The following is a 72,089-nucleotide window of genomic DNA, read 5'->3' on the forward strand; positions in this document are numbered from 1 at the left end:
CATATGCGTGTCATCACATTACTACGCATGCGTGTGTGTGTCTCATTGGAACCTTGTTGAAATGCATATGTGTGTCATCTGATTTATGCGCATGCGTGTATGTCTCATTGGAACCTTGTTGATATGCATGTCATCACAATTATGCACATGCGGGTATGTCTCACTGGAATTGGGTGTCTGCGGGCCCTCGGGTGGTCCCTATGGGAGTTTACAGGCTCTCAGTTGGTCCCCACATGTGTCTAGGGGCACTCAGGTGGTCCTCATGGGTGTTCCCAGGGGATGACCGTGGTTCTCATGACCATGGGAATCAAATGCAAAGGAGATACTGTCACCCCATAATGGGGCCTATATCTCAGAAGCAGGGGGTCCCCGGACCTCAGATCAATGCGGTTCTGTTCTGGAGACCCCCTGCTACAATACACTAGTAATAAAATTTAAATTAAAAAAAACATTAATTTCATGGGAGATTTGCGCAGGGAGAGGCATCTCTCTTTCTCTGCTGCAAAAAGAACTCGCCGGTGAGCCCTTGTCAGAGAGATGATCATCACGTCACTGGCTACTCGCCAGTTTTGCAAATGTTGCTATAACAGGTATTCAGGGATTTCTGCATACCGTGATAACAGCGCTGTAAAAGATGGCAATTTAAACAGCCCAGTGATTTTTCTTTTTGGCGCTTAGTGCATAGGCCCCATAATCGGTGACTAGGAAATGAGATAATCATATTAATTGTTTGTTTTAAACTATTTACTTATACTGCCCATATTATCCCAAATACCTAAGTAGGTTAGGGCATGGATGTTCACTATACTGTATGGTACACAGTGAAAACAAAATACATGTCTTTTAACACACAATATCATAAGTTAGCAAGTTTTCAAAGGGTTGTTTAACCTTGTGGCTGGTATTTCAAATATGATATTGATTTGTAGTCCCTGAAAATGTTCAATGTCTGTAAAATTCATGTTTTTCTTTTGAAGAAGAAAATACCATCAATTAACAATACAGTATTAATAGAAATATCAGTGGTGTTAGGTTACACTTAATGAATCACTGTCTCCATTCATTTTCCTTTCAATGTCACAATAAAGAAATTGTTTAGATAAAAAAGCTCATAGATAAATGGCCAGACGATGAAAAAAACATAAATGTACATTATTGAAATCATATTACTAGTATAAAGATGTTTATGTTTGGAACTGGAAATTAATCCTTGGTGAAATCTCTGGAAAAAGTCATAAGAAAATGCATTAGTCTATGTATACACTATTTTAATTATAATATGAATATACTGTAGCTTTACTTTGATGAAAAAAAAATATTATTGTAAATACAGAGATCTCATAAAAACATCATTAGAAAGTCATCAAAAGTGTCAACAAAATAATGTAAAACCAAGTATTTGTACATAATGTATTACAATTCTAATCTAACATAATTACAAGGTTAAAAAGGAAACAAAGTAAAAGCATATAGAACTGTTTTGCTTTTAGAAGCACACAAAGGATATGTAATCATAGGGATATTAGAACTACAGTACAAATTGTAGTCAGGTTGGAGTTTTGTACTGTAATGCTTGTTCCTTTTTATGTTTCTATTTTTATTTAGTTGCCTGGTGCTGTTAGTTGATTTTATTCAAGTACTGAAAAAATCATTGACATTTTGCAATAAAAATCTTTCCTGTCTGAATACCAGAATGTAGTTTTTGGTTTGAAATAGTTAAAAGCCCTGCAGACGGACACCTGCTGGCTGTTGGAGGGAATGGAGACTTGATTCCAGAGCTCCTCTCCCACCGGCACTATTAACGGAATTACAAGCGACAAAAGTGTGATTCTACCTGATCGCTACACAGCACATCATTTATAAACAACCAGAGATGCCGATTAGCAAAACAGCTCGGTCCAAAAGCCAACCGGTAACTACTTATTTCAAGAAAAATGGAGCACCCCCAGCCGAAAATAAGGAGATCCCTATGCAGACATCAGACAAGGCCCCTGTTGTGGATCCTCTCATAGAGGAGGAGGGGGATGAAGAGATAGTCCGGCGCAAAGACCTTAAAGCATTCTGCACAGATATGAAGAAATTCTTTATGACAGAACTTTGGGCGCTTAGAAAAGACCTTGATGCTCTCGGGGAGCGGACTGACTCCATTGAAACCAAAATGGATGAGACAACTACTGTCCTAGCTCAAACTCACGACCAAGTCACTGCATTGAATGACAGAGTCAGGTTCTTAGAGGACAAGGCGGAGGACGCGGAAAACCGCGACCGGCGTTGCAACATCAGGCTGCGGGGGGTCCCTGAAAATATAAATGATCCTGAGGACTTTACCAATAGGTGGCTGGAACACCTTTTTCCAGATAAGCCAGACTCTGAGATACTGCTGGACCGCTGCCATAGAGCTCTACGTAGAAAACCTCAGGTTGGTGACCCCCCTAGGGACATAGTGGCAAGATTTCACCATTTCCGCACCAAGGAGGAGGTGTGCAGGATTGCCCGGGAAGCTAGGACACTGGAGTTCGAGGGGGTCAAGCTTCAGATATTTCAGGACTTGGCCCCTGCTACCCTGATCAAAAGAAAGGCTCTGGCTCCTATAACAAAAGTTCTCCGTGAGCACAGCATCAGATATAGATGGCTGTTTCCCTGTGCCCTCCTTTCAATTAAAAATGGTGTTGCTCATACATTAAAAAATCCAGAGGACGGAGAGGGCTTCCTTATCAAACTTGGTGTCACTGGAGCCATTCATAGTCCAGCACACCCCCCATCCGCTAACACCAACCCCCCTTCTCCCTCATGGAACAAAGCAGGGGCCACCCACGCTAAACAGTATGCAGCACCTAAAGCTTCAGGCCCCAACTGAACACTCGCAATACAAGTCTACAACCATAAATATCTCCCGGAGTGAACCCCAGTCCATACCTGCTGTCTCCTCAGTGCCGGCTGTCTCCTCGACATACCCATCCTGTCAGCTACCGGTTTTTGCCTGGATCGGATCCGCATGCTAACTTTGCGCGGCAGCCATATTGACCCGGTCCTCCCCTGAGCAGAGCGGGAACCTCAATGATTTTGGCGCGAAGGAGGTGACGTCATCGGCAGGCACCGTCTTCGCGCGAGACTTCAGCCGCACATTGATGACGTCAGAGTGGCTGCGATCCCAGAGCAGGAGACAGCCTCGGCATTGCCCCAGAAGCCATGAGAGGCGGAGGGGGAGGCTCGGAGACCGGGTCCCTCTCCCCACTCTGGGATCTCGGTCCACTCACCCGGAGCAGCTGAGGGGAGTGTGTTCATCCCCCGTTGATCTCCCCAAACATGCCCCTGTTCCCCATGAGATCCCCAATGTCCAATAAAGATTAACCCCTTAATAAGCGCTGCCCCACTTAGAGTGACACAAGGATTAGGAACAACATAAGCAATGAGTTAGACCTATACAGTCCCATGCAGCTGAGCAACTTCTGGTTAAGTAAGATTAGATATGGTCAGTCTATGTACTACTATGCATGCACCCCTAATACAAAGTATACCTGACACCTGTAATATAATATAGGTAATACATGTTATATAAGATATTGTTATAATATTCATGTCATAATGTGTTATATGTATATGTATGTGTATGTATGTGTGTGTGTATATATGTATGTATGTGTGTGTGTGTGTATGTGTATGTATGTATATATATGTATATGTATATATATATAAATCTATTGTTAGACAGGGTCTATAGGGTATTAATATGATACCCACCTTACGTCAGTTTGGGTGGCAAAGATAGGCTATAAAAGGATATTCTATATCACGGCATAATTGTCATATCAATATCAGAGACACTCCAGCACCAACACATTCATGCGGTACAGGTGGGTTGGTATATATCTACATGAAGGATAGGGTATATAAGAGATATATGCAATACACCTCGGGTATTCTCTTTCTACGTGTTATAATTACCGTACGTTTTGTATGCATATGCTTTGGTACATAGGTTATTGAGCCCAGATAGGTCAACTCAGTTATTGATAAGGTCAATATATTTAATCCGGTACTTCATTATACCACATATAGCTGACAACAACCTAATCGGCTAAAATACATTGTTTATTTTAATTATCATATCTGTCATGAATGTTTATGCAGATAGTATACAGATACATATATACCTATTTCAATTCGGATAAGAAAGTTTGTTAAAAGTTGTTCAGATGCTGTTCACTTTAGATAAGTACACAAACATATAGGCTATTCGGCCTACGGTCACTGTTATTCCATCAATTATTCCCGTTATTATTAATGTTAACATCACTGTTTACGTTACAAATAGGAATCACTTGTCGCTATCAGTTGCACTATGTTATGATCACTGTCACGTTTACTGTCAAGTCTACAAAATATGCATTTCCTTTACAAAAAGTGCCGGGGGAAGTACCCTCCCTCGCGCATGTGTCCCCTTTTTCGGTCCCCAGATTTAAGGGACCGATACCAAGACCCAGGGTGGGATGTCTCCAACACAGGAGACTGGTCCATCTTTAAGATGGAGTCAGATGACCCACCCTCTGGGCGCAAGGGCTACTCTCGGGGGCTCCCGAGATACGCCCTTGTTTTTTGTTCATACCTTTTCACATTTTCTTCCTTTTTATTATTATTTTCCCGTTCCCGTTTTAGCCCGCTTGTCGCTTTCCCTGTTTTGTCTACCTTTCCCTACCCTCTCCCCTACCCCCCCCTCTCTAGGACGTATGGATCCCACCCAGAACATCTTGCCAACGGGATGGACATGGACACAACCGAAGGAAACCTCAGACATGATATCACAAGTAAGCATACAGTTCACTACACATATAATTTCTTGCACCGTAAAGCATGGCGTTAACATTAATCTCTCACAATGTGAAGGGCTTTAATAGCCCAATCAAAAGGAAGCTTGCCTTTACGGATTACAAGAGAAAACAAGCAGATGTGTTATTCCTACAGGAAACACACTTTAGTAATAGTAACTCCCCTAAATTCCTAGATAAGGGCTTCTCCCAATTTTACACAGCATCAGCATCAGTCAAAAAACGAGGAGTAGCCATCTTATTTAGTAACTCAATCCCATTCGTGCTACAGACAACCAAAAAAGACGTAGAGGGTCAGTATATCATTTTAACAGGAACCATACATGAACAGCCCATCACATTGGCCTCCCTCTACGCCCCATGTACACAGGATGCGTCCTTCTTTGACAAATTCTTCCGCTTATTGGCCTCGGTAGCTAAGGGATATATTATATTAGCAGGAGATTTCAATATCACACTGCAATCTTCACTAGACAGATCAGGTGGAAGTGATTCCGATAACAAGAAAGCTCAAAACTCCCTACACAGTGCCCTAAAAGATACTCAACTAGTAGATATATGGAGGGAGCTCCACCCTACGACAAGGGACTACACTTTCTATTCCCACCCACATACCTCATACAGCAGAATCGATTATCTCTTTGTTTCGTGCCACTTGGTTCCTAAGGTCACTCAAACAATGATCCATGATATTTCATGGTCTGACCATGCACCAATTGAGCTCAGGTGCAACAATATTCAGACCAGTAGACCAGGCGCAAACTGGAAACTTAATGAATCTATTCTTAAAATACCCGAAACCTGCGAAAAGATAGGTCAAGAAATAACTCAATTCTTTGAGATAAACACAGGCTCTGTGGAATCCCATATGACTTTATGGGAGGCTCATAAAGCAACGCTAAGGGGCATAATAATTAATCTCACTGCTAAAAGAAAACGAGTGAGGGATTCCAAAATTCGGACGCTCCAATCCAAATTGCATTCCCTCTCAGCGAGTCATAAGATCAATCCCGATCCACTTACGACACAGGAACTTAAAGATACAAAAATTGAATTAAATATGTTATTGACTTCCCGGGCGGATAACTCCCTATGTTGGTCTAAGAGGAAGTTTTATGAAAAAGCTAACAGGCCGGATACGATGCTGGCGCGCGCACTGAAGGATAGGCAATCTAAGTTTAACATCCAAGCTATACGCTTAAAATCGGGTGTACTTACGGCCAACCCTAAAAAAATAGTGGAAGAATTCGGTTCATTCTATGGCTCCCTATACGACGGTAAGAAGGTGGCACACAATAAAAACACGAGCAGCGCACTGAGAGATTTCTTAGCCAGCTCAAAACTGGAGAGATTGACAGAGCTAGACAGAGAAGCTATGGGCGCTGACTTCACATTGGAAGAAGTGTCGCAGGCCATCAAGGAGCTTAAGCCATCAAAGGCACCAGGCCCTGATGGCTTTTCGGGGCTTTACTATAAGAAATTTTCCGAATCACTTGCTCCGAGGCTGCTCCAAATGTTTAATGCTATCTTAGCAGGAGCCCCTATCCCTGGGGACATGCTGCGGGCGTCTATATCACTTATACATAAACCTGGCAAGGATCCGCTAAATTGTAAAAGCTATAGGCCAATATCTCTAATTAATACCGATATCAAAATATATGCAAAATTATTGGCCAACAGATTAAGTCATATCCTACCCAGACTAATACACCCAGATCAGGTCGGTTTTGTTAAGGGGAGGCAGGCAGCGGATAACACCCGACGATTTATTGATCTGTTGGAATTGGCTAACAAAAATAACACACAAAGCATGTTATTAAGTCTGGATGCAGAAAAAGCTTTTGATAGGATAGACTGGCCATACTTAAAAGAGACGCTCGCGGCATTTGGCTTCGGAAATCGGGTGAGTAGAGCGATTATGTCACTATACTCAGGCCCAACCGCCAGGGTCATACATCAGGGCTTCCCCTCGGTCCCATTTCAAATCCAGAGTGGCACAAGACAGGGATGCCCTTTATCTCCCCTCCTGTTCGCCCTATGTATTGAACCCCTCGCGGCACGAATTCGAGATAGCCCGGATATCTCAGGGTTAAACGTTTACTCCCAATCACATAAAGCGGCCCTGTATGCTGATGATATCCTATTAATCATCTCCAAACCCCTTACGTCATTACCTAACCTGTTTGACCTACTAGATAAATTCTCCAAGGTCTCAGGTTTCAAGATTAACCAATCCAAATCTGAAGCTCTGAATATCAACCTCCCTAGACATACAGAGAAATTACTGAAACTAAATTTCAATTTTAACTGGCAAAAGAACTCGATAAAATATCTGGGGACCTATATCACCAAAGATGCAAAAAGCATCTATAAAGCAAATTATCCCAAACTGATCTGGACTCTAAAACAAGACCTAATCAGATGGTCTTCCAAGAAGATTTCTTGGATTGGAAGGATTCACAGCGTTAAGATGAATCTACTTCCCCGTATCCTATACCTCTTCCAGACATTACCTGTGCCACTCAAACTGAAGGACATACTCTCACTTCAGTCTGGAATATCTAATTTTATCTGGGGAGGTAAAAAACCGAGAGTAAATAAATTATCGATGAAGAGACCTACCTTAGCGGGTGGCCTAGCGGTACCCTGCCTGTTGTCATATTTTAAAGCGGCTCAATTAAGCCAGGTCATACAATGGCATTCCGACCCCAAATTAAAAAGATGGGTAGAGCTCGAACATGCGGCTTGCTCCCCTTTAGAGCTTAACAATTTGATTTGGCTACCTAAAACATCAAGGAAAAACACTATTCTACCGCTTACCTCAATGACTAACTCCTTATCTGTTTGGGAAGCATCAAAATTAAAAAACTCACTTACTTCAGCAAATTCCCTGATGTCACCCATTTGGAATAATCCTAGCTTTGCGCCGGGTCTTATTGGTCATAATCACTCAATTTGGAAACAAAAAAGCTATACTAGACTCAAAGATCTGGAGGGTCATGATCTAAAATGTAAATCTTTTGACCATCTCAGACTAGAAAAAGACATTCCCCACGCTGAATTCCATAAATACCTCCAGCTCAGATCATTTTATAATAAATTTGCCCCATACCCCCCATTAACGAATTTTGAAAAGCTCTGTCGGGCAGAAACCGACACTAAGGGACTCATATCTACGATATACAGAGAGGTAGTCGAGCCTGCAATCTCAAAGCACCAATCACCTACATTTCGTACCCAATGGGAAAGAGACCTAGGGGAGACCCTGGACGACGAAGAGTGGAATGCTATATTCCTAGGAGCCGCAAAAAGTTCTATATGCACCACACTGAAGGAGAACGCATATAAAGTTCTTATGAGATGGTACCTCACCCCACTCAAATTATCTAAGTTTGTACCAGGGTCCTCCCCATTGTGCCCTAAACAGTGTGGAGGAACAGCTGACCTGTTACATATGCTGTGGTCTTGCCCGCTGATATACCCACTATGGGAAAAGATCAGAAATTGGATTCAGAGAATATTTGATCTCACTATTCCCCCAGACCCGTGGCTGTTTCTCATGAACAGACCCCTAAAGGGCCTATCAAAATCACACAATAAACTAATTGCACATTTTGCTCTAGCTACGCGGTGCGAGATCGCAGCACTATGGAAACGCCCCGATATTCCAATTATCCCAAAGATTCGGAATCGTATTTGGTTTATCTGCCAGATGGAAAAGTTAACGAGCTTAGTTAATGACACTGGCGACAATTATCTAAAAGTTTGGGCCCCCTGGCTTGCCCAAACAGACATCCCTGGGGTGGAGCGTAACACAATTTGGCTATAATAGTAATAAATGCGTTCTCCTTTGGGGACATAAGAACCTACCCCACACCTAGAACCTTATACTCCTTACGCCCAATCACTTATTCTACCGAAAGGCCTCACTAGTTGATACATAGTCCTCACGCTGTCCAGGTGTTCCCCGGAGGCAGATGTATTATTATCCTTGGATACACCTTCCCTCTCTCCTCTCCCCCCACCCCCTCCTTTACCTCCTCCCCCCCCACCCCCCCCTTTTTTTTTTTTTTTTTTTTTTATTATTATTTACCCCAGTACCTTACACATGACGATTCCCACTCACGTGGTTAAGTAGGGCTCGAAAAACTACGTGAGTTTATTATGCTTTTGTTATTGTATATGATATGCTAAATATGCACCTGATGTCTTTTTTTTTATGTATATCATGCATTTATGTATAATAAAATACAAGTTATAAAAAAAAAAAAAAGCCCTGCAGACAGAATACTTTTCCAAAATATACATTCAGATATGCAACAGATTAAATCGTAATGGTGCCTTCCCAATTAAAAATGCCTTTGAGAAGTGAGAAACAATCTGTAGAAGTATGTGCTACAAAGCATCACCTGCCTAACTACTGTATATGTGTTTTCTGATAACCAAAATAGCTTTCCCAAAATTAATATCACACAGATCATATTTTGTTTTATCCTATGCTTTGAAAATGTAATAGTACATAGCACATTGACTCTAACTTTTGTGTTTCTCCAAATGTTGGCATCTGGAAAGAATCCTTCATTGGATTATTTTGCTCCTGAAGTCTCATTAATATACATCCCAGTTTGTACATGTTGGAACTTCAATCTAATTTACACCCTTTCAAGTTCACAATATTTGCCTTTTTTCTTGGTGGTGGTGTTCTAATTTATCCGAAAATTTGAAAGGAAAAATGAACTCTCTCCAAAAGAAATCTTGTATCACACACTCAATTCTCCTCCCCACTTTCAAAGCTTTAAACTCTTCTGCTTCTCCTTACAGCTAAGCCATAATTTCTCACTAAACACCATCCCGAATCTTGAGTTCAGGGATATCTTCTCCCTGAAGCGCTTCTGTAATCAAAGCCGTCTCCTGCCTTAAACCTTTCTCACGGAGTGCTCCACACCTCTGGATTGCCCTTCCTCTCAATATCAGAGTAACACCCTCTATATCCACCTTTAAGATCCACCTTAAACCACACCTGCTTAACGAAGCATATGAGAAGCTCCATGGCTGATAATTCACACCTCATACATAAACCATGGCCCCTAGCAGACGTACTTACCAGAACACCCTCCTACTGTCTCTGTACATTCTTCTTACCTACCAATTAGATTGTAAGCTCTTCTGAGCAGGGACTACTTTTCCTAAATGTTACTTTGTCTGAAGCACTTCTTTCCATTATGTGTTATTTGCATTATTTGTTATTTACATGATTGTCAATGGTATTACTGCAGTAAAGCGCTGTGCACATTCATGGCGCTATATAAATAAAGACATACATATATACATGTTACAAGAGCCATTGGAAGACCCTTTGCTGCATGAGGGGACTGGAACATACAGTATTGCTGGTCTCTTCTATAATAAACTTTCACTATTTTGTTGAGTAAAATCACTGCTTTCTAACACTGCATATGGGGTAGATTTACTTATACTGTAGATGGACAAAGATGTATGATTTCTTTATCCTTTTAAAACAAGATACAGAACATGAAACACAGACAGAGCTCAGTGCTACATCCAAAGACACTAATACACGGTACAGTGCCTAAATATATATATATATATATATATATATATATATATATATATATATCAGTATATATATATATATATATATATATATATACTGTCGCGGCCGAGTTTATTCTTACCTTTGCCCGGTCTCGGCCGCGACAGTAACCGGGCACGCGCCGAGGTGTCCCGGGCGCTCGCCGGAGCCTCGGAGGATCTGTCCTAAGATCAGGGCTTCCCCCTCCCCTCTCCGGGTCCGCCGGGTCCCCCGGAGCCCCCCACTGCAATCCCCCACATCGCGGGACACAAGGGCTCCCTCGGGGAGCTCTGGGCATGCGCGCCATGCGCGCACGCTCCCGATGAAGCGTGACCGCGCATCGATGACGCGCGGAACGCCGAGGGAAATAAACGAGCAAGCCGGGACACCTCCCGGCTTGTGGCACAAGCCAGCTAAGAATAAAGTGTGCCGCCAGTGTATATATATATATATATATCTTTTGAATAAAATGGTCTTTTAGTTTAACTCTTTGACCAAAGTGTTGTAAGCCCTTGAGCCCCTCCAAAGCAGACCACGTCTCAAGGTCTGTGTTTCATGGTCTGTCTCTGGTTTTAAATATATATTGCCATGCTCAGTAGCACTCCTCTTTGACACTTATACGCATATATATATTTATGTTGTGGTTATTTTGGGGGTTCAATATGAGCTTATAGGGGTCCTGTATGTTTTATGATTTCTTTATCCTCAAGGAAACTGCAGCTCAATGGAGACCAATGCCCAACCACAGTTTCCACATGCCCAAAAGCAAGTTCACTAATTTCCCATCAGGTTTAACACAGCGGGGTCCCTTCTTCTGAATGGGATTCCCACTGCGTTAATGCTACTGGGCTACACCAGTCTGGAATATCTTCTAAGCGAGAGCAGAAGGAAGCGGCCCCTTTCTCTGCACAGCTCTTACAGGCGATGGTGCTGTGTTTTTTTTTTTAGTACATATGATTGAACAGGGGGTCTCCAGAACTAAACCACATTAATTTCAGGTCCAAGGATCATCTGCTTCTTGAGGTCCAGACCTCCGTATCTGGGGCCGCTATCTCCTGCAAATTTAAATCTCCCAGGTCATGGCCCATGTGACCGGAACATTTCAATGTAGTTAATACTGTAGTTAAGGCTCCACAGCCTTTTTTCATCAGTAACTCAGGGTTGGGGGATAGTTACCATAAATGATAAAGTCAAACCGCGCTCTTGCTTCCTAACAGGATCTTGGAGTAGATTAACTCTTCCCTCTTGCAGCTGATGCGATGTGAAGGCACCCCTCCTCCACAGGTCCCATCGCAGGATGACTCCAAACGCCGGGTAACAGCAGGAAATAAAACACAAAAGCGCTCCAAGGGTCAAGATTTAATAAAAACAAAGTAATAATAACAATAAAAACTTACATATAGGGGTAAGTACGTCCAATAGAACAGTGCAGAGGCGACAGTCCTGGTGGTGTCCTGGGCATAGAGAGATGGTGCAGAGGCTTACGAGGTAGACCCGCACGCTGGGGCTGCCTGGATCGGCACCACGTTGTTCTTCCTTCCGGGTTGCGGCTTCTCGCAGGACCCGTGGATAGTAGCCCGCCTCAAAAACCGGTTCCCCAGAGAAACTAACTCTGGCGTGCCGAAGAGTCTCTAGTTGTTAGTGGGACTGCTGAGGCTTGGTACACCAGTGGGCTGACTTCCAATTACACCGTAGGGCTTTCGAAAGTTTTGTGTTTTTATTTCTTGGGGGATAGTTAGTTGACTACATTTATAACTACTTTTCAAAAGTAGTCTATTAGCATACTAAAGGATGTCTATTTTTTCACTTAAGTGTATCTGTGAATGCTCTTTATGTTTATGTACACTATGAATAAAAATAAAATGTAAGCAGCTTCATTACCTTAGCAGCTATCCGCTAAGGTAATGATTTTTTCTTTGGGGGATGGGGAGGTGTTTGATACTAGTGTTTCGGAGCAGGGGTTCTTCTGAGCTGAACAAAATTGATTACAGCTGCAGGGACCCCCTACTTCACGAGATAGCAGTTATAGTTTTAGTACTATTATGGACAACATCGTGGTACAGTAGTGTTAGCTTGATAGTAACACCCAATATTAAGGTGTAACTAGTCCATACCTTTTGGCCTTAAAGCATAGACAGAGTTATATTAGTGAACTCCTGTTTCGCTTACTCAATAGGATTTAAGATACACCTTATATTGGTCAATCAGTAACCACTACTATTATACACCTCTCTGGTATTCATTCATATTTGGCAACATATTGATACATATTTAATATTAAACAACAATCTCACAGTACCACCATAACAGAATATAATCCACTGAATTCGTAAGTATTACAGTGGGACTGTTGTGCCATTAGTCCTCCCAATAAACACTTAAAGCCACAGAAATGCAAACATTTGTCAGAGTGAATATAGTAATAACTATTATAGTCCTTATATTTGAAACTTAATAGTTCCAAATGAATTTGGGCATTTGAGTAGTGTAGTGCAAATAGTGAAAAGAGTGAAAAGAGTGCTACATCACCATGAGTTTATGAAGTGATGCCAAAAAATAGGTGGATACAAATAATATCACTAGCTAGTCATTGAGGCATACATTATATGAGATTAATTTTCTTGATTTGACTATATATATATATATATATATATATATATATATATATATATATATATATATATATATATATGGCTTCAAACACTTTTAACACCCTACCTTATCTACAGTACATATCTGTTGTTTTTTTTTCCTCTCTCTACACTGAAGCCATTGAATCCTTTGTATATCAGTATTGCTGACCTGAAGAAGAGAGGAGAACTCTCGAAAGCTTGTCCTTTGACATAAATTGTTAGTCCAAAATAAAAAAGGTATCACCTAATATTGAAGAACTCATTTATTCTTCACTATCGCAACTGGACTAACACGGCTATTTTCTGCTTTATATATATATATATATATATATATATATATATATATATATATATATATATATATATATATATATATATATATATATATATATATGGAACAACAGAACCAAGACCAGGAATTACTTTAAAGATGATGATAGCAACAATTTTATTTTACCAATTAGTTGCCATCAAAGAAATTGGATTAAAAACATACCGATCGGTCAATACCGACGGCTCAAACGAAATTGCACAAAAGATAATGTTTTCATACAACAATCAAACATTCTCACCGTTAAATTAGAGAGAGGAAGTATGGTGAGGCAAACATAGAAGAGGCCTTAAATAGAATTAGGTCTCTAACAAGAACCTTCATTCTAACTCCAAGTATGAAATCAGTAAGAAAAAAGTCCATCGATACCCCTTTCATCACACAATATAATAATAAAATCAACAAACATCAATTGTATTTTAAAACGACACTACATGTGTTAAACAAACCTAAAGCAGTACCAGCACTCTCTGTCTCACAGCTAAAGACACTGAAGAATACAAGTGTTGTGAAATTGAACAATTCTAATGACACTAGCAATAAACTGAAATTATAGCAACAATAGCCAATGTGTCAATGAGAAAATGAATGTCACCATGTGAAAAGTCATAACATAAGGAGAAGGGGAAAAAAAACACATGAAACAAAAGGAAAAACCACAATATGGAAAAAGGAAAGCAAACTAGTGGGCGACGTTTCGAGGGGTAACCTCTTCATCTGGCCCATTCCCACTGGTCCCAAAGGGTCCCAGAGGTACTTCCCTAAGCCTTCCCTCCCCACTAACAGGTATTCCCACACTCTGCTGAAAAAAGCTATAGGTCATAAGCTATAAACAGGACAAAGTTCGTATACAGATATCAGATATCTCGACAGTTAATGAAATGAGCAAACCCTATGTCCTCTGCTCCTCCTGCTCTGTGGAGTGCCAGCTCCTCATGCTCTGTGATAGTTAGAAAGACAGGTAGGGTCAAGCTTGCTGTTTTTGAGTAATGGTATAACTGTTGCATGTTTGAAGGAGGATGGAAAGTTAATAGAGTAGAGAGGAGTTAAAAATTTGTGTGAGCGTAGGGGTAATAGTGAGAGCAAAAGGTTTTAGGAGATGGGAGGGAATGGGGTCAAGAGGGTAAATGGTAGAGGGAGAAGAGGAGATAATCAGTGACACCTCCTCCTTTGAGACAGCAGAAAAAGAGCCAAGGAAGGCAGGAGGAGAGTTAGGAAGCGGTTGAGGATGGGAGGAGGAAACAGAGGGGATGTTCTAACATATGGATTCCACTTTTTCCTTAAAATAGTCAGCAAAGTCCTGAGTTGAGATGGAGGAAAAGAAGAGGCAGCTGAGGGTGGCTTGAGTAGAGCATCAAAGACAGAGATAAGTTGGTGTAGGTTAGATTTGTGCGTGTTGATTAGTGAAAAAAGTTGGCTTGTTTAGCTTGAGAGAGGGCAGAGTTGAAACAGAATAGCATACATTTGTAGTGAAGGAAGTCTGTGAGAGTGTGAGATTTCCTCCAGAGTTGTTTAGAGGAACGAGTGGAGGAATGCTGCATGCGTGTGTGGGAATTTAGCCAGGGTCTGGGGTTAGAAGGGGCGTGGATGGCAGAGAGAAAGCATGTAGATCAAGAGAGGATGATAAGGCAGGGTTTTAGTTCCTGACCAGGTTGTCAGGGTCTGTAGCAGCTGAGAGAGGAGAGGAGAGGAAAGAGCGTAAAGTGGAATCCAAGGCTGGTAGGTTAATAGAGCACAGGTTTCTGCAGAAACAAGGCGTAGATGGAGATGGAGAAGCGAGAGAGAGAAAATGACACGAGGTGATGGTCAGAGAGACGAAAGGGGAAAATGGAAAAATCAGAGTGAAAAAAGTTTTTAGTGAAAACCAGGTTTAGGTAATGGCCATCTTTGTGGGTGCTGGCTGCAGTCCACTGTTGAATGCCATAAGAAGAAGTTATAGAGAGACAGCGGGCAGCGCAAGGGAGAGAGGGGTCATCATGTGGCTGTTGAATGTGGATGTCAAATACTTCTATAAGTATAATATATGAGGTAGACATTCACCCTATTTAAACATTGGCTCAATAGGAGTAAGCATTACACCATGAGGATGAATGTGCATGTCAAATACTTCTATATCTACTAGATAATATTGCATACATTCTACAGATAATGGTGGAATTTAATTTCAGACTGCACAAATGGGCACTGAATATGAACAATAGACACCCATAGAGGATACGTATCTGTTCACTGGCTACAATATATCAGCTTTGTTTACTTGCTTAGCACATTGATACAGGCTAATTTATTGATAGGGAATAGGCAACTCGTATTTCCAAATTAATTGGAAAAGATTTACTATGTGGCATACCAACGCTGAATTAGGTTTAAATTATTATATGTTTTGTGTATTTTTGATCTAATAACATTTTATTATTTTGATTATTAGTAGAGGTAGAGTGCATCATAATGGAATCTTTCTCTCGTAAATGTACAGTATCCTTCTTCCCTGATTGCACCCCTCTAGTACGTGAAACATTCTATATGAACCGCTGAGTAGTGACCACTTCTCCTTTGTGTTGTAAACTTTATAGCAATCTAACTCTCCTTATGATGTCACCAGTATGATATAACATGCCAGATATGTAACCTACCAGGTACAACACACAGTGGCTGACTTACAGTGGCTGTAATAACTCATAGAATGCACACCATTTGGAAGGCTTGAGAGGATCCAAACCATGGCAGTTTGCCTTATTTTGATACATAAAGTAATCCTTCCAAGTTTGGTGGCTGTAGTATTAAGCATGTGTATTTGAATATCCGGAGAAAAAGACAAACTTTCTGAATTATACAGTAGTATAGATAACCATCATGGGAAAATAATAAATGCTCTTAACTTATATAATGAAACATCAATACGGCTTCAAATACATGTTTTGGTTGATTAATGGCAACTTCATTCTGCCCTAACTCTATTAACAGTCATTGTAGATTTTATGCCAAGTTGAACTTGGTGGACGATTTTGCCACTCCTTCACTAGTGGCACTTAGAAATATAATACATTAATACATACCATTAACATCCATATGCCAAGTGCAGTTCATTTCTGTGTGCCAAATCAAAAGAAAACATTATTTTTTTTACGCAGGTGGCGCAGATGGTGAAAATTTGAGGTTTGTGCATAGATACACACAAGTGCAATTGACATTGAGTTCTACATGCACCCATTTTGTCTAAAAAAAAAAAGCCATTTGTGATGTTTAGTAAATAACCCCAAAGTATCAAGACAACACAGCATGTATCGAAATTGGCAAAATTAATCTGCTTTTGATTCCTTCTGATGTTTTATAGCATATTTGATAGAAAATATTGGTACTGTAATATACAAGAAAAATCGAACACACAGCTTGAGCTACAAGCGTGGAAAAACAATATGACCACAAGAGTTTTAAATGCATAATTATTTAGGAGTTCCCAACCATGAACACCACTTGTGCATCATACTGTAGAATACACATCAGAGTACCTGACAGTAACATGGCCTTATTTCATTACTGTATATATCAGCTTAAAATAGGTTTTCAGTACACAACACAAAACTTTTAGAAATGCAAGGCAATTAGTTTCTTTGCATAAAATACTATAGCTTCCATTGTATATTAATTAAGGTGAAACGCAGCAGAAATTAAAATCCAAGATGTTAACAGAAAGAAATCATTATTTTAAGCAAAGACAAAATCTTCATAACACTTAATTCCAGAGGCAGTTAAAACTTAGTAATGATATCTTATTAGCAATTAGCAAGATGTTCTGTGAAGGCCCCATGTGCCCAATGTTCTGATTTTTTAGTGCATAATATTGAATATGAACAAATACTTGTATCTCTGTTAGAATACAAAAGTTAGCAATAAACTAAATAACTTGAACTCTTTTAGTACATCAATGTTTTCACTTTGGGGTGATTGGCCAGACATTCAATTATTTGATAACCAAGTTTAAAAAATATAAATTATGCCTCACTACTAAAACTAACCAATTGTAATCACATTTATGTGACTGTTTTAAGAGTCAAGTAAAATGTTACATCTGCTGTTAGATATAAACTATATATATAGTATTGCAGGTCAGAAATAGATTGAATAGAATAGTATCCTTTCGTGATATTTCCATCATCCACAAAGCTTAAGAAGCCCCGGCTTTCTAAGAAGTTAATAATCCCCACGTTTGGCCATGCCTCAGTTTATACAGATATAATTTGATCAATATCTATACAACCTTATGGATCTTATTCTTGGCAATAGATATGTGGTGACTTATTCTATGACTACCATCGATCATTCTCAGCTGCTACTACCACAGTATCTCATCTGAACATCAAATTAGACTGCCATCACTTTACTTATCATAAAGCCCCTGCTTTCTAGATATGTGGCTCCTTCTTTTAGTTTGCTACTCTTAAACCTTTTTTTTCTCAAATTCACTCAACCTTCCTTCCCTTCTCATGCGCCATCTTTAATTCTCAAGGTGACAATCCTCAAGTGGATAAGATTAGCAGAACTATTTTGCAATTGCAATGCCTACGGATGTTGTCTAGTTCCTGTCTACTTCTTTGTGTCTATTCCATTTGTTATAGCAGAGTTTGCTATAAATGTCTATTCCCTGACAATTGACTAAAACAGCAATCTTCCATTAACATCTTTATAATAGCAAAAGCCTTTCCCAAGGTTTAGTGCACTTTCCTATAACTGGATTTTCTTAAGGTTTCCACACAGGTGTTCAATCTATCACAGCAATCACATACAGTACAAATGTCCAAAAAGCCTCTCTGCCTTCCATACAGCAATTGTCTAAATGATTAATTATCAGACCCTTGTACTGCCCTCCATTCTCTTCTTGATAGGTCAGACCAATGGGTACAGCAACAAGGACATTTCACAAGAATGGACGGATTATCCTCTCAGCTCTTCATTGAAAGTCCATGCCCAGTATCAATACACTACTACCGGTACATCTAAATAATTATCTTTACAACATTGAAGCATCAATAATGGTATTTATTTTAGCAACACATTCCTGGTTTTGCTGGGTGACATAGCAAACACCTTTACATTCTTACTCCTCCACCTTTGCCCCGTGCAAAAGGCCATAGGTCCAGATAACCCTGTAGAGTTTTTCGGAATCGTCTTATGCATAATGACCATGAAAGCCTAATTATCCCCAAACAAAGTCCATGCAATCCAGCCGTCATTTTCCTAAAGAGATTCTTGACACTTCTATTCTCCATTAACTTTTTTTTCCTGATGTTAACTTCACAAAGCCATTCAGTTATTTTGTATTTACTCTGACTTCTTGAAATGCTTCAGATCAGTTAATCAACATTGATGCATCAGTTAAATCAGATCTAACTATGTAGGCCAACTTCCATAAGTTCTTAAATTGCTGCTCACTGTTCTGCAAGGATCCCTCTTCTAATAACCCTTAAGTCGACACAAATGCATCTCTTCATTTTGGCTAAACAGCTATTTTTAGTACTGCCAGGATGTCCAATAAATAGTCCCCAGAACCGTTCTCACCAAATTATTAGCAACACTTCTATTTAAATTGCTGTTTCATAAATGATAAGTAATGCAAGATCCAGCTCCCAAACATCATGCTCTTAATGTAGACATTGAGTTGGCGCTCTCTATTCCACAAATGCCAAATGAATTGTAACTTAGTTGCTGCTAATTTAATCACTGTTTCTGATGGTCTTTCACGTTTCTAATTTTCAATATAGTGGAGGTGGAGGGTTGGTCAGCGCACGGGATTTTGCTCAAACGTAGAGATAAGAGGATAGGAAGATATGGAACACGGTATTAGTGTTTTAGTAATCGAACGGTACAATACAGCCAAAAGAAATTTGGAATTAAAAATGTATGTACTGGAAAGCAGGCATACTGCCACCTCCTACTAATGTATACAGAGTATATGACTGTCATATATCCCCCTCCCCAGCGTAACATTATCGAGTGGAGCGGCCAGTGCACCGAGACTGTGCACCCTAGAAAGTGCATCTGCATTACCGTGCAGTATGCCTGGCCGATACTGCATTGTGAAGTTGAAGGGTTGTAACGATAAAAACCAGCGGGTAACTCTAGTGTTATTTTCTTTGTTTCTATGCATCCACTGTTAGGGTGCATGGTCTGTAATGAGCGTAAACGACCTGCCTAATAGGTAATATTTGAAAGTGTCTGTTGCTCACTTTATGGTCAAACATTCTTTTTCTACTGTGGCATACCTTTGTTCGCGGGGACAAAATTTGCGACATCATTACAAAACCGTATTGATCCATCATGCTTAGGTACCAAGACAATAGGGCTGGACCATTGACTATGGGACTCCTCAATTACCCCTAGGTTTAGCATATTTTTTACCTCTGACTGATACGGAATGAATAACCTGAAACGAAAAAATTATTTAAACCAAAAGATAGGAAACATTTTCTTACATAAGAAATAAATAATTTGGAAGAGAGATTTGTTGATTAATTGGAAGAAAAGGGCTGTCTGAGAAGTGATATTCACAGGTCTTGACTGGGCACTATTATCACCATGCTATTGTATACTGTAGGTATGGCTTTATTAGGAGTGAATGCATACCAGATGATTTGGTAAGTTTGTGTGGAGACGTATTTCAGCATATATTGAAAATTATGTGACAAAAAGAAAAGAAAAGAGGTTGGGGCGCTCCCTATTTGTATAGGCTTGTGATGTTGCCTGTGTGGTAGTGTGTAACCAAAGAAAGGGTAGTGTGTACTTGCCCTTGTTGTTTTCTGCAGCTGGACCAGTAGAGAAGATAAAGCCCGGAATCTTCTTGTAGTTGCAGTGGAGGTGGAGGGTTGGTCAGCGCACGGGATTTTGCTCAAACGTAGAGATAAGAGGATAGGAAGATATGGAACACGGTATTAGTGTTTTAGTAATCGAACGGTACAATACAGCCAAAAGAACTTTGGAATTAAAAATGTATGAAAAATATATTTTTAAAATAGCTTAAAAATCTTTGGAATTAAAGAACCTTGGTAATTAAAAGTAAAAATATATAAATATATAAATATATGAAAAAATATATTTCTAAAATAGCTTAAAAATAGATTAGAAAATCCTTAAATAAAATCCTTAAATAAAATTTAAATGGAATTGTGTGTTTTTTTATGAACAGAAGCAGAATATGTGCTATATGTGGATGACTAACAGGGTGTGTTTACATAGCCTGTTGTTGGTCTGAGGTAAAAAGGGGATAATGGGGCTGGTTAGCAGAGTTTAATGTGCAGTCTTTCCTTCACGGAATGCTGCTAAAAACAATAACTTTCTCACCCTCCTGGTGGGGGCAGTACGTGAGTTGCTTCTCTCCCGGGGGCCCAAATAGGAAGAAAAGGGCCGAACTCGGTGAGTGAGCAAAATAGAATTTATTAGGTACAGAAAACAAAGTCAAAATAACACTCACAGTACAGCTTTAAAACAGCCCAGCATCAGCCTGATCGTCCAGTGATATTCCTCTCACCAGTACAGCTCCCGTGGTCGCGTCCGACGGCGGGACCGGAAGAGGAGGTCTTACCGGATGTCAGCAGGCTGGCTGGGTCCTTCAATCAATGGGCTCCGGCAGGGAACAACTAGTTTCGCAATAATGCTTCGTCAGGTTCCTGCCGGATGCCCTAAAAAAATTCTTCCTATCCAAAGACGCACAAAGTAGGGAAATCACAAGTAACAGTACACCTACAACAATAGATGAAAACACATTCAAACACACAACTCTCAAAGAAAAATCTAAATTCTATCAAAGCTGGGCTAAGAGCCATAATATCGAGACATTTCACCAGAAAATAGAAGAAGACTTCGAAAAACTTACCTGTTAGGACCAGTATGTCAGGCCAGAGTCTGCACTCATGTTAAGCTTCCATTTTGTCTGGTCATAACTAGTTAAGATTCTGTAGTCAGCCTTTGCTGAAATATAATTCATAAATGCACTCAGTTTCTGCTAAATTGCATTTCCTTTCTTTCTGGTCAGGATATTACTAGATACTTTTGTGAGGTCAATTTCCTGGTGTTTTAGTAGAATATAATAGAATGGTTCTCTGCAAGAAGCAAGATAATGAAATAAAGTTGCAAAGACTCAAGTTCTCTTTTGATAACAGACAATGAATAAGCTATGTATTCAGAACATTGCTTGTATTGAAAAGGGACACGTCTCAAAAGTCACGCCACTAATATGTCCTGCCCCTAAATCACGCCTCTAATCAAAGCTACGCCCAAGACACACCTAGTATGCGCCCAGGACACGCCTATGTTACGCCTCTAACCAATATCTTTTTTTCTTCTGTATAAAAATCATTACCCTATGAGTAATAAATTGAGACAAAGGATTTGAAACCTGGCGTGCGTTACGTTTCATTTTGTTCGTCTCCCAGGCCTGAAAAGTTCACCGAAGACCGGAGATAACAGTTGCAGGGCGTGAAAAACTTCTCCGGGGGAGTCTGCTGCAAACGGGTGCAGATGGTGTAGTATCCAGTCACAAGGCTTCAGTGTACCTGGCAGGGGAAAGGTTCCTCTCTGTGCTGAAGCCAGGGGAGGAAATAACGGATTTTCCTTTCAGTTTTGGCGTCTAGAAGTGGGAAGTTCACAGAGGTTGTGAGTATATATGTAAATTTTTATATATGATGCTTCACCCCCTCTGGGAATTTAATAGACCTAAATTGTGACTGAAGAATTGGGATAGGCCCTTTTAAACAGAATTTTTGGTAAGAGTCCAGTAAATTCTGTGCACGACTGGACTGTTATCTCTGATCTAGCTGAACGACCATTGTATATTGTGTAAGTATAAATATTGCAATTATTTGTCATAATTAAGCTGTTTTTCTTTAAGCCACTAATGGGTGCTTGCATGAGTAAGAATGACTCTGGACGGAAGCCTAGGAATGTACAATTTTTAAATGCGAGTGTAAATCTGGTCTGATTCCTGAGGAATTTGTTGCTCAGACAGCTAGTCATTACCCATTTTGTCGAATAAGCAGAAGGTTGTTCTCGGCAGAATAATGGTGTCTGTTTTAATTGTGGTGGTTTTGGTCATTGGCAGAGAGTGTGCCACTATCAGTGAGAAGCAGGGAAGTGCTGCTTTGCCCGTGGGGGCTCAGAGTGAAAGTCTCTGTAAAAAAAAAAAAAAAAAAAAAAAACACCGCTACTTTATGTAGAGTTTGTTTGGAACCCTGATGAATTTTCTCCTGAATGATTTCTTGTGTGAGACACTGTATGGTCATGCTTATTAACATCTGTACAAAAAATATGAATATTAGTTGCTCATGATGAAATCTAAATTTTAAAAGGTTTTAAAAAAAAAAAAAAAGGTGTACACCGAATAAGGGAGAAATTCCTCACAACGGAAGGGGAGTATATTCAGCTCGGTCCCTGGTTAAAGTTTGAAAGGTTTATTCGTCCTGGCCAGGCGGATACTTTTTAAACCGGACACATTTCTTTTTGTTTGTGGTATTTCTATCTTAATAAAAGGAGGGGCACAGCCTCTCTCTTACAGTTTAAAGAATGCGAAGCATTCACATTAAAATTAACTAGCTGTGCTTAAGCAGTTTAATCATGAGAACAAGGTAATGTAGAACTGTCTTCTTTTCCGTAAAGCAGTAAGATAACACATTTCAATTTTATTTCTACAGGATTAAGATGTTTTTGTTTAAAATGCTGGTAAGAGCTCATAAGCACTGTTTGAATTAATATATTGCATTATATATGTATATAACGCCATCAATGTACATAGCGCTTCAAAAGGAGGGTGTCCGTGGTGTGAGCGGAGTGTGATGATATCTGCCTTTAGCAGCATGGAGGTCAGTTATTTTAGCGAGAATTGTCTCCGTTAAATAAGCAGTGTAGCAGCCATACAAGACAGGTAGGGTCAAGCTTGCAGTTTATTTAGTCATGGTATAACTGTTGCATGTTTGAAGATATTTTGTTTAGCTTAAAAGAGGGCATAGTTAAAACGGGATAGAAATTGTATTGATGGAAGTTTGCAGGAATATGAGATTTCTTGCAGAAGGCATTCAGGTGAATGAATGAAAGAATGTTGCATGCTCTTGTAGGCATAGACTTGGTGTTTATAAGTAATTTAAAATATTACCGTTATTTAATTTTTGAAAGACCATACAAAATGCAGTTTTAGGACAGCGTGGAAAGCTTCATATTTAACATTAAACTAATGTTACAATCCCCTGTGTGAGGATTAATCCAGCAGTTAATATGAATTAGACAGTGAAACCCATTGTCTGCTATCTGTACTTTTGAGGTTTCTGGCTGTTTTCCCAGAAAAAAAGAAAAAAAAGCGCTTTGAAAATTATTATTTTTTTATTTTTAAAGTCAGAGTGTCTTTTAAAGTGAATGCTGGCCGTGTGCTCAGCACTTTGCAAAGAGTTCAAAATTATTTGTCTATTTTAAAAGGAAATCTTTTGTTCAGGATTTCAGGATTTTTTTTTTTCTTATATTGTAAATGCCACAGTTGTTAAAAGACCTACTGCAGGCTTTTTCTTTTAACACAAGCAGTAAATATTTTTATAGTCACAACACATACAAATCTATTTACCAGTTTAATTTTGCTATATATCAAAGCAACCTGTTTTCATAATTTTTATTTTTGTATTTTTGTATTTTTGTTCACATATATAGATAATATATGAACAAAAGAGGGGAGACACATACATAGGTTATTGAATGTATTATAACAATGTTAACTCCAAGAGCTGACAGGCCCCTGGTAAATAATAATAATACCTTTGCAGATGTCACAGCAAAGCAGGTAGCAAGCCGTCCCTATGTTGAGGGATATATAATATCTGCCAAATTTATAATTTTGTAACCATTTATTTGTTTTTGGGTATGTCCTGGAAATAGAGTTAAAGGACAGGGGATATATTATTGCAAGTGTAATTGCATAAGTGAACAGGGTATATATTATATACAGGGCATTTCATATTTTTTTTAGCAGAATAGTTACAGTGGAGTGTTTGAAGTGAAAGCCAGGAGTGACTGTGGGTGTGGGACAATAGCCATGAGTGCAGGCTGTTGGGATGCTTGACTTGTGGGGCGAGTTTTAAGGTTAGTTAGTATTAAATGACTAAAAGGTTGACACCATTTGCATCAGAGAAAATGGCAGATGGCAGTTAGGTATGAATGAGAGTAAGGGCCTCATGCAGTAAGCGACGATTATGTGAAATCGGCAAGCTTATCGATTAGTCATGTTATTGGCGTTTTTCGCTCTCCGTATGCAGTAAGTGCCGAATACATTCAAAATCAACCAGAAAACAAATCCGCCCACTCTCACGATGATGAGCCGATCACACACAGGTGTATCGGCGTGCGTGGCGGGGTGCTGTTAGGTTGCACAATCACAAATCTTGCTGAATCAGGCGAAACAAGCATGTTTTTGATTGCGCGCCATATTTAAAGGCAACGTGTACTGCTAATCATTCTCTGTGTTGTTGGGAGTGAGAGAGAGAGAGAGACGCACAGAGCTGGACGATTGAAGATTTGCATATTGACTGAGAGACTTGTTGTGTATTGGGTGAGCTTTGTCCTTTGTTGTTTTGTTTACATCTTTGTCTTGTTTTATATGTGGAAGTGTTTCGTGTGATTGCCTGTACATTTCTTGTCTGTTTTTTGTGAGTGCTGGAAGTATGCCCGCAAAGCGTGGGAAGAGTGATGCTGGTGGGAGTGGGAGTGCTACTCGTGGGAGTACGCGTCGGAGTGAACGTACTGTTCAGGGGAGTGATGTTGCTGGTGCACCGAGTGGTGTTGCTGGGAGTGGGAGTGCTGTTGCTGGGAGTGGGAGTGCTGTTGCTGGGAGTGGGAGTGCTGTTGCTGGGAGTGGGAGTGCTGTTGCTGGGAGTGGGAGTGCTGTTGCTGGGAGTGGGAGTGCTGTTGCTGGGAGTGGGAGTGCTGTTGCTGGGAGTGGGAGTGCTGTTGCTGGGAGTGGGAGTGCTGGTGCTAGGAGTGTGAGTGCTGGTGCTAGGAGTGTGAGTGCTGGTGCTAGGAGTGTGAGTGCTGGTGCTAGGAGTGGGAGTGCTGGTGCTGGGAGTGCTGCTGGTGGCGCAGTTGCTGATGGGGTGTCTGGTGGTGGCGTGCTTGCTGGTGGCCAGCTTTTGGAGGCTCTTCCATTGGAAGAAGGAGAGTCCAGTCAGCACCAGCCAAGCTCTGACCCTAAACCTGCTCGGAAAAAACGTGTGGAGAAGCCACGTAATCCTCGCTTCAATGACCAGGAAAATAGGGCTCTTGTCACTGGCATTCTGGAGCACTATGACAGTCTCTATGGACATTTAGTAGGTAAGTGTAACTTTACATTTATTATTCAAATACATGTGATCCTAGGTCATCTGAGTTTTGTTCATATGCAAATATGGGTACACAATATCTTTCTATGTTCATTAGTGTGGAAACACAGCTTTTTATCATGCCTTACAAGGACAAATAAACACAGGCGGTCAATTTGCCAGAACTGCATACAATATGAATGCAACCTTGCTTACATGTATAGGTTTAGTAGTGAATGCTCATGTGCTGCACATATTACACATAAAACAGCATGTTTGCTATCTCTTGGAACAGCTAGCAGTGTAGGAAACTGGTGCTTATATTATTATTAATTTACCTCATATCTTTTATATGTTTTTCAAGGGCGGACAAGTGCAGCAAGCAAAAAAGAAATGTGGGACACAATAGTCATTGGTGTCAATGCCTGTGGGAATAGTGTCAGGGACAAGTATCATTGTCGGAAAAGATTTGATGATATTAGGTCCAAATTGAAAAAGAAAATACAAGACCAACGCGTGCATGCTACTGGCACTGGAGGTGGGCCCACACCACAACGTCTCATATTGACTCCATTGGAGGAGCTGCTTCGGCCAAAATTACTTACCGTCGTCGTGGAAGGCTTGGCTGGTGACCGTGACATTGGAATTTATCCGTCACAATTTCCAGCAGGTGATAAATATTACTGTACTAGGCGTGTCGTTGCTTACAGTTATTTTGCATATTTACACTGCTTTTTATACTGTCTTCACAATATAAGCATACCTGCATCTATATATGTATATGTCTGATTCTGTATATATATATCTCAAAATAGACATATATGTAGTAGTCCTACTAAAAGCAGTAACTAATATAGCACGTGCCATTGCGTGCTCATTTACATGTGAATTCCCAAAATGCATAGCTGCAGTGGAAGCAATTGATGGTGGGCGAAGATGGGGAACAACAGGGTAGTACACATGTGTAACACATGTTCATGAGAAATTATTAGTAGCTACAGGTACAGAACAGAAATATGTATCATATTATTGTGTATTTTATTGATTTTACTCCGACAAACATGACATTACTGCCTATTTTAAGCATGCATCAAAGAAATTGCATGTAACGGCCTACAAACATCACTGGCACTAACACATCTATAGTTGCTTATGAAAAGGTCCATTTTTGCTTTATGTCATATACAGACAGCATAATGAGGCACACGTATCATATGTTATGTCATTGTTTTCATAACTTAAACACTGCAGATGACTACTTAGCTCATCTACCATTGTGTTAAAGCAGCTGCAATTAATATCTCATCACAGCATACACTTCAACAGAGGGGGTGGGGTTCAGCACACACACTAATTACAGCCTCATTTCACGGTCAACTTAGTTCACACCATTTGCACCTGTTTCAAGTCATTGAAAGGTGTGGCTGATTAGGCTTTTTGGGGAAGGGAATACCTTTCTTACAACCTGAATAGCACAACTGAAGTTAATCACACTCATTTGAAAGCTTAACTCTAGCTACTAAATGCCCCAACAACTCATTACTTATCAAAGCGTACGTCACACATTAGTTCACTCATATCTATAGTTGAACTACTATGAAAGACACATTATCACACACTGCATGTGTTGTCTTGTTGAGTCACAGCCACATTCAGGTGTGCCACATCTTCGATTAATGTACCACACATATCCTCTACCAAAAACAACACTTTTTGCAATATGACCACCTTCATGATAACCATTGTGAATGGTCATCTCATGATAGTTATGTACATTATGATACTGATATCACTACACAACATATGATTTTTATGTACTCATTTAATCTATTTATCCTCACGCATTACTGCAGAAACATAGTATGTTGTATGTTAGGGAACTCAAAAATTCTAAGTACACAGGCATGTACAGTGTTATTACAACTATTTATGTTCACTTTCACACACATTTTCGGTTAAGGAACTGATGTTGTTAGTTAATCATAAATACAGAACATACAATAAGTGTTTGTTCAATATTTACACATGTAAATGTAAAACTTATGTTATTGTTATATATAGTTGCCCCTGGAGGACATGTGTCACCTGAGATGGAACAAGTGTCTTCACCTGGGTCAGCCAGCTCAACACTACTAGAAGGTGAGTGTATCATTTGCTGGCCATATAATATGTGCTCTTCTATATGTTATGTTGTCATGTGCATTATTTGTTTTGCACATCTTCTTTAAATAGGATTACTTATTGTCAGTGAAAATTAAGTGTAAGGCAACATGTATTGTGTTAGTGATGTTAATTATCATGTAGGACTTCTGAGTTTAGAGCAACTTTTCATTCATTCATATTTCATACTGAGTCCAAACATTATTCGTAAGTCAAGGTAGTTTTTAATGAGGTTATAAAACGTATGCTAACATGTTAGGTGTTACTTAGGACACAGTACAATTACATAGTAACACAGCATACATTAACATGCCATTTAATAATGTGTACATTTCTTTTTAGAACATCATGGTGATGAGGATGATGAGTATGATGAGGATGACGCCACAGAAGAGACTGAAATACAATCATGTGACCATGAAGAGGTGCCAATAGAAACTGTTGTACCGCCAAATCGTCCATCAACTTCCACATACGATGCAATTGTAGCTTCAGAGGGAAAAATAGTGGACGCAGAAAATCGTCGCCATTCAGACATGATGACAGTGCTGGAAAGGATGATTGGACTGCAGGAAGAAACAGTATCACAATTGGCACATCTCCACAGAGTCTTCATTGAAGTGCCTAAACAGTTGCAAAAAATCAACACCTCATTCGAAGCATTAGTTGTTCAGCAAACACAAGCTAATTACTGGAGAATGACTAATGTACCACAATTCAACACCTCCCAGCCAGGATCTGTTCATGCAGGTCAGTTTTCACCACATTCATCTGATATTCATTCACCAGGCCCAAATGTTACCGGTCAAGTAGCAGACATTGCTGTGCAGGTTCCTGATGACATCCTACCGCTGCCATCTGTACAAATTCAGCAGCAGACACCTACAAAGGAGGCGACAAAAACAAAACAAGACACACATGAAACAGACCAACCATCACTTGTGCAGTGTCTACCAACTTGCTCACATGTGTCACTGGGCACAAGCCCTGTCCGTGAACAGTCACTACCCAAAAGCCCTGTAGGTGAGTCGCTGCCCAAAAGCCCTGTAGGTGAATCGCTGCCCAAAAGCCCTGTAGGTGAGTCGCTGCCCAAAAGCCCTGTAGGTGAATCGCTGCCCAAAAGCCCTGTAGGTGAATCGCTGCCCAAAAGCCCTGTAGGTGAATCACTGCCCAAAAGCCCTGTAGGTGAGTCACTGGCCACAAGCCCTGTAGGTGAGTCACTGGCCACAAGCCCCGTAGGTGAACAGTCACTGGCCACAAGCCCTGCCCGTGAAGTGCCAGAGGCCACTCAAAGTGGCTCTGTTGTGCCTAAAGTTGGTGGCAAAAGAAAAAGGAAAATTCAAGAGACAACAAGCAGGCCTGTTACTCGCTCGCAAAAGGAACAAAAAAAATAAATGTTATAATTCAGAAAATATGTCTTTGGCCTTGTTTTGTTGACTTCAGATTATCTAATTACTATTGTATGTATGCTGAAGACTGTGTTGTTTCCAAACTTTCAACTATGTTCTTGTACACGTGAAGTTTTGGAAATGTTAACACTCATAATTAATTGTGTTATAAATATTTATGTTGTAATCGTCTGTTCAGTAATGGTCCACCAGGAGCCAGTTGCTAAGTTTAGAGAAGCTGCCATTGACTTTGCAGCAAAACATTGCATTTGGGTGTGTTAATTGATGTAAGAATTGCATATGCATATTAGTCACATGCAATTATTAAAACACCTAAGTAAGTGCAAACATCTTTCTTGTACGTGTACAGCAGGATTATGTGTAAATTATTACTTACCTTTGCCTTGCTTGGCCATTGTAATTTTGTCCTTTAATCAGTTGTGTGTTCATTTCTATAACATCTCAGAATGTATAATAATATATATACACACACACACACACTGAGTGAGTGTGAGTGTGAGTGTGAGTATATATATATATATATATATATATATATATATATATATATATATATATATATATATATAGTACTATATAAACTGGTATACACAAACTAATACACTTCATGCTTCCATGTGAAAACACTATTTTAATAATACAGGCCTAATGTTTGAGAAATATCCTAAGTATGAGACTCTAACAGTATTGTGCTTAAACAAATGTTTATTACTTAATTCAATCATGTTTCTCACCATTTAAATAGGTTTCATACAAGGTATACTTAATGCCATCAATGTTGTGTGTACTCCTGCAATATAAAAAAAAATAAAATATTATATATAAATATATATATATTTTTATAAGAGATATATTTATATATATATATATATATATATATATATATATATATATATATATATATACACACGTATTTAAACTCATGCAGACAGGGAGTTAACCAGACTTTCACATACACACAGAAATGTAAGCGGGGAAAAAACATTTCTTTTTGCAGGTGTGTTTTTACTGATATGCCTGGCTAAGAAATATTTTCACACACTGGTCTTTGTTAGTTTTCAAAAAAACACTATGTGAACGCATTCACAGTCTAGGGATGTTTTTCACAAACGAGATAAAAGAAGGAGAAATGTTTCTCCCACAGTCCCATATCACGAACCACAACTGTTAACCCAATTAGACAAACAAATCCAATTGGCGTTTGAAATAAGGAGTCAAAGTAGTTAGTTTTGTTGACCTTGACAAGGAAAAACAGGAGTTTGTTAGCCATTCAGCACATTCATTTTGATGAGCAAATAACACAGACCTGCACACAGCTTTTGTGCTACTCAGACATGGCTGATGAATTCGTTAACAATATTAATCCCCTTTTAGGGTATAAGTACATGATCTGTGAAGCCATCTTGAACAGTCGCGGACAGAAAGCAAGCACACGCCAAATCGATGATTTCATTCGAGCAAAATATCCTTATTACCAAGACCGTAAGCATGCACGGAATTTTAATTCCTCAATAAGATTCACTTTATCAAGTAATGACTTTTTTGAACGTGACCAGGATAAGCTACAACACACCTATGGTTTCTGGAAGATTGCCCCGGAAAAACAATTTATCCTGAAAGACGGCACTTATATTGTCGTGAAAGGCATATTTATTCCTAATGGCAATAGCAATGTATCCGCTACTACTGATCCGTTTGAATCGATACGTGCTGCAATATCTGCAGCCTCCATTCCTGAAACCCACATTGTACAAGAACAAAAGTACTATGATTATGTACCAAGCCTTTCAGCTGAAATTGCATTGGAATGGGAACCGGAAGAAATGAACCTACCTCCCGACCAATTATTTGAAGAAAGCAGTGGCGATTCCTATGAGCGCATCCTGGAGGAGATATGTGCCATACTGGATTCAGCGGTTGGGTTAAGCGTGGATGAAAATGGCTTGCATTTCTGGAGCGACCAGTTGCAGCCAGGCGAAGAGTTAATTCTAGAAGAATGGTAAATATAACAATCGTTATGCGTTGACTCTGCGTTTAAATTTTTTTTTTTTTTGTAACCACCATTTTCACTTTCAATGCGTGGATACAGCGTAACATTGCAGACTGCATAACATGTAGCGATCACAAACAAATTGTTTCCTAATACAATATAGTAGGACCTGAAAGAGTAGTACACATTGCTGACGGAATAAATATACGTACTTTCCTATCCCTTTAAACATATTAGCAACATTTTTCCATTACTCTAACACATACCTGTTTTGTTATCATGCAACATCTACAACATTGAAAACCGGGTCCACCACGTATGACGTGGGACCCTTGTCATGGGCCAAGGCGTCCTTAAAAAGGATTAGTGATGTAAGTCCCGCCCCCAAGCGACGTGCGCGCCTCAAAGCCTATTGGCTGTCATGTTTTGTTATAGTAACGGTAACTGCAGTGTGTGATGCGTGCGGCTCAGTGTTTGTAGGCGTACCCTGGGCGTTAGCCGAATGTTAATTGAGTGGGAGGAGTGTTAGCGTGCGTTTCACGCTGGCTTAACATGACGTCACACGTATTGCATTTGCTTTCTGTTCAAACACGTCTGTTTAAAAAGAATACAGATGTACTCGTTTAGAACGAATGTAGTTTCGTCTTCATTGTATTTGAAATAAAGATGTTATGTTTACTGGTATTTTCAACATGTATTGAACGCACAACGTACGCTTTGTTTTGCGCATGCGCTAACAGTTAGTGGAGCCAAGCGTGAAGTGCGTGCGCACACAAAGATGTGCGCGCACATCTTTCAGTATACAGGCAACGTTCACTTCTTATACATAGTTATGCCTGCTACAAATTTAAAGAAACATTACATACTGATGAACAGTTTTACTTCTAACATATAAGTGAGTGACGTGTGTATCTACACAATCATATAGAGCTGCGTAACGCGTTGTCACGGATGCATATCTAGTAAGGTGCCATCTTTGACCATCATGTGTTTGCTGTATTTCAGAGATGTCGGGGAAGATACAATCGGATCAATGTATGATTTCAGAAGAGTCTACCTTTATATGAGATGATTGTGAGGAGGAGCCACCGACTACTATACTACATATGGAACTAATTTTATATTGCTTGCAGCGCTTATTAACAAACAATTAAAAATGTGATACCCTTATGCCTATATTGCATAAGCACTTAATTAACATAATGATGTTGCAAAAGAGTGCCTCATGAATTTTTATTGAGTGTTCTTTAATGACTACTAACATTTTATGACATGGTGTGTTTTATATATAACAACCATTCCCACTCTGCTAACACATTTGTGTATTCTAATATGTAATGGAACGTATGACTGTCGAAACTATGTAACAATAATAATAATAATATGAGCATGTTCATGTATAGGGCTGCTAGTTGTACGCAGCGATTTACAGACACATGTTTCAGCCTGAGGTCCCTGGCCCGTGGAACGTACAAATGTTTTTTTGCCGCATGAGGCACAGGGAGATAAAGTGACTTGGCCAAGGTCACAAGGAGCCCACACCGGGAATTGAACCAGACTCCCCTGCTTCAAACTATCAGTGCCAGTGTGTGTCTTTACTCAGTGAGCCACTCCTTCTCCCAATGTAAAGGACACTTACAACCAAGTAGCCATTTATTTTTAAAATCTCTTGTTACATGGGTATGTAGATAAAATGGTTTGGGACTGTAGCAAATAATGTTACTGGCCAGATGTTATGGTCCCCTCCAATGCATGATGTTCTGAATATGACATCACCATCATGTTATGAAGTACGTTTCTGTGTATATTTCATTAACCTAACTAACTATAGTTTACTGTGTTTATTAATCGTTTAGAAATACATAGTATAGTCAATATGATGATATAAGCTACCATAATAAAGCTGGTGTTATCATTTGTCGGTGTTATACATGGATCCTACACCAATTGATAGAGACACAAACAGTTGTCTTAAAAAGTGTGTCTATGCTAGTGATGAATGTGCTCCCGTAAGTAAACAAATAAGTACAGTTATCCCCTTTTCTCTAACCACCTCTATATTACATTAATGGAAATTATAAGGAAACATACATAAAATGTGATGAAATGTGAGTAATCATTTTGTAATACAATGCACATGAAAGCTCAAGAGTAGCTAAATGCATATACATGATACAGAAAGTACATATATGTAACATTTGTGTTTAAACCAATATGTTGGGTTTTTAGTTCCAATAATTATAGGAAGATTGAGGTAGCCACATCTTATGAGAGATGTCAGCAAATATACATACCATGATCAGTCATACTGGAGATATACCTATAATGCAAAGGAACAATATATAAATTGCAAACATTGACATGCCATCTTCAGTACCGTAAACAACACAGCAAAGTGTGTATTTGGTGTTAAATGTACAACACCATGTATATTTCATGACATTCAAAATGTAAATCAGCCTGGTGTACACATCATATGGATGTACATGTTACACTGCACCAATAACATTGCATGTAAGCATACTAGAAGCATGAATGATTATGGGCATAATATGTGTTTTGTCTTAGCATAAGGAATAACACAATGCTAAAATATTATTGCTTTGTTACCCCAGTTGTATTCACATACACACAACTAAAGTACAATTGAAGAGGGATTATATAACCTGTGCAACAATAACATACCGGTGCCACATCCCTTTGTGCACACAGCAGAGAAAAGAAAGGTGTGCAACCCATATTCATCTGTGTCCTAACAGAAGGTTATATAAAGAAACATTATTGTTAATATAACATAATTAAACTATAAAAGTAGTACTAGGAACATATGAGTTTGTACTTACAAGAAAAAAATGAATTGATGAGATTCTGTCGTGTCTGGCCACCACTGGCTGTTTGTTCATTTTCAGCAGCTACATGGGTGGGATGCTCGTCTACCAAAGCCTCAGCTAGGTCTGACTGTACATTGTGCCTGAGTGCAACATTGTGCAAAATGCAACAGGCAAGGATAATATCAGACACTTTTTGAGGCTTGTATAGAAGAGCCCCACCAGTTCTGTCCAGACACCTAAACCTGGTCTTGAGTAGGCCAAATGTCCTCTCTATAACAGATCTTGTAGATATATGGGCTGCATTGTACCTGTCCTCTGCTTCAGTTTGAGGGTTTAGCACCGGAGTCAAGAGCCACGGCCTAATTCCGTATCCTGAGTCACCTATAATGAATGGAGCACACATAAGCTGACATTAGTGATCAAATTGTACAATGCCAACATTCCTAAATCAACATGTGTTTTGTGTTAGAACATGTAAATATGTACTCACCCAGCAGCCAACCAGGTTCAAAATGTCCCTCTTCGAACGCATGGAAGACTGAAGAGTTCCTCAGGATAGAGGAATCGTGACTGGAACCAGGGAACTTGGGTACCACATGCATTATCCTCATCGTGGCATCACATACCACCTGTACATTGAGTGAATGGTAGTGCTTCCGATTGCGGTACACATGCTCACTCTGACTAGGTGCAATCAAAGCAACATGTGTGCAATCGATTGCACCCAGCACACATGGTATCCCTGCTATATTATAAAAGCCAGTCCTGACTTCCAGCCACTCTGTTGCCTCTGTAGGAAAATGAATATAATTCCTAGCGCGTCTATTGAGTGCATAGAGAAACTGGGTCAAGGCCCGCGAGAATGTAGATTGCGAGACCCCGCCCACTATGCCCACAGTTGTCTGGTATGACGCGGAAGCAAGATAATGTAATGAGCACAGCATTTTAACAAGCCCAGGTACTGCACGACCTCTGGCTGTGAAAAAATCTAAATCCCCCCTTATCTCCTCATAAAGAGCTAAGATTGCTGCTGAACTCAAACGATAGCGACTTACAATCTCCTCCTCACTCATCCCATCTAACAGGGTTCTCTCCCTGTACAGACGCGGACGAGGCACAAGTTGTCTCCTCTGTCTTCTCCTCTGATCTCCTGTCCCTCTACCTGTCCCTCGGCCTGTCCCTCTCCCTGTCCCTGTCGTATCCGCGTCACTGTCACTGTCCCTCGGTGTGTCCCTACCTTGCCCTATATCATTCTCTTGTTCATCAAGCATGTCATAGAAAAGAATGTTCCTGCGTCTCCTAAACATTCGCAACATTTTGAAATGAGTAGCTGTGAATGAGCAGGTAATGTGCGTCCTTTAAATAGGTATGTGATGATGTCAGGTGACATAGTAAAATGCAAGGTGTTACATTAACATAATAAAGTACTTCTGTGGCAAGCTGTGTGCACTTGTTGTTCTAAGTATTTGTTGTGTGTATTCTGCAGGGAATGATGATATTTGGCAATGATGTGACGTGAAGCTTTGTACAAAGATTGCTTGCAAATAAATAGTTGCATGTGCAATGCATGTAACACTTGTGAACGCAAGAGTCAGTCATGTAATGAGACAAAAAGGCTGAGATTGACGTGGGAAAAGTTTTGTGTAACATGTGTAATTATCCATGTTATTGTGACATGTTGGCAACAATGAATAGTCGTGTGCATATGCATGCATTTGTGTAAGGAGGATAGTTGGTATAGAATGAGTTTACAAGGTGTCCCAATGATGAATTACTGTACATGTGTGTATAAGTTAGGTTGAAGTGCTTGTAATGCAACGGTTACAATGTAAACATGCAATGTGATTGAGCGTCCAATAAGTGACGTCATGAAAATAGGGAGGACCCAAAAGTATATGTAAACATGAGAAGACAGATGTACATGAACGTTTAAAGATGCGTGTCACATTACAAGCATTGTGTAATGTAAAGGAAGATGAATATACTGTGTATGTGTGACATGTGTGACATGTGTGACATCATGTAAATAATTGACGCTGAGTTGAGTAAAATGTGTGATATGATGTGAGGTTCTCCTTTAAGAGTGTAGTATAGTATTTTCCCTTGCCACATCATCACATGATGAGTAATGTGACCCGCAAATGCTGAAAACATGTAAAAGTCGAATGTTATGCAAATAAGACACATCAGCTGTGACACAATGCAGGGAATGCCCCCACACTGTAATGCAAATCCCCCTTGTATTGTGAGCAATGAAACGTAAACAGTACTATACTGTTATACGTCCCCGCTCCATTGACTTCCATTGATGTACAGAAGATGTTTTTTTTCTAAGTGCCGTTCCGGCAGCCTTAGCGATCGTTCTCCCGTCCAAAATGCCAACTTTAGTTGGCGGGAGAAATCGGCCATAACATCTCAATTTCGTAGTGCCGATCAGCCCCGATAAGCTGTTTTTTTTTGTTGAATCCAGCCGATTTAAAAAAGTGGCGATCAGTGTCGAAAACAGGCTTATCGGCAGGCGACTGGCCATAACCAAATTATCGGCTCCGAAACCTGGCGATATGAAGCACTTATCGGCGCTTACTGAATCTCAAACCCAATTTTGGCTATAACATGGCCATATTTCCCTTATCAACGCTTACTGCATGAGGCCCTAAGTGTGTATTGGGAGAAGAGAGATTGATTTGTAGTTTGAGACAGTATTTTTGTCCCCATTTTTGAAGATTAGGACAACTCTAGCAGTTTTCCATGTCTTAGGGATATGACCTGCAGACAGGATAGAATTGATTATGGAAGCAATTGGTTTGGCAAAGGCTGAGGTACCATGTTTTAGGAACTTGGATTGTAGCAAAGTCAAGTGCATATTGGTTGCTTAGTTTAAAATTTGAGGAGCGTTAATAGGGAATATCTCTGTTTAATATTGTGGATGCTAATAATAGTAGTAACCATATTAATACAAGAATTTATTTCTAGGTATAAATTCTCTCCCTATGAGACACTTATGGGATGAGTTATGACTATCAGTAGTTCAAAGTAACGAATTAAGAACCATGTTATTGGTAATAAAACAATTAATAAGTATTGCATGCAACTAATATATATTTTTGAGTCTTTCTAGGCACAGGTTAAAGCTGAAAGTGCACCTACGCAAGACTGGTTAATGGTCAAGCATTTTCTACGCAAGCATGCTCTTCATCCCAGATGAAAAGGCCATTTAAATACTACTCATCACCAGCATTGCAGTAAAAAATTTCTTATCATCATGGATACACATCACGCACGTCAAAATGGTGCCAGCCTAAGCACAAACAGCAAATAAAGACAAAGACATAGCACCTGCAAATAAGTGTTTTGATGGACACAATACTCTCTGACCACTAATCAAGGGAGAAAGGTTATAGGCAAAAATGTCCAGGCCTCAACACACGAACTTTGAACTTTTTATTTTTACAGGTTTTTATTATTTTTCATTTACAATGTATGCTCCATTATGTTTGTGTAAGTGGCGTCCAAAAAGGATGACAAAATAGTATAAGGTATTATTTGTTTAACTTTGTTTATTTTGTTTGGATTTCTAGGTTAATAGAATCTCCCTGCAGAATGATATCCCGGTGGGAGAATGCTTTATCAGTCAAACACACGGTTATGTTAATTGCTCACAGGTAGAGATAGAAACAGAAGAGATGCACCCAATACACAAGTGCTAAAAAGTAGTCTATGGGAAGAATAAGTTTCAGGGAATTTATTCCCAAATGTAGAAGTTGAGTTACTGTATGACAGGTTTACAGGGATATCCTAAATCATACAGCCACAGACATTTACTCACTTAACCAAGAATAGGTTTAGTTTAAATGAATGACCCCGCAGAATAAAAATAGCTCTGGACTATATTTTAGCCTCAAAAGGAGGGGCATGTATGAGCCCTAGTTAAAGCGCAATGTTGTGTATTTATCCAGGATTTAGGGACCATGGGGACTTGGTGGTTGGATTGATTTGCTTTGAGCGAAGCTAGCGAATGTTTTTGAATGTGTGTGTTTGTCCTACTCATTGCTCTCTATGTATAAAGTACAGCAAAACTCTGATCCAGAAGTGCGTTGCAACCCCCACTGACGCTATGCCTCTCTGCGGTAATGATGTCGCCAGTCCCCCAGAAGAAGAGACCAAAGAAGAAATCAACTGGGCTGATATAATGGCCGGAAAAGAAAGGAATGAAGTTATGCACAACTTGGACATCTTGGTCCATCAGGACTATGAAACGGTTAACTGTTCTGTTCTTTAAATAGACTGTCTCTTAAGGATATGGGGGACTGAGAAGACTGGATATGAGGAAGGTGGGAGGTCACAAAGGGAAGTGAGTCAACCACAAGGAAAGGATCACAAGTCATCCATTTTGACCATAGCAGCCATCTTGGTCCGTTTTGCCATTCTGAGTAAATGCAGTATAAAAGATGTGTGCAAGAAGAATGTTTGTGCAGTCGCTCTTAGCAGAAATTAGCCCCCACCAATTCTCACAAATAGCTGACCCTTAGATTATGTGACATATTGAGATGTAAGCCATTTTCTAATCTATAGAAATATTTAATGATATATATATATATATATATATATATATATATATATTGGTTGTGTGGCATGTGGGCCACTAAGATTGTACCCTGCAATCACACTGCCCTTTGTTATCTGGGTTTCATTCTTCCCACTTTCTATGTATCTGACACGTTACCCTAAGGGAAGCTGAGAAATCGAAAAGATCTGACCAGGACCTTAGTCCAACCCGCATTGCAGCTGGGGTTTTTATACATAGTTTAGGTGTTCTGGATCTCTATTCTAAATTGAGTGAGCTGATGGTAAATATTGATGATGCTCTTAATCAGACAAGTGATGCTATTATCCGTCTGACTAATGAACAAGAGCAGATCCGAACAGTATTATGACAGGATAAAATGCCTCTTGATTATCTGCTAGCATCACAAAGAGGTGTTTGTAAACTTGTAGGACAGAAGTGCTGTGCCTATATTGAAGATGAGTCTGGCGCTATTCATAAAGATATGGATAAGTTACAGGAAATTCAGGCAAGGATGCGTAAAGAATCCTCAGGCCTTAACTTAAATTGGATGTCAGGACTCACTAGTTGGATCGGAGAATTAGGTATGACAATTTTCTATGGTTTTATTGTAGTGATTAGTATAATCGCAGCAATTTTTGTTATTTTTCACTGTGCTAAGTGTGCAATGCTTTCATTTGTCTCAAGGAAACCTTCAGTTTCATCTCACGCCATGTATGCAACTAATAATTCATATGTGGCCATGAACAGAGTCTATGATACTATTGGTCCCCATAAGGCCATAGTCATAGAGAAGCGTACCTAGTAAGGGTATTTGTTCTTTTAGAGAACAAAAAGGAGGGATTGTTAGGACCAGTATGTCAGGCCAGAGTCTGCACTCATGTTAAGCTTCCATTTTGTCTGGTCATAACTAGTTAAGATTCTGTAGTCAGCCTTTGCTGAAATATAATTCATAAATGCACTCAGTTTCTGCTAAATTGCATTTCCTTTCTTTCTGGTCAGGATATTACTAGATACTTTTGTGAGGTCAATTTCCTGGTGTTTTAGTAGAATATAATAGAATGGTTCTCTGCAAGAAGCAAGATAATGAAATAAAGTTGCTAAGACTCAAGGTCTCTTTTGATAACAGACAATGAATAAGCTATGTATTCAGAACATTGCTTGTATTGAAAAGGGACACGTCTCAAAAGTCACGCCACTAATATGTCCTGCCCCTAAATCACGCCTCTAATCAAAGCTACGCCCAAGACACACCTAGTATACGCCCAGGACACGCCTATGTTACGCCTCTAACCAATATCTTTTTTTCTTCTGTATAAAAATCATTACCCTATGAGTAATAAATTGAGACAAAGGATTTGAAACCTGGCGTGCGTTACGTTTCATTTTGTTAATCTCCCAGGCCTGAAAAGTTCACCGAAGACCGGAGATAACAGTTGCAGGGCGTGAAAAACTTCTCCGGGGGAGTCTGCTGCAAACGGGTGCAGATGGTGTAGTATCCAGTCACAAGGCTTCAGTGTACCTGGCAGGGGAAAGGTTCCTCTCGGTGCTGAAGCCAGGGGAGGAAATAACGGATTTTCCTTTCATTACCCATAGCAAAAGAAGTAAAATAAAACATAATCTAACACTTAAAGAAAAGACTGCGCTCAAAAAACTTGAGGATGATAAATCAATAACCATCAAACAAGCAGATAAAAGGGGGGGGGGGGCGTAGTGATCATGGATACTACCAACTATAAAAAAGAAGCAGACAGGATCCTCTCAGATGCTATTACATATGAGAGTCTAAGAATAAATCCCCATAAGAATTTCTGTACAGAATATTCAAAACACCTAGACAAGGGTAAAGAAATAGGGGTAATAAACACCAAGGAATATGAATACTTGAATGTCAAATTCCCCGTGATGCCGATTTTCTATTTCCTTCCCAAAATACACAAAAGTCTGATAGACCCACCAGGAAGACCGATCATTTCGGGTATAGGCTCTCTCACCTCACGACTGTCAGAATACATAGACATTTCCCTACAACCTTACGTCGTGGGGATGAAATCATACCTCAGAGACACCACACAAACTATCAATCTGATAGAACAAACAGCATGGAGCCAGATTTTATACTATGCACATGTGATGTAACATCACTATACACATCCATTAACCACGAGGATGGTATTTCAGTGACCCAAACGTTCTTATAGAACAGAAATCTTTTATTCTAGAGAGTATTAACTTTATTTTAAAACATAACCTTTTTAACTTTGATGGAAAGTACTATCTACAAAAATGCGGAACCGCAATGGGCACGAAATTTGCACCAAGCTACGCCAATCTTTTTATGGACGCCTGGGAACAGGACAAAATCTGGTCAACACATGAATTTAGCGCAGATCTGGCGCTTTGGCGGAGATATATAGATGATATCTTCTTCATCTGGAAAGGTAGCGAGGAGGATCTAAAACGGTTCTTAGAATATATCAATGACAACGAAATCAATCTAAAATTTACGGCCTGCAAAAATCCCATCTCTGTAGATTTTTTAGATCTAACCATCTATGTCGAGAACAGTTCTCTCAAAACCAAAACATTTTTCAAGAAAGTAGACTGCAACAACTACCTACTGAGAACAAGCTGCCACCACAAAAAATGGCTATCTAACATACCACCAGGCCAATTCCGCCGTATCAGGCGGAATTGCAGCGACGGTAACACTTTTAAAGAACAAGCAGACATTTTAAAAAATCGGTTTACTAACAAAGGATTCAACAAAAACTCACTAGATGAATCCATTAAGAAGACAGGTCTCCTACAACGCCGAGATATCCTAAAAACAACACAAAAACAACCGACAGAAAATATTAACGTCGCATTTTTAACTCAATACAGCCAGGATTCAGGCAAAATACAACAAATTCTTAATAAACACTGGCACCTTCTACAAGGAGATGACACCCTTAGAAACTACCTCCCAGAAAGACCCAAGGTCATCTTTAATAAAGCAGATAATATAAAGAATAAATTAGCACCCAGCCTATTTAGAACTGATAACTCCAAAAGGGACGAGAATTGGCTATCAACAGCCAAAGGTTTTTATAAGTGCAGTACTTGCAAAGCTTGCAAACAAGGGTCAAACGACAAAATAGACTTTTCATCACATGTAACAGGCGAACAATTTAAAACAAAGCACTTTATCAATTGCAAGAGTGACTACGTGGTCTATTTACTAAGCTGCCCCTGTGGACTACAGTATGTCGGCCGCACCAGCCGACCACTGAGGGTTCGTATATTGGAACATATTGGTAACATCCGATGACAGGTTATGACCCACAGCGTGTCAAAACATTTTTCACTACAGCATCAGGGGGACCCCTCAGGCCTGACATATAGAGCCATAGAACAGATTCCTCCCCTTTGGAGAGGGGGAGATAGACTTACAAAACTAGCAAGAAAGGAGACACTATGGATTTATAAACTAAAGACGCTAGCACCCCAAGGACTTAACATTGACATCGACATTGGGGCTTTTCTTGAATGAAACATGTATATTTAACACACTAATCACGTTTCTCTTCTTCTCTCCCTTCTTCTCTTCTTTCTCTCAATCCCCTTCCCGAATTTGGAACCAGTAACTTCGCAATTGGATGATTCACTTTCATTCGCTTAACCGTACACAATTATATTATTTTGTAATCTCTATGTTTAAGTTCTCTATGTTCACATATGCACCAACGAGTATATGAAATCTATCTGCCTCTGCGTAGCACAGTTAACTTATCACACTGCTTTTGAGTGAGGGCCAATATGATCGTGGGGACAAATCCCCAATGAAATACTAGAAACACACACTAAGAATTCCAGTACCCCACATTTCTCAATTATTGAGATACTTTTTAATACTTTTTAACATTTCACCTAAGCCTGGGTAACACACCAATACTCTTTACCCACATTTGTTATTCACATTGCATAATTCTGTACTCTCTCTGATCGCATATGTGCAAACAAGTACATGAGGTCCATCTGCCTCTGTATAGCACAGCCAACTTATCACTCTGCTTTTAACTAAGGCCTAATATGATCGTGGGGTCAAATCCCCAATGAACCATACTGAAAATACATCCAAGTTCCATACATCATTAAATTACTGATCACTATGTTTGAATTACTGAACTATCACATTTGTAGGAATAATTCTACTCCAATTCTATTCCGGCCACCATTGACATTCTCCAAACTAACCACAAGGGGGAGTCAAGAAACACACAGGGGTACTTTTTAACATATATCACCTAAACCTGGGTAATACACCATATATATATATATATATATTTTTCAGGACAGATAGTCTAAACATATAAGCGATACCATATGGTAGCCCCAATTACACATATATTCATCTATACAATATTTTTATTTACAACATATTTTTATATTCCTATTTTATTATTTTATATTTTTTTTATATATCACTTAAAATCACTTAAATCACTTAAAATCCATCCATCTGAGCATGAGCTCTTTTGCATTTAGTTTAAATGTCACACATCACAGAAGTTCTAAGTGCAAGGGCCACTTTAGGTATGAAATTAATTTGCTGAAGGAATTACTTAGAGGTTTACTTCACAATGTATTGTGCTCCACCTGCTACCAATTTTAAGAGATTTGTTTAAAGATGTCTGTAGATTACTAATTGCCTACACCTCTCATAGAACTGATAGAGATCATGTGTGCATAATTATCTACTGTGTATAACATTGTCACTACTTGTAACATATTTATGTATGTATTTAGAGTTTAGCATTATTGGTCTTTCATATTATTGGGCATTAGTCCAACACCCAACACTCAATAAAGGTCGTTTTTACATTTTATTATTTAATTGTACCAATACCAATTGATGACCAATCCAATCATCAATTAGGTATTTGCCTATAAAGAGGGAAGACATAGGGCATCCGGCAGGAACCTGACGAAGCATTATTGCGAAACTAGTTGTTCCCTGCCGGAGCCCATTGATTGAAGGACCCAGCCAGCCTGCTGACATCCGGTAAGACCTCCTCTTCCGGTCCCGCCGTCGGACGCGACCACGGGAGCTGTACTGGTGAGAGGAATATCACCGGACGATCAGGCTGATGCTGGGCTGTTTTAAAGCTGTACTGTGAGTGTTATTTTGACTTTGTTTTCTGTACCTAATAAATTCTATTTTGCTCACTCACCGAGTTCGGCCCTTTTCTTCCTATTTGGGCCCCCGGGAGTGAAGCAACTCACGTACTGCCCCCACCAGGAGGGTGAGAAAGTTATTGTTTTTAGCAGCATTCCGTGAAGGAAAGACTGCACATTAAACTCTGCTAACCAGCCCCATTATCCCCTTTTTACCTCAGACCAACAACAGGCTATGTAAACACACCCTGTTAGTCATCCACATATAGCACATATTCTGCTTCTGTTCATAAAAAAACACACAATTCCATTTAAATTTTATTTAAGGATTTTATTTAAGGATTTTCTAATCTATTTTTAAGCTATTTTAGAAATATATTTTTTCATATATTTATATATTTATATATTTTTACTTTTAATTACCAAGGTTCTTTAATTCCAAAGATTTTTAAGCTATTTTAAAAATATATTTTTCATACATTTTTAATTCCAAAGTTCTTTTGGCTGTATTGTACCGTTCGATTACTAAAACACTAATACCGTGTTCCATATCTTCCTATCCTCTTATCTCTACGTTTGAGCAAAATCCCGTGCGCTGACCAACCCTCCACCTCCACTGCAACTACAAGAAGATTCCGGGCTTTATCTTCTCTACTGGTCCAGCTGCAGAAAACAACAAGGGCAAGTACACACTACCCTTTCTTTGGTTACACACTACCACACAGGCAACATCACAAGCCTATACAAATAGGGAGCGCCCCAACCTCTTTTCTTTTCTTTTTGTCACATAATTTTCAATATATGCTGAAATACGTCTCCACACAAACTTACCAAATCATCTGGTATGCATTCACTCCTAATAAAGCCATACCTACAGTATACAATAGCATGGTGATAATAGTGCCCAGTCAAGACCTGTGAATATCACTTCTCAGACAGCCCTTTTCTTCCAATTAATCAACAAATCTCTCTTCCAAATTATTTATTTCTTATGTAAGAAAATGTTTCCTATCTTTTGGTCTAAATAATTTTTTCGTTTCAGGTTATTCATTCCGTATCAGTCAGAGGTAAAAAATATGCTAAACCTAGGGGTAATTGAGGAGTCCCATAGTCAATGGTCCAGCCCTATTGTCTTGGTACCTAAGCATGATGGATCAATATGGTTTTGTAATGATGTCGCAAATTGTGTCCCCGCGAACAAAGGTATGCCACAGTAGAAAAAGAATGTTTGACCATTAAGTGAGCAACAGACACTTTCAAATATTACCTATTAGGCAGGTCGTTTACGCTCATTACAGACCATGCACCCTAACAGTGGATGCATAGAAACAAAGAAAATAACACTAGAGTTACCCGCTGGTTTTTATCGTTACAACTCTTCAACTTCACAATGCAGTATCGGCCAGGCATACTGCACGGTAATGCAGATGCACTTTCTAGGGTGCACAGTCTCGGTGCACTGGCCGCTCCACTCGATAATGTTACGCTGGGGAGGGGGATATATGACAGTCATATACTCTGTATACATTAGTAGGAGGTGGCAGTATGCCTGCTTTCCAGTACACGAGGAGTTAACCCAGCTGATTAAGCAGTCCACAGGTGATCCTAATTGAGTAAGTTAATCTGCTTTTTAAAAAGAGGAAGAGGAAATGCCTCTGGGGCAGCTGTCTTTCTCAAACACTGAGAGAGGACAGAGGAGAGCTGACAGACAGACACAGGCTGCTCATATTTATGTTGTCCCGAGGGGAATAAAGCTCCCAGGTGAGGAGCCAACTGGCGTTACTGAACAGTGTTGGTCTGGTCTAGGTTAGCTAGCCAGCCAGGTAGTTAGACTGAACTTTTTTCTAGTTAGTCCCCTAATGGGGATAGGCTTTGTTTTGATGTTTTGTTTTACTTAAAGGGACAGATCACCCTTTGTTTTGTTATATTTTTGGACAATTTACCACCACCATATTATTTCACTACAGGAAATGTGTTGCCTCCTCATTAACCATGGTCATCCTGCCACAACTGATATCAATGATGTGATCTAGCGGAACTGGATATTTGTAGAGGCCATTTTGCTGCGATCAAATGATTGCCAGCGCTCGGCCGCAGATGGACCCTCTGCCACAGCCATTCTGCCACTGGGACCTCCACCACTGGCTGTTTTTAGGAGAAGGTAAGTTTTTGCATTTCGGATATGGTGTTAGATTTAGGGGTTTTCAGTCGTTAGGGTAGGGAGTTAACTTTAGGGGTTTTAGTGATTAAGCTAAGTTTAGGGTAAGGCTTAGGCTGAGGGTAACGGGATTTAGGGTAATGGTTATGTTTAGGTACTTACCTTAGCAGCAAAGTGGCCAGTGGCGACAGATCGCGGTTGCAGGGTAAGTTGCTGCAGAGCACCATGGGACATTTGGTGAAACAGCCGCAACCAAATGGGCTAGACCGGTGAGGAAGTACTCTTCATTTACACTTCACTTGGTTGAAGAACTATTTCCTGGGTGAAGAATTATGTAGTAGCAATATATTAGGATTACTTTATATATTTTACGTCTATTTATAATGGAGTCTCCCCAAAATATAAGTAGAATTGGCTAGGTTAGCATACTTTAACTGCTATTTTGCACACCCCCTGTATGTGCTGTCATTTGCACAGATTCATACATACTGTATAGCAAATCAAAAGATGTAACTAATTGACTCATTTGTTATAAGACTTAGTATAAAAATGTAAAAGTTTGCTAATAAATTGTAAGTCCATTTGGGAAAAGCCGAGGGTTTCTGTATTTATTTTCCAAGAGATTCATACATACCCATAAGTGCATTTCTCAAGAAATATAGAGAAGAGCTTCAGTGAATAAATGTTACTCCTCATAAAGAAACAGATTGCCAATAAATAAATTTAATGTTATATACAGTTTACCTGTAATTCCCATTCTGTATATAGTTGGTCGAACAAGCACACAGTTTTACTGATGTTCTGGATTCTGCCTGCTTTTCTGTATCATTTTAAATTGACAGTTGATTTTTGTCACTAATCTATTTGTAGTAATTATGAAAATCTATAAATAAAATAAAAATGTAATATCATCTATTTCTGCAAGTGACTGATACAGGACATTAACCTTAAACAAGGTTTTTGTGTGTGATTCCTGTTAATAACATTCAGCCACTTCAATTAACTCAGAAGGAATGCTGCAGTCAGACTGATCTTTTCCATTTCTAATTAATCCTTAAATCCTTATTATATTCCACTATATTCATTGAGCTACTGGTAAGAGCTCAAGTTATATTTGAGGTCACCTGTTAAAATCTTAGGTAATCAGCTTTAGAGAATTTCACAACAAAGCAACATGTCCAGAACTACTCACCTGGTAGAGTTACATTTTGAGTTTAATGCATCTACTGTAATCATTAGAGAGCAAAAACATAGCAGCTGTTTTTTATCATCACCAAACATCTAAACCAGTGGTCTCCAAACTTTTTAATATGAGGGACACATCGTATGTTCTACACAATTTCGCGGGCCAAAGAAAAAAAATATTTTTATAATTTTTATATATTTTATAAATGAATGAGTAAGTTTTTTATTTGGATCTTTTTGGGGTAATCAGCATGATATGATTCAGAACAAAAGAGAAATGTGACAATTACAAAGAAAGGATGCCGTGCTTACACTGGGAAATTATATATAATGAGCAAAAATATATATATTTCAAATTGCTCTGTCTGGATAAAATCTTGTGGGGGGCCTGATCTGGACACCGGGCCGTAGTTTGGAGACCCCTGATCTAAACAATATAAACAGATGTATCTGAATGTGAGAATCTAAACAGAAATTATAAACTTAATTCCTTATAAACAAAGGGAGAAATATATAGTATAAAAATGCACAATGACTATAAAGTTTAGTGTAGTCAAAAACTCAAACACCTCATACAGTATGAAAAGTGGTACAGTTCAAAAATAAAACAATAAAGAAGTTAACAAAAAATAGCACAAAATATAAAAAAAAATCACAATTGTAAAACAAAACATTGTAGCAAAAAAATGGAGTTCAGCAGTCATACATCTTTAGGGTCAGAAATGAAGAAATTGCTGGTGCTCCTAGATGTACTGTATAGTAGGGGAAGTCCTGAATATCCCAGAAAGCCATGGAAGAGTACAAGTAAAAGCAGGGCACACAGACTTATGCAAAGGAATATTTATTTAGCCAAGAAAAAAAGCAATGTTTTGACTGACAATGTGAGGGCTTAAACAACATAGAAAGGGGAAAATATATATACACCTAAACAATCACCTACCTCACCTCTCTACACGTGTCCCATGGTTCCAACACTAACCCCCATGACATCATGACGCCAGCACGACACAAGAGTAAGATTACATATACATGAGTCAGTGTTTTTTTGAGAACCACAATTAACAAACACTGGCATTTATTACAACATGATCAGATTTTGCCCCAGGTGTACCAAGTGCCACCTATATTGGCCTTTAGACAGGCAGGAATTTGTCAGATACTCAGGTTAAATCAGATGACAATAAATTTTACTCTACCCCACATTTGTTGAGCTCCGGTAAACCAGCTAACGTCTGTTGCTGTACCTGTTCTTTTTGCAATGGCCTCTGCACTGGGGATACATTCTGCCACCCACATACAGTATTGTACAGGTAAAGATATCAGGATTAAACATATGATTACCTGTACTGTATATCCACACGTCGCGTATATTTAAAAATGTCCCTGTGGGCTTTTATACGTTGTCAAAATGACAAAGATGCTGAAACAAAGATATATTGAACACAAAAGTGTGATTAGAAAAGGTATTGATCCCACGATTTTAGTACCTCACTGTTTTAGTTCCAGGCATCTGGTTGCATCTATGAGTGTCATAGGCATAGAATTAGTGCCACCCATGCTGGTGCCCTTGATAGAGACACAATCTTACTTAGCTCTCTCACTTCGATGGCACCTGTCTTTCACTGGAAGTTTTAATCGTGGATCAGGGTTGAATGGTGACTTACTTGCAAGCTCTGTTGTGGTCTATTTCTGTTGCTTTTTGGTTTGTGTTTAGTGTTGTATGTTATATGCCATGTATATTTTGTTTTTTCTTGTTAGTCTATCTCTGTATTGTCACTATTATTTGTTCCTTGTGTATCACCTGATTACGGTTTCATTATTTACTATGAGGTCCTTAGAGGTAGGATTACCAGCATCTACACTGTAATTGGTGGTTGATTATTACACATATAGAAATTATATCTTCATTTGAACATTTTGTTATTAAAAATCTTGAGAAAGCATTTCGGCCCAGGGCCCCTACGGAGAGGTAGACAGAGGGAGGGGAGAGATAAATATGCTGATTTGTAAATGCAAAGTGTCATCAAATGACTTAAATGTGCATATTTCCCAGGTATCTCAGGTGTGTTCCTTTTGTCAAACCTGTCTCTCCACATCTTGTATAAAGTGGTGTTTGGGAAGGTATAAGTCAATTGGGACTCTAGTAAAACATAATTTTCTCTCTCTCTAGAAAGAGAATAAATGACTATTTGAAGGTGTATTTGCTGTATGTACATGGATAACCTACTCTATAGGACTCTCTCCCTCTATCTCTTATCTAGAAAAAGCCATATTTCAGGGTCTGAAATTACATTTAACTATCTTGGCAAAACTATGAGATTTTGAAACAATTCTCACAAAATAAAACGTCCAGTTACGCCTGGTTTGCAGATTCAAGTGTGGATTTTGTGTATTTCTAGTTCTAATTTTACAAATCCCAGTTTTGGTGATATACTGTATGCAAATTGTCATGTCATACTGTTTACTCTTGCATCATTAAAGTTGGCATTTATTTTTGCAAACATTTTTGCACAAATCATTAAGCTGCTCAAAAACAATATTTTACCTACTGTATGTGACCGAGGGCACCTGACTAACGTGTAAGGTCACATGAGCCTTTATATACTGTACTGACATTTACTCAAGATTCTGGAGAAAACTTGAACGATTTTGCTTATTTTAGTAAAAGGTGTATCATTTATGTAAAATGTTGCTTATCTTCAGGAAAGATGGAAATGTTGCTAAAACACACTGTTTTAGAAAAAATACTTGGAAGGAATTAGCTCATGAAGCTGAGATGGTTTAAAAGAGTGTAATAAAGAGAGAAAGAGAGAGATAGAAAAAAAATAGTGACAGATTTTTTTATATATACATATATTTAAAATATATACAAATAAGTGGCAGCAAGTCAAGAAGAGCTCTGCCCATGCCCCTCCAGTATGACTGCGGAATATTTCAAACTCAGGCTCAGTTGACAGTGAGGGCGGAACAGTGGATTTTCCTGCTGGTACAGCTGTCGGAGTAGCCATAGTACTGTGGCTGCTGCAACCCTGATTGTGAGCCACAGGAACCTGCTGCTTTTATGACTGTTCAGCCTATGTCAGAGGAACAGGATGTGTTAGCAAGTAGCACCTATCTTAGAGGAAGCAGGGAGGATAGAGGATTTGCAGTCTATTGAATATTTGTTGAAGACTTTCCTACAAGTTAGCCCCTCTATCACAGGAGCTTGTAGCCATAATGTAATCATCACTGTCTGGGATGTTGGGTGTGCTTCCTAACATCTTGGTATGGCTTGGAGGCACATGGTGGTGGTAGGGGTTTGAGGTTTCCTTCAGATGTTCTGCTCTCTTGCTGCTACTGTTTGTGCCTATAATCAAATAGAGATCCGCTATGTCCCTTCCATTCCCACCATTTCCCTCACCATTTGGTCCATTCTCTCCAAAAGGTCATATGCGGTGTCAGTGCTCTATCAGTAAAAGGTCTGTGAACAGGTGTACATGTGTCTTGTACATCAGCATCATAATTGAACATTACAAAGTGCCTTCTCTCTATCCCCCTTGTATCTTGTGACGGTAGGGGTAGCTGGGGGACCTAATAAAGAGAAATCCCAGCTATTTACCCCCCAAAAAATGAGTAACTTGGCTGTCCTAGTAATATTTCATCCAGCCAAATGTCTTTAATATCTAGGAAAGAACAGGGAATGTATAATGCACCATGTCTGTAAGAATGTATTTCAAAGCATGTATTCTGTCTTTGTGACAATCCTCCCCACAGTTTAGTGAATCAACATTGTTCTGTGATGTGATTTGGGCTAGCTGTCCTGTCTTTTACATAATGACCTTATGTCTGTATTTATGCCTGTTTAAGCAATTCCCTCCAGCTTAGTTGGTATTGTGTGGTAATGGCATTAACATGCAAGAAACTAAATTAGATTTTCCACTATTACTGTCATTTCTAGGGAGAAAGACTAAGTAATTCACTCAGTTGAAGCTCTCCATAGAAATAGATCAGAACAAAGGTAGGGGATTAGTTAAATGAATCAGTTATCAGGTCTGAGCCCCAGGCACTGTTTCTCTTGGCTGGCTGCCTTATGTTAAAGGTTAGCCACAAAGTGGTGTGTAAGGAACACTGCTGGTCAAAGCAGGAGTTAGTTATCCCACAGGGAAAAAGTCCACCTCTGGGAAGGAGTGTGGAGTTTGCAGAAGTCCACCTCTGGGAAGGAGTGTGGGGTTGAACTGTGATCAGCTGGAGGTACATGTAATTGTGGCTGCTGTGTGCAGCACTCTGATATCCTGAAGCAGAGAAGCGAACCTGTATTCTATCAATGTCGTCAGGTGACGAGAGGGAGAGAAACAGCGAAGATTTGATTCTTGGACTCGGTAAGCTAATTCGTGGCATCCCAGCATGGAGGCAGAGATGCCATAGTTGCCTCCTATCCAGATGATTATTGTAAGGAACCACTAGGTATAGCAACCCATTGTCCAACTGGAATTTGTCCCATTCCTTCATAAGGGGATCCACTGTATGTCATGGGGCACATGTTAATTAAGTTAGGGTTCTTCTTTTTACTGCCCGCCTCAGGGGACCGCACACGTAATCAGCCGTCTGTGCTTCAATAATATCCTTCCATCTTATGTTGGGTTCTTTTGCCCTTGATAGTGCCTCTGGGTAGCAATATGCAGCTGGGAGCGTATTGGACTGACACCCCAAAGAATCCGCCGCTCGTAACTCGGAGAGGCCACTTTTCCATCGCTTAACCGGATAGTGTGTTGGGCATTTTTAGTACATCGTACATCCATTTAGCGGTTTGAGAAAACTTATTTCCGCTCCCTCAGCCTTACTTGTATATGCTTCTTCCATTTGGCCGGTAGGGAGGAATCTACAAAGTCAAACTTTAGAGCAGGGTCACTTTCTGGTACCGATACAGCATTCACTTGAGCCCAGAGTTTCACATCCGTCATGCAATATATTTTCCCCATCTCCAGATTATAGTCCAGCTGAACAGGGTGTAGGGAAATGTTTTGTATGGACACAGCAAACTGAGAGGGGAACATAGACTTCCATTCCTTTACTTCCGGCACCACCTTCCAGCCTCTCTTCTGATCTTCCTCAGGTGCTGATTCCAGCGTAAAGTACCGGTCACTTCCATCATCGCTACGGTAGTTGGCTTCAGCATGTGCCTTACTCCCCTGGCAGAATCTCAGTCACTCCTTTTTCCCGATTTAAGAATCGCCCGTGTCGCTCTTGGTCAGAAATTTGCTGACATTCTTCTATGAACACAGGGTGAATCTTCATGGAGGACAAAGGTGTTTCCCTCGCATTCCTTGAGTAAGGCCTGGACTAGTGATCACACTATGTCAGCATTGGTGCCCAAAATAATGGGTGAATTCGATTGTGCCCAGGATTCAGGACACACCAGTGCATCCACCTCCATAGGGTATGTTAGGTTAGTATTGAGTTGAGGTATGTCCATCCGCACCTTAATTACCCCATCTATCAGGTAATCCTGGCTGCTGAGCCCCCTCAGAGTCATGGTTTCAGCCGATCCCACAGGCAGATGCTGCAGATGGTGGTCGTAGAAGGACCTGTAGACAATGGTTACCTGTAAACCGGTATCCAATAGGGCAGATCCCTTCAATCAAGACTTGGACCAACAAGGTGGGGATAATACAGCTTGAGAGGTCAGCTCAGGACTCATTCCTGGGGTTGTAGATATCGGGCATTTCCTGCCGTGGGGCGACTGTACTTTAAGGTTAGCATGGCTCCTTTAGAGGTTATCTTCTGAGGGCATTCCCTCCTTATGTGATCTTCCTCTCCATACTCATAACGAGGTATATGGTTGGTTGTCCCACAGAAGAGCGGGGCCAAGTTGTGGGCCAACCGCGCTGTGGTCAACCGTGAGGGTTCTGGAGTCGTTACCTCCATGGTGTCCCTCTGTACCGGGGTCCCCTGGACGGAGCTGCCGGTATCGTCCGAGCATTTAGCCTCCCAGTTCTTTTTGGGTGTATGGAACCGCAGATACATCCTAGTCCTGCACGTGGTGCATCAGTTCATCAAACGTAGGATGATGCTCTGTGGAGAGAGTAAACCTGAGCATAATGGCAATGGGATGCATGGGCAAGGATCCCCGCAGCAACTCTGTGAGGCGGTGACTATCTAGCATTGGCAATTCAATAACCCCTCTTGATACTAGTGTCCATAGTGTTAATTGCAAGCGCCGGATGAAAGCGGACATATCTTCCCCGTCATTTTTCTTAAGATCGTGGAATTTGGCCGAGTTCCACAGGATCGTCTTTAGAACCATAGGTGGCATTTAAGGCCATAACAAGGTGCCTGGCGTCAGCCTCCATATACTGTTCTTGGTATAGTCAAACAATATTGGCTGCAGGGGGGGCTCAAACATATGTGCAACAATAGGCACAAAATGTCTATATATAAACTGGACTAACAGGGATATTATGCCATATAATTTTGTGACCCAAAATTCCTGCTCCCCTCTCTCCCCCTCCCCTCTCCCTTCCCTCTCCCCCTTCCTTTCCCCCACTTTTCCCTCCCTTTCCCCCTCCCCTGCTTTTTCCCTCCCTCTCCCCCTGTCCCCCTCCCTCTCCCCTCCTCTCCCCCTATCCAACTCACCCGCCTCCCTCCCTATACTCCTATCTCCCTCTGCTCCTCTTCCACTATTACTCTCCCTCTTCCCCCTTCTCCCATCTCCATCTCCCCCCTCCCTCCCCCCTCCATCTTTATCACTTCTATCTCCCCTTTCTCTCTTCCCCCTTCTCTCTCACTTATCTCTAACCCTGGAGCCCTGCCTGACGTGCGGGTCCTTATGTGGCGGTGATGATGCGAGCCTACCCAGCAAGGGATTAGGTAAATAAGGCCCGATTTCCAATGGGGCCTAACTTCCATTTTAGGCCCCACCTGTGTGGGCTCCTGCCATCATCGCCAAGAGAGAGAAGTTTGGCAAAGGGGGAACCTACTTGTGACTGGCTGGAGAGAATAATTTGGTGGGCCACATGTAGCTCGCGGGCTGTATTGTGCACACCCATGATTTAGACTCATGAAATGTTGCATTCTGTAAGACTAAATATGCTTGATTTCTATTGTTTTCAAATAAAATCAAAATTTTGCAAAATATAAGACAATTGTACTGTATATACTGTAGCTATAAGCCTTGCCATTGGACCATTTTTCAAAATGGGTAACACATTTAAGATTTTGACTCTCAGTAAACCTGTTGCCAGAAACAAGAAATAAACACCTTTCTTTACTAATGTTCCATTTGCAATTACCCTGTGCAAAGAATTCTTTTACAATCAATAGTGTAATCTTACCATCAGCTAACAAATTCCTGACTGAAAGATTTTCTGCTTGCAGAAACCTTGTACAATGTTTTGGGTTAAAGTTTATCAATCTTATGCATAAGAAGAGTCCAAAAAACAAAAAAAAGACTAGTGCAGTTTTTTTTAATTAGTAGTGCAAGGAGTAAATATTTCAGCAAAATTAGCCTTAGATTTGGAAGCCCTGTCTAATAATAACAATAAGAAATACCATTCTAATCTAACAAAATCAGAAAAATTGGCACTAGAGGAACTCTCAGCAGATAAGACCATTATAATAAAGCCAGCGGACAAGGGAGGGGGAGTAGTGATATTAGATCACGACTACTACATGTCTGAAGCGAATAAGATACTGGGTGATACTAATACATACCAGAAACTTGTATCTAACCCTTCTGCCCTGTATAAAAAAGAACTACAAACTCTTTTGGGGGGCGGAAGAGAGCGGGGAGTATTGGAGGAACACGAATTAAAGTTCCTAAATGTGGAGGTTCCAATATTCCCCGTTTTCTACTTCCTACCAAAGATACATAAAAATCGCACACACCCCCCAGGACGGCCTATAATTTCTGGCATTGGGTCTTTGACGGCCAACCTGTCAGAGTTTGTGGATAGCTATTTACAGGGAATAGTTAAAAAACAGAAATCCTATTTGAAAGATACGAATGATGTAATTCTGATGCTGAGAGAGATAGAATGGCAGGACAACTTCATATTGGTGACAACAGATGTGACGGCTCTGTACACATCTATCAAACATGACGATGGATGTAGAGCCGCCAGGCATTTTTTGGAAAAAGAAGGGATATTTCCCACAATACAAGTGGATTTTTTAGTGGACTGCATAAAGTTTATCCTAAGTAAGAACTTCTTTTGTTTCAATGAAGTTTTTTATTTGCAACTCTGTGGGACCGCCATGGGGACCAAATTTGCACCCAGCTATGCCAATCTATTGATGGCCATGTGGGAGGATCAATTCATATGGTCTTGGCCGGGGCTGGACACAAATTTGGTCACATGGCGGAGATACATAGATGATATCATCTTTGTATGGAAGGGCACTGTAAAAGATTTGGATGTGTTCCTCTTGTATTTAGATGACAATGAGTATAATCTGAGATTTACATCCACAATTAGTAGTACCTCTGTCAACTTCCTAGACCTTTGTATTTATTTGGAAAATGGTCTTATTAAGACAAAAAACTATTTCAAAGAGGTGGACGCAAATAATTATATTTTACAATCAAGCTGCCACCTCAATAAGTGGATTGAAAATATCCCATACGGGCAGTATTGCAGACTCAAACGTAACTGCACAGACAATCATATATTTGAGGAGCAATCCACAGTTCTATCTAAAAGGTTTAGAGAGAGACATTATAAGAGGGATGTAGTCGATCCAGCACTAGCTAGAACTAAAAATACCCCGAGGGAATCCATGCTCATACCTGCCCCAAAAAAACTTGTAGAGAATGACACTATACAAATGCCTTTCATTACCCAATACAATAAGGATGCCAGTAAGATTAATAAAATTCTTAACAACCATTGGCCGATACTTAGAAATGATCCCATTTTGGGGGAACATTTGGCGGACAAAGTAAAAATGATTTATAGGAGAGCACCAAATATTAAAAATTTCCTGTCCCCGAGTGCCCTAAGAAATACTAAAGCCAAAAAGCACACGTGGCTAGATCCCCCCAAAGGATTCTATGAATGTAAATTGTGCACTGCCTGCCAGCATAGTTCCAAAGAAGTACACAGTTTCAAATCTAATGTAACACAAAAATCTTATAACATTAAACAGTACTTGAACTGTAGATCCAGTTATGTCATTTACCTTGCGGAATGTGAGTGTGGCTTACAATACTGCTGCGGCCAAGTTTATTCGAGCATTTGCCCGTTCTTGGCCGCAGCAGTAGCGTGGCGCGCGCCCGAGAGTGACGGGCGCGCGCCGAAGCAGCGGAAGAGCGCCCTCCGATCGGGGCGCTCTCCCTACCGCTGCCGGGTCCACCGGGTCCCCCGGAACCCCCTGCCGCTGTCCCGCGATCGCGGGACACCAGGGCTCCCTCGGGGAGCCCCTGGACGCGCGTGCAGGGGGCGCACGCTCCCGAAGACGCATGACCGCGCGTCTATGACGCGCGGCACGCCGAGGGGCGGCCACTAGCAAGCCGGGAAATCTCCCGGCTTGCGGTACCGGCCACACTTTAATAAAGTGTGTCGGTAGTGTATGTTGGTAAGACCATACGCCCGCTCAGAACGCGTATATTAGAACATCTGGGTAATATAAAACGCAAACTCACAACCCATAGTGTTTCAAATCACTTTTTATTGACACACAGCTCCAATCCTGCTAGCTTCTCATTTAAAGCCATAGAGCAGGTTTTGCCCCATTGGAGGGGGGGCAATAGAGACTTGAATTTAATTAAGAGGGAATCATTCTGGATGTTCGAGCTTAAAACCGTTTCCCCCCAGGGTTTAAACCTTGAGTTCGATAGAAAACCTTTCTTGTAAATGATTCTAACATGCCTCTCTTTTTCTCCACTAGATAAACTGCATTACTGTGTCTTTTAAGATATGTGATTAGCTAAGTTTATTTAGGGGTTAATCTTGTTGTAACGATTAATTTGATTCATTTTAATTATTTTAACTATTTTATGTATATCACTTAATTTTAAAAGATTATTTTATTAAAATCAGTTTTTTGGAAGACTCATGTATGTCTGACATGAGTCTTATAACTATTGTCTGTTCACATCTGTAGTCTCTTTTTTAATTACGCATCACGATTACCATATTTAATTGTAAACCAATGGGATTCGAGCGTAGCGTATATAATCCTCTTAGAACCTGTCAGCCATACACTCCTGAAGAAACCGCAATACGGAGAAACGCGTAGAGTGAGGCTGACGAGAGAAAACTCCCACAGGATCGGAGTCCCCCAAAGCAGATGACGTCACTTCCGGTTTCCGGTTTGGGTGAGACGCACCGGTGACACGCACGCCCGCCGAGGCAGAGGGGGGACTAAGAGAGCAGCTTATACTTTGCTGAGATCCGACCTGTGTGATCTAAACGCTTATTACCTTTTTATACCATGTGAGTGCATTGCACATACACTTACTTTTAAAGAGATTTTTGTACAGTCTGCACTATGTCCGTGTTTATGTTATTCATTTAAGGTCTCCAGCACTTACTATTCCACTTACCTGTCTGACGGTCCAACGGGCTGCCACTCAAAAAGAAACCTTTATGGGAACATTGCTCACTCTACACTTGTGAGTATTTAGCACACTGCACCTTGATATTCATTTATATATCAATAAAAATACTGCACCATCAGGGAATTTTCTTCTGTTTTACATGATTTTGCGCTTCCCGATGATCTTCACCCCTGCTCTGAGAGATAAGGCGTCTACGGTGTGTGTGGGGCTTTACCTGTGGCTCCCAGGAGGCCTGAACCTCTGCCGCTGGGAGCCTTGGGTGTACCTGATTCGATAGGTGACTTCACCTCCAACTGCACGGGATCCTAACTAGGTGGGATAAACCTGTGCAGGAACAAATAATAATAGCACACAGATTATAATGATAACCTATACTGTGACACATAGGGGGCTATGCACTAAGCTCCGATAAGTCGTTTTAAGAGCGCAAAGTGCTCTTAGAACGTGATGTTCCGCCAAACACGATTCACTAAGCCACGCAAACAGGCACTTTGCGTTCTTAAACTGACTTTTTCCTTGAAATGATTCAAAGTTCAACTTTGCTCATACGATAACCTGTTTTGTTCAATTCTGCCCTTCTCCGGGATTCACTAAGCTACGCAAAATTATCGTATGCGAAAGTTGCGTTCAAAAACGTTCGCCAGCTAAAGTCAGGTGATAAAAAAGCTGGACTTTGAAAAATGTCTTTGTTTATATTTTTGCGAGCGCAACACCCATACAACAGGCCAGCGGGTGTCCCCAGCTCACCAAGCGGGGGTCCTTGCGGGAGTCCAGGGGTCCCCGCGGCCGTCCCAGGGTACCCGCGGACCTGCGGTACCAATGTTGTGCCTCCAAAAATAATAAACAATATTTATAACTAAATACACCCCTCTAACACATACAATACAGTAATAGGCAAAAATTACTATTATCCGCATATGGATAATAATGCATTTGCCCATTTTAAATACATATAAATTACAATAAATACAGTAAATACATATTACACTTACCTTTTCCAGGCACCCACGATGAAGGCCGTCCTCATCCTCATCTTCATCCTGCCCATGTCCCTCCGGTGCTGCAAAACATACACAAGAATAAAAATAGCCAATGTAATGTCCCCTAACCCCTTAATCACCTCAGCGGTCATTAACCCCTACAGTTATTAAGGGGTTAACCAACCCTCACCCACCACTCGGGAGGCCTAAATACCCTCCCCCACTACCCATCACTTGAGGCCTAACAACCCTCACCCACTAACCAAGGCGGGAGGCCTACCACATACCCTTGGGGCCAATACCCCCTTCCCCCACCCCCAGTACCCACAAGAAAAACAATACACAGCCCCACAATAAACATCATTATATTTATTCAATACATAACCCACCCCCTGTGCTCCCCCATAAATACATGATTTATTATTTTACATACAGAGTTAAAACCCCAGGCCCACGGGAGTCCCCAGTGGGCCTGACGGGTCACCTCACAGACCTACAGTAGCCCAGAACCATTTTTCAAACAGGGTCTGGAGGCCTGTTGGTGGTCCCCGCCAGGCATCATGGTCCACCAGCTGGTCTCCGCGGGTCACCGTGGGCTATAATGGGGTCTACACGGTAGGCCCGCGGAAGTCTGGGGGGCCCCGGGTCAGACCCACATGTGTCTGAGGGACCTCAGGTGGTTCCCACGGGGGTCTGGGGACACACGGGTGGTCCCTACAAGTCCACGGTGCCCCCACAGATGTGGGGCCACCGGTTCTTCCCCACAGGTATCCCCCGTAGACACCTCCAGCCTGCTACCCGTGGAAATCCCGAGGAGACCTCAGGTGGTCTCCAGAGGTCCCCCGCAGAAGAAAAGGAACCAACCCTGTATGTAAAAAAATATAAACCTTACCTATACATTAAATACATCAATCCCCCCCCCCCCAACACATACAGTACAATAATGTGCAAAATAACTATTATCCAGATATGGATAATAGATTATTTGCCCATTATGAAGCACATAAAACAAGCATAAATAAAAACATGAAATCTTAATCTGAAAATCACCACATTGCATCTTTCAATTAAACCAGCAGCTAGACAAATGTATATCAAATGTCACAAAATTGCATTGAGTGTGTACATGATGCAATTAATCTGTGCATCATGTAACACTATGCAAAATCAATTTAAAAATAAAATACACTATGAACAATGTCCCCTAACCACCAATGCCATCCACAAAATCAAATAGAAAGTAAGCAACATAAATAAATTTACCATCAATCAATCAATTTCATAAACCAAATACAATCCAATCCAAATCAATTATACAATTCCCTATTCAATTCCTAAAGCCAAACCAGTGCCAAAATATTTCTAATTGAAAGTAACCACCATCTAATTAAAAGTAACCATGGATGTTAAATCCACTCGCCCGGGGCGTGCAAATGTATAGGTTTGTCGAACACTGTATATATACAGTCTCTGGATCTGGCACACTTACCGAGAATATTTCTGGCTGGGTGGAGGGCATTCTAAAACCACTTGTCAGGAACACACCCAGCTATATCCAGGATACCACCGACCTGCTAAACAAACTGAATGCAATTGGCCCCCTGCCAACAGGAACACTACTAGCAACCATGGATGTAGAGTCACTTTATACCAACATCCCCCACGAGGATGGGATTTCAGCCTGCAGATACTTTCTGGGACCGCAGGAGCCACTCACAGAGACAGTAACTAAATGCATCGAATTTATTCTGACCCATAACTACTTCACATTTGGAAATGACACATACCTTCAGACAACCGGGACCGCTATGGGTACTCGGATGGCACCACAGTATGCCAACCTGTTCTGCGCAAAACTGGAAAGTGACTTTCTGTCCACCTGTCACTTGAACCCCCTTACATACCTTTGCTACATCGATGACATCCTCCTGATTTGGACCTCTGGCGAAAAGGACCTCCTACAGTTCTATGACAACTTCAATACTTTCCACCCGACCATCAACCTCAAACTCACCCATTCCCCGGATGAAGTACACTTCCTAGACACCACCATTACTATAAAGAACAACCAACTACAGACCTCTGTATACCGCAAACCTACAGACAGAGCCAGCTATTTGAGGGACAACAGCTTCCACCCGACACACACCAAACATGCAACCATCTACAGTCAAGCCATACGATACAACCGGATATGCTCCGACACAGCAGACAGAGACCAGCGGATTAAAGCCTTGAGATCAGACTTTATAAACCATGGATATAACCACAGAATTGTAGACCAGCAAATTCACAAAGCCACCAGAATACCAAGAAGTGATCTCCTTGAATACAAACAGAAGGAGACAAGCGACAGGGTACCTTTGGTGGTCACATATAACCCACACCTAGGAGCCCTACGCAAGATCGCCAGGAAACTACAACCCATCCTCCAGGAAGATACAAGACTGCAACAGGTCTTCCCTTATAATCATACAGACAACCCCATAATCTCAAGAATATTATGGTGAGGAGTAAAGTATTCAGCAGTACAACTGAATGCGGGACAAAACCATGCCAGGACCCAAGATGCAAAACCTGCGCAATGCTCTACACAGCGGACACAATACAAATACCACACAGGAATCGGGAACACAAAATCAGAGGAAGGTTCACCTGTTCTTCCAGCAATGTCGTGTACCTCATCATGTGCATGAAATGCCCAGGGGCCTGCTACTACATAGGTGAGACAGGACAGGGGCTAAACAAGAGAATGAACCTGCATCGCCACAGCATCACACGCGGTACAAGAGACATTCCTGTTGGCGAACATTTCTCTGACTCTGGCCATAAGATGAACGATCTGAAGGTTGCCATACTCAAAGGTAATCTTAAAACCCCGAAAGAGAGACGGTTGCATGAATACAAATTTATGCAACTGTTCGGGACACTTAGCAGTGGCCTAAACAGAGATTGAAATTTTATGAGTCATTACTGACACTAGTGAATCCTCGTCCCATGAGCGCTTAAGGCCATGTCTGTACATACTGTGCTATATGTATGCACACACAGCTGTCTCTCACACATACTAATACTCCTTGTTTTTCCATCCCTATACACCAATAGGGACCACTTAGTATCCACACACACTTTTAGTTGTGCTACAAACTCTCACATTAACACACCCACACACACCATTTATATCCACTCCCACTCCACACACACCTTGTGTAAAGCACTGTATATACTGTGGGCTCTCCATTCATTTTTATTCACACTGATACACATACACACTCTTTCTTCACTTGCTTTCAGTACCCTTTTGACACCTCTAGCCATAAAACACATCCACACCGGGGGAAGGAACAGCACAGATAACATTCCAAGAGACACTGTTTTTAAGTATACCTTTTGCTTCATTCATTGTAACATCGCCGGAAGAAGATATCAGTGTATCTCGAAAGCTCGCACAAATAAAAGCATTTCGTTAGCCACAGAACGGTATCATCTATTTATTTTTTGATTATTGAAGCTCGGCTAACACGGTACTGATACCTCTACATATATATATATATATATATATATATATATATATATATATATATATATATATGACCCACTATACAAATGAATGGGGGTTGGGTGGGTTAATTACTGTCACGGTTATTATCCGCTAAGGTAATTAAGGGGTTAACTGGCATTTGAAAATATTAGCTATGATTTTTTGGCCAACGGAGGCCGTTTGATGACCGGATGCCCATCATTGCCAGGGGGTAAGTAGCACTATTTATGCTGATTTATGTGTTTAATAATGGGCAAATAATCTATTATCCATATGTGGATAATAGTAATTTTGCCCATTACTGTACTATATGTGTTAGGTGGGGGGGATGTGTGTTGTATATTGTTATGTTTATTGGGGGCAATTGTCCCCAATAAACAAGTTTTGCACTTGTGCCTTAACCCCTTCATTGCCTTAGCGAATAGCCGCTAAGGTCATGAAGCTGCTTTAATGTATTTTTATTAATAGTGTGCGGGAGCAGAGGGTCTCCTGAGCTGAATCGCATTGATTTCTGCCTCAGAGACTCCCTGCTTCCCGAGTTACAGGCCCCGGTTTGGGCATCGGTGCCAGTTTCTCCGCCATCTTTATAGTGTCCACGTCGCGTCTGTGGAGTCTTCTAAATGCAGACAGGATACACCTCACAGCCATTTAGAAGACTCCACAGATTCCACGTATCCTGTATTTGCCCATACCCTAATACCATCTTGTGAGTAGGCAGTACACAAGAGCCAAGTTTTCCACATGTTGCCATACGGAACTTGATTGTCTGCACTTAGTTTGTGTTTTCTCTGTTGTTTTTCCTCCATGCTCCCCCTGGGTTGTGAGAATATATATCGATCATCTGGGACCAGTGAAGACAGTCCCTTCCAGAGGGTTTGAGCAGGGGTTACAACCTTTAGTTACACTTTTTGGTGCACATATTTAGTCACTTTAAGTCACATACATCATTATATGTTTATTATTATTTTTTCACTTTATTATTAGTGAGCACTAGTATTGTTTTAGCGCCTGTTTTTACACTATCACCTTGTCACAAGTTTCCAGTCTAGCCAAGTTCTTCTGGAGAAAAATTACATCCTTCTCGGATTCTACTACCTTACACAATTTAGTGTCATCAGCAAAGATGGAGACTTTGCTCTCTATGCAAACTCATGGTCATTAATAAACAAGTTAAAAAGCAAGAGTCTGAGTACCGATCCTTGATATACTCAACTCACAACTTTAGCCCAACCGAAAAAGGTTCAATTTATGATAGCTCTCTGTTGTCTATCCTTCAACCAGTTTTGAATCCAGGTGCAAATATTTTTTACCAAGTCCAATTTCCTTTATTTGGTACACTACCTGCACCTCTTGTGTGGAACCGTATGAAAAGTCTTTACAAAATCTAAGTAGACCATATCATATGCATTACAGGGAAAAGGGAGACCAAAAAGCGCACCAGCACAAACGGAGCAGGAAGAACCCAGGACAAAAAAATAATTAAAAGGGCACTTTAATGTGACAAAAGACCCATCCAATGCATTTCGAACGTCGCAGCGTTCTTTTTCAAGGATAAAACACAATGTGATAACATCCATTATATACCCTCTTACCTGTGGGCCGTTTCGCGACAAAAATCAGAACCTGATGACGTCATAACAGAGCGACTCAGTGCCGATCTAAGGGCAAAAGGAAGTACCAAAGGCAGTGTGGCCATCTTGGTTGTGGGCAAACATAGGAACACAATAACAAAGCTTTATTGACCATTCCAGCAGAACAAAATACATTGCTGCTAACTGGACAAGCATATTTAAACGAAATAAAGCTATATTAAACTAAACTAATGCTTAATAAAGGGTACTATTATATCAAGAAAAAACATGAACAAGGTGGATTAAAAAACTAGCTGTGTTGCAACTAAGTTATATACAAAAAAAGTTAAAATAAAAACCTCTAGACATGATTAAAAATATGTGCAAGAAAAGTAAATTTAAAGACATATTACACATATATACTGCATAACACAGATTGTGTACTTAAATCATAGGAACCAGGGAAATACAACCATTATAAAATATAAAGTATTATCCACAAGATACATCAAAGAACAATTTAAGCTTACATATTGGCATAATATTTGCATGATAAGGCTTAGGTTCAAAGGTTATAATGATAAGAATATAATGTCCAATATAATGACAATTGTCTTATTTAATCTGTATTATCAACTAATTACACCATAATACGTCTATCACAAAAATGTTTACAAAAAATGTGTTAGTTGCCAGTCAATGTTCAAGCCCATAGGGAAGCGCGTTTGGAGAGTGAAGATCCAATACGCCTCCCTACGGTCCAGAAGGTTGATATGATCACCTCCTCTAGATTTAGAAATAACTGATTCAATCCCCAAAAAGGAAAAATTATTAATTCCTCCCTGACCACATTCAGTGAAATGTTTTGAGACTGGATGATTAGTGTCTCTCAATTTTATGAGCCTTAAATGCTCTAACATCCTGACCTTAAGGGCTCTAGTCGTCCTCCCCACATACCTCTTGCCACAACCACATGTTATTAGATAAATCACAAATTGACTTTTACAATTTATAAAACTGTTAATCTTAAATTCCTTATTTGGTAATATATTCACACCATGTGGCGGTGGCAAGGCAAACTGGAAAAAACTTTTGGCAGGCTTCATGTGTTTACATGCACTACAAGAGCCACATTTGAAGGAACCCCTAGTGATAAAAGGTTTTTTGAGACCAGAAGATTTGAGTTCACTTGGTGAAACATGAGATCCAATTGTTCTCGCTCTACGATATACAAAAGTAGGAAAAGAATCCACACATTTTTTAAGGACAGGGTCCATGGATAAGACATTCCAATGTTTTGAAATTATAGAGTTTACTTTTCCACTTTGTTTACTAAATTGTGAAATAAAAAGAGGACATTTGTTTTTTAATTCTGTCAGTCCATGTGAGTCCTGTTTAATACCAATTGTCTTAACATTGTTAGCAAGGCGAGAATCTCCAATTGGATGTGTGGGCAACAATGATGCTCTCTCTGTATGTAATGCATTTTCAAATGCAATTGCTAAATGTGATTTGGTATATCCCCTTTCCAAAAATCTCCTTGTAAGTTCCTCAGACTGAGAAAGGAAACCACTCATAGTGGAACAATTCCTTCTCAGTCTGAGGAACTGTCCCCTTGGTATGGCCTTTATGACATGGGATGGGTGGCAGCTGTCCGCCCTAAGAAAGGTGTTCCTGGCATTTTGCTTCCTATAAACATCCGTTTGGATTTTTTTGTCTATGTCTGCAAATAATTGTAGATCCAGAAATTCAATGTGATGGAAATGAAAATTTAATGTAAATCTTAGATTATAAAGATTATTATTAAGATAAGATACAAAAGTGTGAAGTGTAGTGACATCCCCCCTCCAAATAATAATTAGGTCGTCCACAAATCTTTTATAAAAAACAATATTGTGACGAAATGGGTTGCACCACACACCACCTGTCTTCAGGAGGATAGTACCCATTACAGTATATGACACAATAGGTACTATATCAATTGTTAGTACCCTGGTACAGTGGTTTCCTTTCTCAGTCTGAGGATCTTACAAGGAGATTTTTGGAAAGGGGATACCCCAAATCACATTTAGCAATTGCATTTGAAAATGCATTACATACAGAGAGAGCATCATTGTTGCCCACACATCCAATTGGAGATTCTCGCCTTGCTAACAATGTTAAGACAATTGGTATTAAACAGGGCTCACATGGACTGACAGAATTAAAAAACAAATGTCCTCTTTTTATTTCACAATTTAGTAAACAAAGTGGAAAAGTAAACTCTATAATTTCAAAACATTGGAATGTCTTATCCATGGACCCTGTCCTTAAAAAATATGTGGATTCTGGTCCTACTTTTGTATATCGTAGAGCGAGAACAATTGGATCTCATGTTTCACCAAGTGAACTCAAATCTTCTGGTCTCAAAAAACCTTTTATCACTAGGGGTTCCTTCAAATGTGGCTCTTGTAGTGCATGTAAACACATGAAGCCTGCCAAAAGTTTTTTCCAGTTTGCCTTGCCACCGCCACATGGTGTGAATATATTACCAAATAGGGAATTTAAGATTAACAGTTTTATAAATTGTAAAAGTCAATTTGTGATTTATCTAATAACATGTGGTTGTGGCAAGAGGTATGTGGGGAGGACGACTAGAGCCCTTAAGGTCAGGATGTTAGAGCATTTAAGGCTCATAAAATTGAGAGACACTAATCATCCAGTCTCAAAACATTTCACTGAATGTGGTCAGGGAGGAATTAATAATTTTTCCTTTTTGGGGATTGAATCAGTTATTTCTAAATCTAGAGGAGGTGATCATATCAACCTTCTGGACCGTAGGGAGGCGTATTGGATCTTCACTCTCCAAACGCGCTTCCCTATGGGCTTGAACATTGACTGGCAACTAACACATTTTTTGTAAACATTTTTGTGATAGACGTATTATGGTGTAATTAGTTGGTAATACAGATTAAATAAGACAATTGTCATTATATTGGACATTATATTCTTATCATTATAACCTTTGAACCTAAGCCTTATCATGCAAATATTATGCCAATATGTAAGCTTAAATTGTTCTTTGATGTATCTTGTGGATAATACTTTATATTTTATAATGGTTGTATTTCCCTGGTTCCTATGATTTAGGTACACAATCTGTGTTATGCAGTATATATGTGTAATATGTCTTTAAATTTACTTTTCTTGCACATTTTTTTAATCATGACTAGAGGTTTTTAATTTTAACTTTTTTTTGTAAATAAACACAGCTAGTTTTTTAATCCACCTTGTTCATGTTTTTTCTTGATATAATAGTACCCTTTATTAAGCATTAGTTTAGTTTAATATAGCTTTATTTCGTTTAAATATGCTTGTCCAGTTAGCAGCAATGTATTTTGTTCTGCTGGAATGGTCAATAAAGCTTTGTTATTGTGTTCCTATGTTTGCCCACAACCAAGATGGCCACACTGCCTTTGGTACTTCCTTTTGCCCTTAGATCGGCACTGAGTCGCTCTGTTATGACGTCATCAGGTTCTGATTTTTGTCGCGAAACGGCCCACAGGTAAGAGGGTATATAATGGATGTTATCACATTGTGTTTTATCCTTGAAAAAGAACGCTGCGACGTTCGAAATGCATTGGATGGGTCTTTTGTCACATTAAAGTGCCCTTTTAATTATTTTTTTGTCCTGGGTTCTTCCTGCTCCGTTTGTGCTGGTGCGCTTTTTGGTCTCCCTTTTCCCTGTATTGCATTGAGTAGCTGCACAGCCTGACTGCCTGCCCTACCAGGATGTGAGTACTTGTATATTTTTCAGGGGAACCTGCCAATGAGACTGATGGTGAGTGGGTTGCACCACACACCACCTGTCTTCAGGAGGATAGTACCCATTATATGACACAATAGGTACTATATCAATTGTTAGTACCCTGGTACAGTGGTCTGGCTTATTATCATTTTGAGATATACCTGCATTTGAGCGCTTCAGCTATTTTCCATATCATATGCATTACCCTGATCTAAACTCCTACTAACCTCCTCAAAGAAACAAATAGGATTAGTTTTGCACAACTTATCCTATTATAAATTCATCCTGACTACTACTAATAATTTTGTTATCCCTTAGGTATTCCTGAATATTATCCCGTACTAATTGAAATAGTCTCTTTCCTACAGCTACAGGTTGTAACTGAAGTTCAACAGGATCAAGGTTATATTGATTTCACACTTTTGTTCATGCTATTTAATTTCTTTCTGTCAGTTTCAGCTTTTGTCCATTTGGTCAAAAAAATTGAGGGATCAGTGCGTGGTTTGTGAAGAGATTGTTTGAGAAGTTAAATAAATAATTACTTAGATTAATATTTGTACTGTATGTAGCAGAGCTTTCTAGTTATTTTCACATTGCATCAATTAAATCCAAAAAGTAGGAAGTAGGGTTAACCTATTCTCTCAAGAGACCAGTGTCAAATTTAAGAAACGAAAATATTGTAAATCCTACAAATGCTGTTTGTATAAACTGACAAACATGTTTACTCTGTGTTCGAGACAATGGCCTGAAATAGTGCATTTTTATTTTGCTCCAATTTTGCTCCATAAGTGTCAGCTTTTGATCAGAAAATGTATGTAGGACATACATTTTGGCCAAAAAAAACTTTCTTTTGGATAAAGAATAATAAAAAAGTGGACACTGCCTTGCGGAACTTATGCAGCTTCTCATTAAAATTAAAAATTGCGCTAAAGAAAATATAATACAATAATTTTTCAACAATATTTTATATTGGAACTCACTAACTGAGACTTAATTGCTCTGTATTCTACAACTTTCTTTGTAATTTGAAAATGTTACCTTACTGTATTACTGCATTTTTATTTTTGTATATCGTTTAATAAACATGTTCACTCTATGCTGTTGTTCTTTTTGCACTTTCTTCGCTTTGGGCGAATATTAAGAAATTGTTATGTCATGGAGCGTCAGAACGCCTGTACCCAAAAACAGTGAGTCACCAGAAGACTAAGTCTATCCAGACTTTAACCACTGGGAAATTGCCTCAGTTCTAGTGACAGGGAGGGATTCCCATTCAGGCTAGGACAAAACGGTGCTCAAAAACATATAATGTTAATCCTAGCCTACTCTGCTTTGATGGTAGAGTCACAAACTAGGACCATGAGGGTTAATTTACCCAAGTGCTGCACTCATACCTGGGTTACCTCCCACATAGTCCAGGTGACCACAGGCTTTCACTGGGGGCAAACAATGTATTATTTTACCCTGCTGGTTTTTGTGGGGAATGGGAGCTCTGCAAACTCAGAGGGTCTCAAGGCTCCAAGAAAGCACACACCAAAGCTAAACAAACACAGTGCATATAAAGTAACAATCTTAGTCTAAACTCCCTAGGAGTTTAATGTGCCACCAAAACAGGCTAAGCGGGAACCCACCCAAGATCACTGCTCTTACACAGGGTATACTCCCACCCACTTCCGGGAATCCCTAACTCAAACAAGGAGTAAGTCTCACTTCAATGACTAGCATCCCTGTCTATAATGCTACCTAGGGATTACTGGGGATAATGGGGCCCAAGCCAAATTTCAGGGTCACAGAATTCCAGTAAGCATCCTAACCAAATAACACAACATACAGCGTACAGAACAACCATTTACTAAAAACACTGTGAAATGTTCAGTAATGACAATAGAGCTATTAAATAATAGGTTTAATATGAAAAGGTACAGTACACTAAAATATTACATACAGATCACCAACAGAAAATAAAAAGGGGGTAGTGGAAAATTCTTATAACTTACAGAATGTTCAAGGGGAAGAGCAGTGAATAAGCGCTAATGCTATATTATAAATCTGTGACAATAAAAGTGACAGCGGTGAATACAATACACTTTAAACTTGAAGTGGGGGCTGCCTAAGGGAATAATGGTGTACACAAACCAATAAAGACAAAAAATACAAAAAATCGGCGCCTCCAATGAATAAATAAATGAATCCAACCAATGGCGTAGTCCAATGTGGGTAGCAGGACTGCCTGCTACCCACATTGGAATACGCCATTGGTTGGATTCATTTATTTATTCATTGGAGGCGCCGGTTTTCTGTATTTTTTACAGAATGTTCAGTTAAACTCAGTGGGTGTGGAAGGATTCCTTGAGCTAGTGGGTATCGCTGCATTGACCAACATCTTCCAAGGGAGACACATAGTACCAAAATATCTTTCCCAGTACGTGCATGCTCTTTAAGGGATTCTGGCCCCATTAAAGAAAAGGGAGAAGGGGGGATCCTCAGGCGCGCTGCTCCACTTGTGACTCCAGGACACATGCAAATGTAAAGGAGAGATGGGGGACCACAATCAGTTGGACTTTGGGCGCAGTTTATTCCATTTCTTTCTATACTGGCCCCATTAAAGACTGCAAGCTTGTAGCTATACCAATCAGGAAGCTTGCCAGTAGGAGAGGTAGCCAATCATAATTGACCATGTCAGGGTTATGTCATAGCTCCACCTCCTGACCAATCAGAACCAAAGGGGTAAGAATTACAACTGGCCAATGAAGAGGCCACATTTAGCAACAATGAACCCTCTCTCTGGGAGCAAAAACCAGCTCCTGCGCAGAGACAGGGGCTGGGGAGGCAGGAGTGTTTGGCCAGCCATTTGTCCAGCTGGATAACCCCCATGGAGAACCCCAGGAACTGAGGTGACACCAAGGGATATCGGAGCCTCCATGTGAACCTTTCCATTCCCATGTCAACCTGCCACCATGATTAACTCTCCACAAAATCCAGAAGGAGCACGATCAACCCATAAAAGAAACAATAATATAGCGTACAGTGATATAACGTGTTGGCTTGAGGATGAAATCTTCGTTCTTATGGGTTTTCTACTTTCAGTGTGTAAGTCTCAATAAAGCCTATCACCAAGCTGTGGTTGTGGTGTTTCTTCATATAATGATGTTTCCCTCAGGGTGAAAAGGATAAGAGCAAACATAGAACAGATCAAAACATTTCACAGCATGTACACAATGTACTTCCATTTTGTACATGAATAAAAAGCATGTACTGTATATAAGTGTGAGGAAGACTGAAGGTATCGCTAGATAATTCCTTGTGGTCTCTGTTTCTCTATAATCCTTGTTTGATGCGAGCTGGTCTGCACGTATCTCTGCTGGTATCCCTCTAGGGTTGCCTTGGTCGGGCTTTTCGGCATCTGATGTTACTTCTGCGTGATCCTATTTTCATCACTTCCGATATGTCACGAACGCGTCACTTCTGGGTTATGCCTCAGATATAGTGGGTGCGCGATGGAGCGCATGGTGTCAGGAACACCTGTCGGCTAAGCAATCTGTGGCTTGAGATCCAAAGCAACGGGGAGGAGTGGCATTGGCTGAACCGCTCATGGTTACGCTCATTGCAGCACCATTAAAAATAACAAATACAATTCTGGTACATTACAAATATTGGATCCATTAGACTATAGGCCTAATGTCAAAAAAATTCCTGATCATGCCATACATTATGTTTTTTATTTCTTCACCTACTACAGGATGGCATTAGCCCTGTCTTGCCTATGTATATAATGGCCAATATATACATAGGCAAGAAAGCTAAACCAACCTGAAATAGAGGATACATATAACATAAAATACATTACAATAAATATTAACCTGTTAGTAGCCTACATTGTAAACTAGTCGTGGATTTCCATGACTAGCTGTACCAAAAAGATACAAAGCAGATAATATAAACATAAAAATACACTACCTTACCCCCTTAGCTTCCTTAGTGACTAGTAGGGCATTGCAATTAAATGCTTTATTAACCAATAGGGTAACAAGGGGTTAACCGCTACCAGCCGACTCATCCCACCGGGAGGCTTAACTACCTTGAAGCAACAACTGCTATCACCCACTCCCTTACCCCATACCCATAAATAACCCCCACCCTCCCTTCCCCATCATAGTCTAATGTTCAATAGCCCTATTGTACTTTTGGACATTAAAACCCCACATAAAAGACAGGTATTTAAAAAAGTCAAATACATAACAAATAATAAAAATAGATATTTAAACCATAAATCCATAGATTGAATTTTGGCCACCTTGGCCCTCTCGTTGGAAACCTAGATAGTCACATTGGCAAGCAATCGTAACCTGTAATAAAAATATTATCAAAATTAAAATACACAACCTAACCCCCTTGACTACTTCAGGGGGGGGGGATGTTATCAAAAAGGTAGGTTTTTTTGTTGGGGGGGGGGGGGGTAGGCAGGGGAAGGGTGGGTGAGTGATTGGGTAGTTTCCCCAGGGTGGGTGGTGAGGCCTCC

General features: G+C 40.1%; 1 protein-coding gene across 1 annotated transcript; it reads left to right on the forward strand.

Annotated features, from left to right (window-relative positions):
* Window positions 1–1,873: 1,873 nt before the first annotated feature.
* On the forward strand, window positions 1,874–29,257 carry LOC142498862 (uncharacterized). The gene is made up of 4 exons (XM_075607505.1): window positions 1,874–2,606; window positions 18,267–18,371; window positions 27,765–27,842; window positions 28,206–29,257. Exons 1-4 carry the CDS (start codon window positions 1,874–1,876, stop codon window positions 29,255–29,257), a joined length of 1,968 nt encoding a protein of 655 aa, XP_075463620.1.
* The last annotated feature ends 42,832 nt before the right edge of the window (window positions 29,258–72,089 follow it).

This window comes from Ascaphus truei, chromosome 1 (assembly GCF_040206685.1).
Source record: "Ascaphus truei isolate aAscTru1 chromosome 1, aAscTru1.hap1, whole genome shotgun sequence".
Classification (NCBI taxonomy): domain Eukaryota; kingdom Metazoa; phylum Chordata; class Amphibia; order Anura; family Ascaphidae; genus Ascaphus; species Ascaphus truei.

Excerpts from the sequence above, each read along its gene's own strand:
- LOC142498862 (XM_075607505.1), top strand. The coding sequence starts at position 1,874 with ATGCCGATTAGCAAAACAGCTCGGTCCAAAAGCCAACCGGTAACTACT. Across the intron at positions 2,607-18,266 it reads TCCTATAACAAAAGTTCTCC|GTCAGACCAATGGGTACAGC; the intron begins GTGAGCACAGCA and ends TCTTCTTGATAG. Across the intron at positions 18,372-27,764 it reads GTATCAATACACTACTACCG|TTGCCCCTGGAGGACATGTG; the intron begins GTACATCTAAAT and ends TGTTATATATAG.